At 38.9% G+C, this 60776-nt stretch overlaps 1 protein-coding gene across 1 annotated transcript; it reads left to right on the top strand.

The window, feature by feature from the left end:
• Nucleotides 1-4626: 4626 nt before the first annotated feature.
• On the top strand, nucleotides 4627-47475 carry SPATA7 (spermatogenesis associated 7; the record flags this gene model as incomplete). Its single annotated transcript, XM_080345237.1, has 12 exons — nucleotides 4627-4666; nucleotides 16207-16287; nucleotides 16943-17035; nucleotides 18596-18643; nucleotides 29490-29623; nucleotides 39510-39982; nucleotides 41071-41137; nucleotides 42715-42788; nucleotides 43694-43747; nucleotides 45181-45258; nucleotides 46594-46651; nucleotides 46993-47475. The coding sequence occupies 12 exons, from the start codon at nucleotides 4627-4629 to the stop codon at nucleotides 47473-47475; spliced, it is 1683 nt and encodes a 560-aa protein (XP_080201363.1).
• Between the last annotated feature and the right edge of the window lie 13301 nt (nucleotides 47476-60776).

The following is a 60776-nucleotide window of genomic DNA, read 5'->3' as shown; positions in this document are numbered from 1 at the left end:
AGTAGCAGATGCTTTCCTCGGAATATTACTTTTAGCTGAAGGGAAGGCCTAGGCCATATAACAGAAAATACTTACGGTAATTCTTCCTAAGATTTTTTTTACTATTAATGATTCAACAGAAAAATCATTCTTAGAGGACTTCATTGCAACAGTTTAACTTCACACCCTCCATTTTGATTCCTGTCATTTTCTTGCCCATCTCTTTCTTTCACACATAGTTATGAGTGGTCAACGTGACCAAAATTGCTATTACTTATGAAATACAGCATGCAAGAGATTTTCTCAGTCTGCATTCTTCATCTTCCAGTATGCAAAACCACACAAGCAATGTCATTACAGTGCCTTTATAAAGTGAAATAAACCCCTCAAACTCTTCTAGTTGGGAGTTTCAGCCTGTTTCTAGTAAAATTGTATTTCACTTTCATGCAGATACATCAAAGTGCTGTGGAAAATCACAATATATCTATATTGTCTTTTGTAGGCAATTCTAAAGCTGCCCACAAGAACTCCTCCTCTTGACCTTGGCAAAGTTAAAGGAAGGCTCTTCAGCACACAGGATCCCATTTGTTTTAGCACACGCATGGATTAATACACTGCTAGGCAAGCCTGAGCATGCTGCAGTAGCCGTGCAGAAGGTGAATGTGCCACAAAAAATGTCACACTGACCTTCCCTTGTCTGCCTGCCATGGGCTGGGTAGACATATAATAGATGATCCCTCTTGGCCTAAGAAGGAATAGATTCACTGGATTTAATGAGATTGTGTCATTTATATTTATCTAATCAGAGTCCTAGTTTTCTGGTATTAACTGAAATATTAAAAATTTGGTTCCATCCTTTTTCTCATTAATTACTATGAATAAGCATTTCCATGTGGCACACTAGGTAAATCTATTAGAAAATAAAGCATTTCTTCTGGTCTAGACAACTGAATTATGACATTTATGTAGTTTTTCCCCTTTAAAATTCCACTTAATCCTTTAGTTACTGCAATCTCTATTCTTTAATACCTAATAGTTCAAGTAAAGTAATGAGGAAAGAGCAGCTCTCAGCAGTCACCTAATAAAGGACAGTTTTTCACATACAAGACTCATCTACAAACTTTCATGGGAACAGCAGATAAACAGAAAATGCCACAGTATAAGAATAAATATAAGCAGATTTTGAGTCACTCCAGCTACTAGGTTTTACATTACAGCTGGGAATAACATCTTATACAGTTTATAGAGGTTTCTTCCTTGCCATATTTAAAATACTCTTGTATCACATGGATAGGCACTTTATAAGACTTTGTATAGAACTGAAGAGAAAAAATAGTTGTACCAGAGTATGTCTACACCTGAACTTGAATGGTTTTTGGTAGTAGTTATTGGTATTGCAGGGGAGACCTTTTCTTCTAAGGCGATAAATAGCATGGTGGTTTAACACTGTGCTCATAGAAACCTTATGTCATTAGATATTCCTATAGTTCCCCTCATCTTCCTTATCACATTCCCTCTTAATTTAAATTAGCTCCCATATTGCATTCTAAATTACAGAGTATTAAAGCCTGCAGTTTTAAAGACATGGACCATCTCCTCTGAATTGTTCCTGCACCATCTTTCTCACTGGAGCCCCAGCTCTACAAAAATCTCTGACTACTATTGCCATACAGACAATAACATTTCCACAGCAGTTAGGTGCCTACGTTGGATGATACCCATTGCAGAGGCAGTAGGCAAGACAGCGATAGATCTGTAGGCCTGTGTCAGGGCAGGGACAGATGCCCACGTACACTTGCCGATGTGACTCTCATATTCCCACTGCTTTCACTCCTAGCCAGTGTAGTTGCATTTAAAATTCCTGTTCTGCTGTAACGCATTCTAAGGAAAAGGGGGAAATGCCCTGCTGAAAGAGATAGAAAACAACAGTCAGTGCTGTGTTTCCTCTTTTGAAATTGGGAAAGGGAGATTGTAGAGGGCTTGTCATATTATTGCTTCTTCAACAATGGTAGGCTCTCTGCAGCAATATGCGTTATTTATTTCTGTATTTGTTTGGGTGGATCAAAGTCCAGGACTTATTCCATTTTTGTGAAGGCTTATTTTTATTTAGTACATGTTACATGACTTAATGTGTTAGCACATTGCTATACATCTGGGTTACTTTTTAATTACACTTAAAATATATACACTCTCACAGACCAAAGGGAGCCAAAGGCCAAAGGACCACAAGTCAGACCAATTAGAAATACATACAGCTTTTGTATGTGTTGCTGTTGGAGGTCAAAAATTTGAGAGCCAGGACACCTCCAGCATGCTGTGGCTGCTGATTGAGAGAGAACTAGTAGAAATCACCACATTTTCTCAGTGTTGCCTAGAAACAAGGGCAATAGTTGTGATATGTTTCTAAAAGCACTCATATTTGGGTGTTTTAATTATCTGCATGGTGGAAAAAATCATCGGAATAGAGAGGAGACTATGAGAAATACATCATGTGGGTTGGACAGAGCAGCCTACTTACTTAGTGCATGTTGGGTACAACACATTGAGAATTCAGGAACTTGAAATCCAGAATTTGGACAATGAAACAAAAGAAGTATTTTAAAAGTATAAAAATATTGCTATGAGCAGCTCATTAAAAAAAAAAGAAAGAAAGAAAAAAGAGAGAAGAGAGAAGTGTTTTCAGTAGCATAATCCCTGCAGTCAATAAAGCTTATTACAGCTAATGGTTACAATACCACATAAAGGTAAGACTCTCATGTACTTACATTCTCTCTAGTATTTTCAGGTATCTGAAATGGAAAATATTGAAATCTCTGCCTCTAAAATATACTGATTTAACTATTCGTATTATATCAAAAAAGTATAAACCAGAGACCCTGAAATACAAGAACTATGAAGTCCTGAAGTCCTTTCCCCAAATCTCTAATTTTAGGTGCAATCAAAAATCTGCTTTAGAGGAAAATAAACAAACAAACTAACAAAAACAGCAAATGAACAAAAAAGGCCAAAAAAGCCACACCAAACCCAAGCCAAACAAAACAAAACCACAAAATTGTTGATTTGGGGGCTTTCTGGATTTGTAAGTTGTTTGTAGAGGAGTGAGAACAGATACTCTCCATGACATTGCCCTCACATCCAAGAGACATAAGAGAAAATGACAAAATGCCATCAAATTATTTTATTTTGACAAAAAGTTAAGGTATTTATGGCATCATGGTTGACGGTAGTTGAAACACCATAGAAATAGGTTCTTTATTAAAAAAAAGTAGTCAGAAAGACAGACAATCACCACAGGATGGAGGATGGACAGGTTTCCAAGGCATATATTCCCTCTCCTGACCTCTCCCAGACATATTTAACACCAACTACATGTACAAATGATTTTACAGAACTGCCAAAAATGATTGCTGCAACATGAAGCAGAAGGACTAAGGCCACATCCAAAGAATACTTCATACAACTAATGGGAACAGCTGAAATTATAAGGGAAATCACAGGCTGACCACCAACAGCTAGGGGTTAGCAAGACATTTCAGCTAATGTGCAATAGTTGACTACTGAAAGTTTTGGGAAGCACTTGTTAGACCTACACAAAGTATTGGGATAGATAAACTACAGGTTTCATGCAGCATGAAATGTTTGTGTGACTTACTGTGAGCTTTGAATGAGGCAGAAATAGGAAAGAAAAATTGTTCTAAAACACCATCCCCTTGATTTTGCTGTGATGTTGAACTACACGCAAATTATTTTTCTTGGCATGTAAAGAAGGGTAGCAAATCGCTTAAGAAACTGTATTTAGCCTATAATTAACAATCATTTCTAGATGGTGAAGGGGAATGTCGCAACACAGCGTTGTTTGAGGTGTCTGGCTATGGAGGTGACTGCAGTACCCTGGCTGATCAGTGAGAAAAAGCTTCACACAAAAAGGTTTTCCTTCAAAAATCCTCTGAGATTTCACTATAAGGAAAACAGCAACCTGCCTGACAAAAAATACAAGCCTACGTCTTCCTCAAAAAAGTTAAAATCCAGCACATCAGCATGAATGCATTTATCAGTGATGGGATCAAATACTGCTTTTCAAAAGTTTACTTTTGTGTTTCATTTCTAAGCTGCTCTTTATTTTGAAAGATACCGAGAATGGATTTCCTCAGCATAACACACTGGGAATGCTCTAGGCTCTCGATTTGTCATTTGCTTCTTTGAAATATGAGCAACCCGCCTTAAGTCACTCCCTGGCATCCATTATTCTTCGACTTCCTGTCAAGTTACAGGAAAAAAAGCTTAAATATTTAGGACACCTTTCACTATCGGGGCGAAAGTGTCGCTGGGCTGTAATGCACCGCTTGAAGAGACACCTGGGGGCCGAGCCCGAGGGGCGAGAGAGCCCCCGCAGCGCCCGGCGCCGCCTCCGCACGCCAGCCCGGGGCTGGGGCTGGGGGAGCGCCCCCCCCACAGGGCGAGGCCCGGAGAACGCGGCTGCGGCCTGCCCGCCCGGCGCCGCGTTCCCGTGGCCATGGCAACGCGTGGGGCGGCCGAGAGGCCGCGGCGGCCCAGGCCCAGCGCCCCGCCCCGCCCGCCGCGGGGGACGAGCAGCCGCCGCGGAGCGCAGCGCCGGTTCGCGCCGCCCCTGCGGGCCCGGCCGGGAGCATGGGGCTGAGGATGGAGAGCGGCGGCAGGCGGAGCCGAGGTGCGGGGGGCTCGGTGGCGGCTCCGCTGCTGAGCGGGGTGGAAGGGAGCGGGAGGCGGCGGCGCGGGAGCTGCTTGGGCGGGTTGCGCTGGCGTCCGGCCTCTCCCGGCCGTGCCGGCCGTGGGGTGCCGAGCGCGGCCCCTCTCCCTGTTCCGCCTGGGGCTGGGGGCGGGCGGTGTGCCCCCCTTCCTCGCCGCCGCGGCGGAGGCTGCCCGGGCCATGCGGGCGGCGCTGGGGGTTCGGGACTGGCTCTTTCCACAGCCGGCTGCCCTTCGCTGTGCCGCCCTGTCTGTCACGCGTGGGGAGCCGGGCCCGTGCTATGGGGCACCCGTGCGGCCGTGAAAACAACCAGGTGCAGGCTCAGCGAACGGGGCTTGGCTGCTGGGGCCGTGGAGCGTTACACGTAAAAACCCTGGAAGGATTATACCCCTAGAAATGTGGCCTTACATTGTCCAGCTTACAGCCATCATCGCAAACGTGTGTGTGTTTTAACGGGTGCTGCCGTGGTGAGTGTTTCAGGCTTTCAGTATCAGCCACTTGGTTTTTGAGGCCTAAATTTCTGTGCCATTTGGAGTCAACTTTCTTCATCTCCACAACTGGTATCCATGGATTATAGTGGATTTTACCCTGTGTGTAGAACATCACTTACATGGCATTTGGATGTAGATCCAGGTTTTTTGGTTTGGTGTGATTTTAATGCAAGTTTAGTTGAAAAACTAAAAGACTTGAAAGCTTTGAAGCTCTTATAAAGTGATGCCTTCCCCAGCCGTGGGCTGTTCTTGGGCTCTATTCGTATGGATAATCTCAAGAGCATTTGTCATTCGTGATAAAAATAGGCATAAACATGTAAAAATGTTTGCACAAGCTAACTCTGGCTCTTGGAAAATACCTAAAATATTTTTAGATGTGAACTGGATGACATGCATAACATAAAACAATGGTAGGAATTATTCAGTGCTGCGCTATAATGTCAAATCACACATCGCTGCGTAAGGTCAGATCCTGTGAGGTAACGTTGTGCTTTCATGTTACATCTCAGTGTCAGTTCCAGTCTTTGGAGATGGTGACAGATGTCACTCTGGAAGATGTCTGATATCAAAGTAGAGTTTTAACATGAATTCTAATACTGCATGGGAATATGAAATTCAGAATAAAAGCTAGTATCTCATGAGTCTAATTTTTTATTCTTTCTTATATAGTGTCAAGGCCATTTAATGATAAATTTATCCTTTTTCTGGCTACTCATATTTTTGATTGTCAAAATATTTTTATGGTCAATCAGAAAATATGCTTGATTGTTGACCGCAAAATTTGAATAAATAGGATGTAAGGTCTGAATTGCATTCAGGTTGCAGCAAGCTTTATGTGAATGAGTCCTGTTTTTAAAGAATTTAAAAGTAGGAAAGAATGAGGGTTATGTCTCTTTACATGGGAAGCAATTGGTTGTCTGCATAGGATGTTATCACAGAGTCAGCAGTGTGTGAATAAACACCCCCATGTCTAGTTTCATGGACACACAGGAAGAATCCATACAGACAACAGGGATTAGCACAGATAGGGATACTAATTCCTTAAGGTGAGCTAACCTAGGAACGTGTGCCTGAGCAAACTTGGCAGAACAGCTTGCAGACAGTTTATGACAGAGGCAGAACTCATCATGTTTGTGGTTTTGGTAGAAAATTGTCTATCCAGAACATTAATACAGAAGTGGGACATCCTATTTCATGTCGTAGTGTACTCTGTGTAAAGTTTCTTGTTCAGACCTGGCCTTGTCATTTTAAAGAATGCACCAAAATTTTATACTTATTTTCTATCAGAGTTTCTGTTTTTTTCTAGTGAGAATACTGAGCAGAAATATTTTATTATATATATTTTTTTAAAATGTTGGACTATATAGGATTTGCATTTAGGACTTTTCAAAGTTCAAATAAGGCTGAGATTTTTGCCTGATAAAAATATTGAAGAATTAATCCTTTGTGTTTTTTCCTAATTCCAGGTATAAACCTTCAAGTTATTTACTGTAGTAATTTTAGGAGTCAGTTAATATAGTCTCAGATTTATAGTATGACCTCAAATAATCTGAATACTGTAACTCTAAACCAGCTTTGTTGTTTAAATCCAGTCTTCTGCATTGGGCTGTTTAATTCCCACAGCCAGTGATTGGCACATAACTGAACAGCAATGAAATCATATGCTTATTGTTAATCAATGACATGCATTTGTGTCACTTTTCTGTTACAATGATGAGGAAGTCATCATCATTGCTGTATGGAGGCTGCTCTTAAGTTTAGGCAGTTTACACAGACTTCAAAGATTCTAAACCAAAATTAAATATTTCGCATCATTACAGGCAACACCATCTTATTTAGATTTTCCTTGCATTGCAGGAAATCCTTGCACTGATCTGACAGGAGCTAGAAGGGTGTTAACACACAGCAATTACTTCCAAGCTGCTTTTTTTTCTTTGTATTCCTTCATTTGCCACTTGCACAAATAGTTTTTTGAAACTCAAGCATTAGTTTGGTAAAACTAATTTGTATTTTCAGAAGGGAGGGAAGCTGGAAAAGAACGTATTTGTATCTTCAAAGAAGGAAGAGCGTTTAGAAGTTATATTTGAAACAAAATAGTACATTTTAACTGCAATTGCGAAATATTAATCTCCGTCCTTAACTTTTTACTAAATTAAAACCTTGGCTCAGCAAATCACTTAAACCTATCCTTGATTTGACCATTAATCAAAGAGTCTGTTAAGTGAGTTTTAGTCACCCTATGTGACTAATCCCATCTCCATTCAGCAAATAATTTAAATTTGTAATAGAACTTCAGTATCTGGTTGGTCCCATGTCATCGAAGAGTTCTTGCATGCTTCAAGTGAAATATGTGCTAAAGTAAACAGCATTCACATCATTAACCCTACTAGCTGTTTTGCTCTAGATTATATCCGACAACATCTCTGGAGCACAGAGGTTCAAGGTTGCGCTTCTCTCCATTCTGGGTGAGATTGGTTGTGCATTAGAGTCTTGCTAATGTATTTTTCAGTTAGAAATATGAGAGGGTGGAAGTCCCAACTTGAATGGGGAGGGACTTCCTTGTAGGCACAAATTCTAATAACAATCTCTGAACTGTGATATGAGTATTGATAGTTATATGTGTACCACTTACCAGTAGTATGGTCACTTCTGGAACACAAACCCTTATCCCTGCAAAATCAGCAACTGCTGGTACCACTGTTAACTCTAGAGGTGCTGCCCAAGCAAATGGCAATGGGACTAACTTAGATTCATTTGCTTCTGCCTGCTATTTGTGTCACAAAAGGTGCTGCTGACAGACACAGGCATTTGTTTCTGCTTTTGGGGTATGAATAGAGCAATAACCTGCATCTAAATCTTCCCTTATTGTTCATGCGAAGTTTGTAGCTAGGACAGTTGTAACAAACATTTGTCAAGAATTATTTTGTCAAATATAACTCAATTAGCATATTTTAAGGCTACTGTATGCTACTATTTTATTAGATTTCTTAAATTTATCAGAAGCAGGTTGGACTCTGAAGCATAATTTTGGTTAAATGGTTTTAATTTATGCAGAATACTGTTAGATTATTAGTTGTAAAGGACTGAGAGACCTAGCTTTTAGGCACTGGGAGTAGGTGGAAAGGAGAGCTTTTGTGTAATCCAGTGTAGTAAGGGTATAAATAGCGCCCATCTAATTAGTGGCTTAGAAGATTATGTATGGTGCATATGTCAGGGAGTGATACATTGTATCACGTTCATCATGTTTTTCTTCTGACACAAATAATCCCGTGCAAAATACAGATGGAATGTTTGTGACTTTATTTCAAAATTGGGGTTTTCTAGCTTCCTGGGACTTTATTCATCAAGTTTCACGTCACAGAATTTATAAAATAACAACTATATTTTTTCCTCTGGTGGATTCTGCCACTTCTTAATAAACTTTAAATGTGATTCTGTTAAAGCCAGTTTCACATCTAAGACTATGTACTCTCAGAATTGATGTGAGCTTTGTTCCTATTGAAACCAGAAATGGGTCCAAGACACTTCTGTTTTGCTTGCCTGAACTGGAAAAAATACAGCTGTGACTATGAAGTGCTCAATTTTGCCCCACTGTAACTTCCAAATAAAATGGAACACGGTGCATTCAGCAACCAGCTAAATCTAAAGTCATTACTGAAGGTCTCTTGTGATTGCACAGGTGCTTCAGAAAAGCAGCGGAGACTTGCCACATTTTAACTTGGTCTGCTAAAGGAGGAGTCTGTGGGTGGGTCACTGTTCTCTGCCAGCTTTTTCCTCTTTCCAGTTCTGCATCTTTTAGTTGATTTCACCCAGCTGTGAGTAAGAAGTAGGAGTCTTAGTGGTACAAAGGTCAGTGGCTGGGCAGGAGAAAATCCAGCCAATTAACATACATTTTTTAAGTGAAGGTCATTCTGGTCTGTGTGCATTTTCAGATACTCATGTAGAGGATAAGAAATAGTCAGCCAAGAGCAAGCAATCAGAGAAGCTTAAACTAGACAACCGATTATAACACCTATACCACCTCAGCAGCCACAGCTGAGCAAGCAAGGGAGGTCAGAGTGAGGGAAAGAATGACCATGGAAAAGGCAACAAATTGGGGAAAGTGAAAGAAGTTCAGGGGGTATGGTAGGAAGATGTAAGCTGCATTAGTAGGAAAGGAGACCTCATTAGCAGTACTACTAATAGAGCATCCTATTCTTCTTTTTTTTTTTTTTTAAGTATATAATCGTGCTAATATAAAAGAAAAATAGTTAAAAATATAAAAAATAGTTTCTAATTGAAGTAAAGTTTAAATCCAGTGTGGATTTTCATAACCAGGTTAATCTCTTAATGTACTTTGAGATAGCGGTGTTTGCTCTGTACACTTCTATGTTGTATTCATATGCACAACAATTTCCGTAGCATAAAGAGTTAATGGATGCTTCGATTTAAAAATTCTCATAGTACCAAAACCAGAGAAACCTACATTTCAGGTCCTAATTTCATTCCTTTAAATATGACCCTTTCAGATGTGTTAGATTAGATGCTTGAAGGATTTTCTGTCACCACTCCTAAGTCATTTAGAATTTCACAGGGGTAATTTAAACTACTTCTGTTCCTCAGGATGTGTACAGCATTAGTGCTGTAGTGTACTGTTAGTGTGTGCAGAGTTGGAAGAGTGACTTCGTAACAGGAAGCTCACTGAAAAGATCACTTAACTAGTTGGTAGAATAAGGGTGATAGTGGTAGAGCATCCGTGACTTACATTAAAGTCACAGCACAAACTTCCTTCCACATGTAGTTGCTAGAATTATCCACTTGGACAAAGGTATCTCACTATTTTTGGTTTAGAGCATTGAGGTATTGCAGAAGACAAGAAAAAAAGGAGGTGGCAGTGGGAAGTGGAAGAAGGAACGACACCAAGACTTTATAAATCAGAGTAGTGGCTGAAGTGGCAAAGCATTTGTCAGCTTGGGTTGAGTGACCTTATCAGCCTCAGGGAGACCAAATTGCCAAATCTCACGCAAATGCTGCAGTTCTAGTCCATTAGAGACACAGGTGTTTCCTACATTTCCTGCTGTGAAGAGGCCACTGTGCAGCCAGGAATGCAAGAGTCCTGGAGCCACCAAAAATCAGTGCACAAAAGGGTCGGGGCCTTGGAGGGGTGATGAGCATATTCCTCAGGGACAGATGGGGAGACCAGAGGTCTAAATCCACCTGGGGCTGGGGGCTCTTTGAACCCAAGGTAAAGTCTATGAGCTGCTCATTGGAAAACACGGTGTTTGTATATCTCCACACAGTTAAGTGGAGGTTTTGTGGCTTCTAGTGCTGGATTTAGATGCCTGTATCCAATATCCCACCTAAGGTCTCTGTATTTTTTTGTGGATTATCCTTTAAGTAACAGGTCTTGGTGGGTAAGGGTAGCCTGATTGGATTTTTTCAGTATTTTTTATTTGCTATGCCTGAACTACAGTTTTGTTATAAATATAGTAAGTCTAATATTTGTGTTTAAAATCCTTCTTATGAGAATGGTGTAATGAAAGACCGGGCTTATTTCCAGTATTTATTCACATTCCAAATCTGAATGGCTTTGTAGAAAAATAATTTCCATAAATTCTGCGTATCCGTTAACAACTGGGAAACAAAGTAACAAATTGAAACCACCAATTTCCATCATTTTTAAGATTGTAAAATTAGAAATAAAGATAGGATAAGTTTTAAATGAAAAGATAATTTAAAAAAAAAACTTAAAAATATATTTGGAATAATGTAATTATTGCTTACCCTATATACCAGCTGGGAAGAATTCCAGAGAAAGGGGTTTTAATTTTTTTTTCTTATTTATTGTGTAGTGTCATACACAGGGAAGCTTACAACAAGCAAATAGAAGCAGTAATAAGGAACCAAAAGATCTAATTGATTTTTAGAAATATTTAATTTATTTGCTCTCTGTTCTTTAGGACAACACACAGCATGAGAATCCTGATTTTATATTCAGTATGTATAGTCCACTTACATCTATGAGGAAACGTATGTTTAGATCACATAGGTACATGTATAGTATATGAAAGATAGGAGTCCATTATATGTCTCAGTTTCCAAGTTTTAAATCTCAGGAAATAATTTCTTAAATGAAATTATCTTGAAAAGTTTGCAGTTCAGTTCTGGAAATATATTTACGTAGACCTTTAAATTGTGGCTGAAAGATTTTATTATAAGTAGTGGAAAGTGTTCATTTTAGTCAGGAAACCTAATTGCTAGAACTGCTATCGTACTGCAGGTACTGGGATCAGTTTTGCTAAGTTTGATTCAGACAAGTACCCCTATTTGCAAATAATTATTTAAGAACCATCAAAATAAGTAGAAATATTTTCTCTGAAAAAATTCTTGCTCTCATGCATGGTTTTGAGAAAATAGACAAAGTAGGCAAAATGTGTACTACTTTCATGCTGCTCCCAGTCCTACACCAATACCGTCCCAGGTTGCCCAGAGAGGTGGTAGATGCCCCATCCCTGGAGACATTCAAATCCAGGCTGGACGGGGCTCTGAGCAACCTGATCTAGTTGAAGATGTACCTGCTCATTGCAGGGGAGTTGGACTAGACGACCTTTGAAGGTCCCTTCCAACCCAAACTATTCTGTGATTCTACGAATAAAGCTTCCACCACTCCTGTAGCTATCCAGGTGCTCTAATTACTGTGCTTTGTAGTTATCGTCTTTTTGTGAGGTTTATATTTGGTTACTATGTAATTTGATGGAAATCTCGCCTTCTTTGAAATTCCCTTCACATATCTACGCCTTCAATTTAAGTTTAGTTTCTGCTATTGTGCAAATAACTTTGAAAACAGAATGAATCTAACCAAATACCTGTTTGAGTCAGAGACAACCTTAAATTACACTTGTGAAACCTTTGAACGTTAACGCTTTCAGTTGTTTTGTAGAAATACTAAAATGTACCAGATATCCTCCACACAGCAAATCCTCCAGTTTCTCCTCTGACATTAGCAAACGTACGTCTTAATTGTAAATATTTGACACTATAAAAAGCAGGTTTGAGTTTCAGACTGAATATATAGGGAGGGTATTATAAGTTGAATTTAGTGTAGAAATTATACATTTGATGGAATGTCCATGTGAAACAGCCTGGGATCCTAAGAAAATAAAGGTTTCCTTAATATTCTTTGCCTCTTCTATTTTCAATAGTGCTAAGCATTATTTCTGCCAAAAATATGTCTTTGACCATTTTTCTGTGATAAATTTTCAACATGTTTTGTGAAAAAGGCAGTTTGCAGAGAGAGAGCTCAAACAGGGTACAAAAATGTCTCAGCCCCTTTGGAATGAGAGTCACAGAGTGTAGGAGCAAGAACTGTGGGACACCATGGGACAACCATAGGAAGCCTTCAGCACAAGTTCTGCCCTTAATGGAAATATTTTTAAATTGAAGACTCTTACATTCTTTAGTTGAAGCCATAAGAAAAATGTACAGTTCACCAGGACAGAGCCCCAAGAATCCAACTAGATATTAAAAAGAAATTAAGCTGTTCAGCATAAAATTTTGCCTGACAAGGAAATATTCTAAACAGCAAGAAAATGTCATTTGTTAAAGGTATGAAAGTTTTCAACAGGTCCAGGTACTAAGGGTGCTGCAACCCTGGCATTTCAAGGGCATCCTAAAATCTGAGCAGTCAGGAACGCTTTTATTCAAGGTCCTACACTTCCTGGAAAACGGGTCAACATTGTAACAGCCTAGGAATTTCCTAAAGGAGTTCAGAGATACCTGTGGCAGCAGAGCAGGGAGGTGTTAACCTGCAATTAGTAGGAGTTGGGCTGCAAATGGATGGGAGACTGGAAACTTCCTCGGTGGCACAGAAGTTCCAGCATGTAGGAGGAGCAGAGGTTTGGGGACATAGCACTGGGGACATAAACACCTGCACAAAGGCAAATGGTGCTGCGTTTCCAGTGCCTTTGTGACTTGTGCTAACTGGGGATTTCTGCATGGATTGGGAATGATTTCTGTGCTGTCCATGTGACCATAATCAAAATAGAGGAGGCAGAAATATTTTAATTTCTCCCTTCTGACCATTTCTGACAGTTTTTCTGGACTATGAAATCATGATGCTGGATGGATGGGGAAGAAAGCTGACTTTATTTTTATTTCCACCCCACCGTCCCCCAAGCCCGGTAGGGATGAATTGTAAAGGACAAAACCAGTCGACAGTCGTTTTTCCCATGGCGTTTATCCGTGTGCCATCTGCTGGTGATGCAAAGCAAGTGAACATCTCAAAATTGTCTGGTTTTCCCGTAGTACTCAACAGACGCATCTCCAGCTGAAGACAATAAAAGCAACAGGTTTCTGAGCATCTCTGATCATCCTTAACTCAGAGCAAAGTAATTTAGTTTACCTGAGAAGAATCAACCGCAGTAGTAACAGTGTCTCTGCTTTTTTACAATGCCCAGACTTATTTTTTTGTGATTCTGCCACATAAAAATGGGTTAAATGTTGTGTTGTGTTAGTGTAACAGTATCTCATGTGTGTCCTTCTGGAATTAGAGCCTAGCTCTGAAATACAAAAATACTGGTATATTTAGGTTATTTTGAGAAACTGTGAATGAAAACTTTCTGATGTTCAGGTGTCTGCAATAATCTAGATTCCTGACATGTATGTGGGTTTTTTTTTCAATCACTAGGACAAACTTTCATCTACTGAAATACTACAATCTAACGTGCAAGTCCTCCCAAAGACTTGCATTCTCTAACCCTGTGAACATTGTACTTCAGGAAGTCATGGGTTTCAGGGTGGGTGTCCAGCTAGACAGAGAATGCCACTCGTATCTAATAGTGTACAGTGGAAGAATGTAATACTTAAACAAGAAAGAAAGCTACTATTCACACAGGTTTACAGTCTTTATGGAGACAGTCATTCTATATCTAATAAATTCCTATTGTATGTTTGGAATTTTAATATTTTAAAAATAATTTAGCGTTGTTTGCTCATATGTATGTATAAGTCACAAATCAAGGTTAGGAAGAATTGTACCCCAAGGAAAATTTAAAATGAGCCACTTGAGATTGATACAGATAAGCAGGAACCTTCAGCTTTAAAGAGAAAAGCATAAAGAAAAAACAACTGCAGGACAGGGTTGAAAAAATCTGCAGTAGTGTTCTCTTTTTTTTTTTTTCATTTTTCCCTTGTTGCGTTCCTACTGCTGATGTGGCAACTTCACAGCAAAGAATAGTGAGAGCACTATTATTGCAGACATTGCCTCTAATACTGTAAAGCTGCAGAAGCCTGTGCTATATAAAGGCTGGCTTTTCTAAGTGTGAAATCCTCACACTAATTCAAAATTGCCTGGATATTGTTGGGGCACTGGGTTTATTGATCCAGATTTAGTGTAATTTCACAACAGAGTCCCAAGAAAGTACTCAAAGAATTTCCACATATACTCATGATTTTTATTTTATTTATTTTCTAAAGACACGTTTTGTTGCTTCCCAAATGGATCCTAGTCACTTGAAATTTATAAGGTCTTTTTGTAAGACCTTTGGTGGAATGATGTTAAAACATTATTAAAGAAACTATTTGTTTTGCTGCAATCTCTATGAATTAATAGTCAGACGCTATGTTAACCATCTTGTGCAACACGCTGTTGCACTTGAAATAGAGCTACAGAATGTAGTAGTTACATACGCAATTGAAGTAATACTGCAACAGTCATCACACAGCAGTGAGAAATAGGAAAACCTGGAAAGCCGGGTGCGGGGCATGCAGGACGTAAGAAGCCATGAGGGGTAGAATTAAGTGGCTTTTAACATGTGTAGTGTAGCTTCTTGCCCCACCCCCCCAGTCAGTCTGTAATTATGCCAGCCTTTGTCGACCCAGCTGAAGGACACGGAGAAGAGATTCCCTGTCATCTTGGGCAGGCCCAGCTTGATTTTCCACCTGATGTAGGGTGGGAAGCTGGAGGGGGCCAGTGAGTGTAGGGCAGAGGAGTTACTGCCCCAGAGCTGTGGTGCCTTCAGTTGCAAGGAGATGCTTACATGGCAATTGCAGACTTTTGAACTGACAGGTGAGAAGTGGGATGGGAATGGGAAGACCATATGGACCTTAATAAAAAGAATAAATTTGCAGAAATTGGCTGCATGGTTTTATAATTGATGTTAAGTAAGCGTGGTATGTTTACTCCATTAAAGAAATCCTGTTTGTTTTGGTTTACGTTTTAAGCAGTGTTTTGGAAACCTTAGAGGAATGCTTTATCTACACTAGTATTTGTAGCAGTAGGATATCTCCTGTTAAAATTTACACTAAAAATGGTGCAGATTCTTAATTAATTCAGATGCAGATTTTTAAATCGTAGGTTGTGTAACAGACAGTGGTTGTGAGCCTGACAGTACAACATTTATTTTCAAGGAGGAGCCTTTAATTCCCATTCTTTCATGTTTTATTTAAGTTTTGTCAGCATCTGCTCCCAGTCTATTGAACTGCCAGAAGACTGAATTCCAAACCAAATTCCTCTTGGATTAACAACAGATTTTTTAAATAGTGTGTCCTCATTGATACAATGATTTTCACACAAACATTATTCCTTCAATCTATTAAGCTTGCATTTTAGTGTAATAGTGACCACAATCACTGCCTATGTACAGAATATTTTTAACATTAGTCATTTGATGTAATGATGGAATTCAATCAATAAAACTTTAAAACATAGCTTAGCATAGGTACAAAACTGTGGCCATATTTCTGTGTAGTTTAATGAGCAATGTGAAGTTCAGACTGAGGTAATCTAGTGATCTCTTCTGGTTTTTAACTCTGTGAACCACTGCCATCATATCTTGATGTTTAGATTGAGTTACTTAACTACAGTGTTGTACTTCAGTAATAGTATAATGTTTAAATACAATTTTTTTCCTCTGTGAAAAAGCTCCGCTGCAGTAATTCATGAGTTCTTTCATGAAAGATTCTCTGCTTTATCTTGTTTGCCAAAATATATATTTTTTTTTTCTAATGTTTTGTTTTGACACTTTGTTACAGTGAGTGAATACCCAGCTGTTGGTATTCCCAGATGTGGTCCAGCAAGTCCATTTAAAGGACACTTGAGTACTAAGAGTAATGGTAAGTAACACGTGCTTTTATCAGCAGGCAGACATGGTTCCTTTTACATTAATTCATTGATTTTTATGATAAAGATGTTTTTATAATTAAAATCTTTGCATTGAGCTCAATTGGTGAACTTTAATAGTACTTACATTTAATCTGTGTTACTGAAAATACTTTTGAGGAGTGAGTTTTGCATTGACTGTACTACTAGCTAGAAACAGGAAGATATCCAGATATGTATAGATGCCACCTCTTTATTAGCTGGAATATAGGTGTGGTTACTGCTTTAAAGAACCCTTGAGGTTTAGTGTATTCCTTTACAGTCAGTAGTTTACATGGGCTCATATGTTTCTGTGCTGTACTGCCACCTCAGACACTTTTTTCAAAAGAGCACGGAATGGAGAAACTGGAGGTTTCCATGGTGGCATTTTCATAGGCCAACTTCAGCCATTTCTGCAGCTATTGATTGAATTGATGGCTCAGTGGGGAAAAAATAAAGGAGACAAGATGATTTCGTGGGATAGTAGCGGCTAAAGAAAAATGACTGCCATTGGGCAAAGAAGTTAAGCACACAGTAATTTAGTTTGTGGCTTTGAATTGCAGCTAATAACTGTTAAAAATGTTAGTATTCCTGTGCCTGCCTTTATAATGTTTGTTTTAATCTTAACAGCTTTCTGCATTGACTCCTCCCGAAGTCTAACCAGCCAGTACCTGATCAGAGATCACATGGTGTTTCATTATAATAAAATCCTTTCAGCCAAAGGTAAAAATGTGCATATATGAATGAACTTCTATTCCCAGATTTAACTCATTCTTTCAGAATAGGCTCATATCAAGGGGGAATTAATTGGATTGTAGGAAGTGTAGTTTACATCCTGTTCCATACTCAGACTGATGTCACCAAGGAGATATGGCTGCTACTGTATAAGATTTTTATGTTATTGGAGTGGGAAGTTTTGTATGAAAACATTTTCCTTAAATGCCACCAAATATGCTACTTTAATTTTGGGGTACTTTATGCTGTGTTCTATTCATTCAGCTTTTATTGAAATAATGAATTATGAACTAATATGTTGAAATGAAAACTGTGGAGATAGTTACAATATCAAACGTACAGAATTTATTTTAGGAATGAATGCAGAACATTTTGAGTTCAACTCAGACCACTGTGTCTTGTCTTTTTTTATTTAAAAAAGTTCATTATTATTTGTTCATCTTTTGATCAATGGCACTAGGTAGTTTTAAGGACTTTGAAAATTAACCCGTGTGTTTGCAAATGAGAAAATCCTGTTACTAATCTGTTACTGAGCACCAAAATGTATATGATTTGATGCACACGTTTTAATGTTAGGAACTACTTATATTTATGAAAAGACAAATATTATGAAATATGGAAGTTAAAAGCCTAATGAACTTCCACATGTTTGTTTCTTTCTTAGTTATGGTGAGATCCTGGTCAAAAATATTTCTGATTTAGAAATGTGTGTTTACTCCACTATGAACTGCCAATACATCGTTGTCAGTGCTACGATTGAAAACAAACTGTATCACAGCCAGAGTTATTTTTTAAAGGTCATATAAGGAGAATGAAGTACTGTGTTTAAAAAGTTAATATGGTGCAGAGAGTTAAGAAAAATCTGTAGATAGTTGTTAATGTTGTTTACAGTTCACAGCCTATTTTCATTCTTCATGGCATAAACTTATCTCGGGGATCTCAGTCCTAGAGATATTAATGCTAGGGTTTGGCTGGAGGTCCTGAGTATTTAAATTAAATGCATAAAAGTTTGCAGGATATGAGTTACAAATGTCTTTTGAATGCCTCCCAAAACACTGTACACTCTTTTTCTAGGTATTTTCAGAAACAGGGTTTTAGAGGTGGTTCTGCTGATTCTCTTCATCATCCCTCTTTTTCTTAATATCTGCTTTAAAGGGAGGTACATGGAGGCTTCGATTTTTGCCAGTCCGTCCTCACAAATATACTGTCGTCTGTCTACTGTGTAACATAGTTATTATCTTCAGGTGCACAGTTAAATACCGTCTGCACAAAATATATAGAAACCTTTTGTAAGAAATCTTCATTTAAATGATTATTGCTTCAAGTATATATTTTACTTCTACATCTCAAAAATTCTCTGACTGTATTAATATCAATCTAATACTTTAAATACACAGTAACTAGTGTATTTTAAAATAGAGAAAAAATACTGTGTTTTAATTAAATTAATCTTTTTTTCTGTGTTCTTTTATTGCAACGTTTTTTCTATCCACCACCAATACTAAGTAAATACTGAATCACTCACTCTTTTTTTTTTCTTATTTTCAGCAGCCGTAGACTGTTCAGTGCCCAAAAGTAGGTTGACCAGCATCAAACGTAAGTATTTGTGATGTATTAACTTTGCAAAAGCTGCTGTAAAGTAACATAACAAAAGAACTAGAGGAATAGAAGAGTAACAACAGAATATAACCCTTAATAAAGCATGCATGCATCTGCTTGTTTCTTCAGCCTTTTGTATACTGCTCCAGCTATTTGTAAGAATCTGCAGTGAATGTACTGCTAGGGAGATGGATCTAGTCTGTCAGTGATTAGCTGTGCTTAGGATCCCAACTAATTTTGCTTAGGATCCTTTTTATCCACACAGTTAATGGAGCACACAAGGAGAATTTCAGCATTTTCTCTTTCCTGTCTTGTGATATGATGTGAGCTTGAACTTTCAAGAGAGCTTACCAGTGCAAGGTCAAGAGGAACTTTGAGAGTGTGGGCACCGGGACTGATCTTCTTGTTCCATTTCACAGAAAACAGAGCCAGCCACAAGCACACAGCCCCATAGCCTGGATTAAACTGCAGTTACTTTTTCTGGGAGTTGTCTCATTTCTTAACACTCTTTAAAGATACCAGTACTGTAGCCTTTCTTCATAGTGTTAGCTGAAGCGCAATGCTTTCAAACCACTGATTTATGGAATACCAAGTGAAGTGTATTAGTCAAAGGGGATAAATAGCAGCTGTTTGTTAAAATAACAAAGGTATAGTTATGTCTTTAATGCAATCAGAGAAAGTTTTGGTTTTTTCTCTAATTCAATATTTAGTTAAAACCGCTGAGGTACTGCAAAAAAATAAAGTATTCTTTTCCGATGGAAAGACAAATCTTCTGAGGATGGAATGCTTTGTGGTTATTCTCAAATCCAGTCAAGCCAGAGTGATACTGCCTTGTAAAATGATCAGAGTAACTAGAGGTTATGCAGGAAATCAGTCATCCTTTTGGTAGAAAGACACAATTTTATTAGAATTTTTTCAGTACTTCTGCGTAATGGGTTGAGACTGAATTAAGCAACAAGCTGCACCCAGATCAAAGGTGCTGTATGTGGGCTTTCCTTCTGCTTTTAAAAGGTGCAGCACAAATAACAACATTATTGCTGGAATATCTGGAGTCTGCAGATTGCAGTAGGAATTTCAGATCACCTGTTCTGCATAGTCATCTGAAAAAAAATCATCCTTCTCATGCTTCAGCTCTACCAAGGTTTGCTTTGAAACAAGCATGAAAATACAGGGTTGGTGTAAGAAGAAAAGTTTCACCTCTGTGTTTGTGTAATAAAACTCTCATGCAGGTTTCCTTTCTGCATCTGCTAGAATCTTTCTTAAGCTCCCTAATTAACCATACCTTTTCAGGTATCGAGTCTTTCTCAACACCAACAAATGCCCATTTATTTTAGAGTCTGCTGTTTTTACAGATAAAATGCTTCTGAGCTGATAGCTTGTGTATTTCACACCAGAATGACTTTCCCTGAATAATGTGTTCATTTTGGGAGACAGCAGCAGTGCCATAACCTGAACAGATAATTGTTATGACACTAGCAGGTGTGCTTGGTAGTGAGGTAGTTTCCATTTCAGATAGCAAAGCTTTGTGCAATATGTTTCTCTTTGAGTTCATCTTAACTTAGAGTGGTGTCTGACTATGTAACTCTGTCCTGGTCACAGACAGAACACTAATCTCCTGTACAGGCTGTGACGGAAACATTTCACCTTTGTTGTCGCTTCTGTTTTTACCCATCTGTTTGATAAAATTAGTACACTAAATCCTCGCTAAATTGCTCTTTCACCTATTTTCAGACTGGACTGGAAAAGGCTGCTGGTGTGTTTTATCTTGTTAGAACGTGCATACAACCAGCACAGCCCTAGATGATGTTTCCTCTTCACAAAGGAAAAAACCTTAAAGCTAAGGGGAAAAAAAATAAAGCTTTTGATTTAAAAAAACAAAACAAAACAAAACAAAACTCAATTTACCTACTGTTATTGTAGCCTAAGACTTGAGAATCCAAATTGTTACTTAGTTGAAATTTATTATATTCCTAAAATAGAGCTAGCTCATAAAGTGAAGCTGAGCATCATAGCTCAAGGATTGGGATCCTATTCAGTAGCACAGGATTTCTTTAGAAGAAATGTTGGACTGACTTCTCCATCTCCTAGAGCTGAGTATCCAGTGTAGTTAGAGTGCTTGATCCTTTGTTTTAGCTCAGCTCTAACATACAGTTTGTTTGCTTGACGTTCTGCACTGAGAGGAACTGAGCAATTATAAAGTGACAATGAAGTTCCCATTTTTAAAAATCTATTTAACAAAGCAGTAAATATTTTGTTTGTTGTTCTGTCATTATTGTTGTTTTTCCCTGAAAGTGACTGTTCAAGACAGTCTTACGTCTCTGCCTGTGTTCAGGTTCTATTTTGTGAGGTGTTTGATGTTCTCTAATAAAAATGAGAGAGTGCCGAGTGAAAGATAGAAAGCAAGTTAATAAAGCAAACATGTAAACACATTTTTTTCATTAGAACATTCCTCAACCTAGTGTTTTTAATTTGCGATGCTGAAAAATGTTCCCAAATACATTTTAATCTTAAATTTTCTATATAAAATGCTACAAAACCTTTTTTTGCAGTAGGAGATTCCCTTTTTTTTTTTTTCTTTCTGCGAGACTGAGAGAAATGTCTCAACATCTGATTTTACTGAAGTTCAGCACTTGCCCCAGGCATAAGGCTGGAAGTTACAGAGCTTGGTTGCTGGTTCTGGTTAGCATTTCAGAAGGGGGTCATTCTACTCAATAGAGGTGAGAGACACAGGTTCATAGATTTCCTGTCTAGTGATTTATCTTCTACAGCTCAGTCTGTATGTATTATCGTTTCTCCTAATGTTTCAGAAACTCAACTTCTGTCACGTACCTGCTTTCATGTAATCACAAAAATGTTGATTGTAAGGGACCTTCAAAGGTCATTTAGTCCTCCTTGAGCTTGCTACTCAAGATAGGACTTGTGCCAACACCAGATCAGTCAGCCAAGCCTTGGAAGCCTCTGGGAATGGAGATTCTGCAGCCTGAGTATCCTGTTCTGATGTTGCGGTATCTGTGTAGCTAAAAGATTTTGTCCAGATGTCCAATTCAAGCATTGTCAGGATTACAACTGAATTTACTTGAAAGCATTTATCCTGGTAATTCCAGTTTTAAAAGACAAGTTTTGAATGGTGGAGTAATAGGGGGTTTAGATGCCATAGCTGAAATTGTTTCATGATGATCACCCTCAAAAGTATCTGAACTTCCGTAGATCCAGGATTTTCGTGTATGTGTTTGTACCAGATACTTAAGATTATCCTAAGAAAAATCTTTGAGTATTGGTACTTAATATGTGCATGTAATTGATTTTTTTTTTTTCCAACCTGTTTTCTTCATATGTTTTGTCACCTGACTGAGATCACTTTATAAACAGGTGAGAAACTCTGCCACACAGGCTGAAATTTGAGTAGAGTTAGCAAAGGGATAATTCCTTGGGGCACATCTACTTTCAAATTCTCCATTATTGGTCTCACTGCCTTCAAGGCATTTAAGGTGAAGACTACTCAGGCATCCCTTGCCCAGTATCTGCACTATTTTTATGAACTCTAGATGTTTAGGATTAAATTGAAAATTGTTTTACTTTATTTCATACCTAAAATTAGAGCGGTTGGGTTTTTTTTCCTAGTATTCTATACATTATTCATCAAGAACTACAGATTTCTGTTCTGTAATAATAGCGCAACCAAGTGTTACATGTTCAGGTGTTAAGCTCAGTGCAAGGTATCATTTGCGGTGTCTCTGGCAATCCACCAGATAATAGTTTTTCCTCCTCTGTCTTTATGAAGCATGTGGAGATGACAGCCAGTAGTTCAGGCTTTGAGAGTATTGAAAAAGTACTGAAGAAGCAAGAGAAAAAGATTTTTAGAATATTTTCAAACCTTTTTTTTTTTTTCCTGGAGATAGTAATACATAAATTATCCAGGCACAGTTGCAACATGAATATGACTGAATATCTTTGGAACCTCTATAGTGTCACTAAGATTGAGGGGTTTACAGTTTTATTCTCCCAGTAGTTCTGTGCATGTCACTGCCCCAACTGAAGCATATTCATACTTTTTTATTTTTGTTTTCCTTGTCTTATTGCTTATTGCATACCAAATAAGGTTTCCGTTCCCTCCCTATTTCCAAAGAGTTTATCTTCAAAAAGAGGATTTTCAGTTTGAAATGCTAGGATTTATTAACAGCATAGAGTTACCAAATAGAGTTCCTGCAGACAGTGTTAAAAACATCCCCTGAAAATGTGCTTCATGTACTGCTAAAATAGCAGGTGAGTGTTTCCCTTTGGGGTTGTTGCCATGAATCAGTCATTAGTGTTCAAGAATTAAACATGATACTGTAGTTGGCATTCTCCCCGCCCAACTGAATGTGTTCTGTCCTTAAAGTGGATTTAGTTTCCACTGTTCTTTTCCTGGTATCTCAGCTGGCAGCACAGCGGGCGAGCTGCCACAGCACTGGGCTCGCAGTGAGCATGCTCTTGGGTATTAGATCAACCTTATTGACTTAAAATAGTTGTTAAAATGTGAAACTTCTTGAAATGTGAAACTTGTATGTTCAGAATTAGTCCAAGCATGTTGATTGATACCAGTGGCCATCAGAAGTCTGTGGTTGTGAAATTTGTGCCAGAAAACTTGATAAAAGCTATGCCAAGTAAGACAGCTGCTGCTACACATGCCTGGTTTCTAACAGTACTAACTTTTCAACCCATGTGTTTAGAGGTTTTTCCACAGGGCATATTGATAGTACAGCCTGATCTCAGTGATTAATGTGCTTGGGAATGCAGATCTCTTTAATACCGGGGGAAGAGGGGGAAAGAAGAAGCAGGGAGGAAAGTATTCTGAGATGTTACCCACCAGAAATCTGTTCTAGCACTTGTGGAACCTAAATACTTGGGGGGAGTGAGGGATTTGGGCAGATAATAATTCAGACTTGTAGGGCTCTTGGGGGTTATGTCAAAGTAAAAATATAAATAAATGTATATTCTTATGTAATTCTGTGTTGAAATTTAATTTTTATATGTGATCACATACATATTTTACATCATATCTGTCTACTCTTTATGCCATGAAAATCAGAGATTTACGAAAAACTCTCTGACCTATCTTGTTGCTGCTGTTTTACAGGAAGCTTTCAAAAGATCTCCCCGCCTTTGAATCTTTTCTGTTGAGTCTTGTCCCTACATATGCATTTCTGAAAATGAAAGTCATAAGCAACTAAAATAATGTATGTTTTCAGAGTTCACTTATGACTTTGGAAAGATACTCTAGTATATTTATCAAGTCTGAATTTTTGAAGAGCAGGAAAACCCACTGTCTAAAAAAAATCTTTAGAAGCTTGTACTTTTAACTGTAGTAATTTTTCTTTCTTTTTACAGAAGTTATTTACTTTAAAGTTTTTTCTACAGAAAGGTTTTATTTCTTTTTTTTACAAGAAGTAATTAATTTTAGATATGTATTCAGTACATCATAAATAAATTTTTCACAGTTTGTGGTAGCAAAGGGCATTAGATCATCTAGTCTGACATCATGGGTTAAGCAGACCAAAAATTTCATCCAGTTGTGCTAATATGGAACTCAGCAGTACTGAGTATGGTAAGTAGAGCACATAAGCAAGAAAGACCTGCAGTCTTGACCTTTACAGGTCAAACACGGAAAATGTAATTTCCTTTTATAGTTGTTTCACTAGTTAGTCATCATCATTCTTGAAAATGTCTCTGATTTTTAACTGAATTTACCCAGTTTTACCATCTGTCCATTGCGGGGATTATTGTTTTTATACCATTTTCTACTATTACTTAGGATAACAAAATAGCTGTAGGATACCTGAGAACAGGGATAAAATTATGCTTTCCACTTATTCTCAGCATTAGCTCAGTCCAATATGTCTAAATTGTCCTTGGGGGCTGCCACAGTGGTACCCTGAGAAAAAATCCACTGTTCAAGCCCACCTAGAAGTCAGCTGGACCTCTCTCTAGGGTGCACAAATGGGGGTTTACCTGAGTAGATTCGGAAGTTTTCCTCAGCCTTGGTGCAGCGTTTCACCATTTCTGTATAGTAGGTTGTGCACGGGCTGCCGTGTTCTTCATATGGCTGACAGAAGTATCTGCGAGATGTCTGTGGGATGAGGATCAGAGGTGGGTGGATTTGGGATAATCCTGTGCTTCTAGCCTCTCCTGGAATTCCTCTGAAGGGTTCATGTCTCACCATTAGACTTTCTTTCCAAGCTTTAGCAATGGAAATTACTACCCACATTCTGCCATTAGTAGATTTGCCAAGCGGTTTCACATTTCTGAAGTACATACCCTGATACAAACACTACTTTCTGTTTGATACAAGCAAGGCTATAGTATCAAGCCCTTAATAAATCTTTGGCACCTTTTCTCATCGTGATTCCTCCCTTATTTGATGAAACAGTGCTACTGATAATAGATGTGAAGAAGGACTACAGAATTGTCTCTTACGATTATGAAAATTAGAATTTCTGTGTCAAGAAATACAGATTTAGATTTATGAGAAACCCCAACTTCTCATCCAATGGCAAAATTGAGTTTGCATTTGATGAGGTCTCACCCCAGGTCCTTAAATCATGGTGTACTGGGGATTTGTGCAAAGCCGATAGGAAAAGTTCTTACAGAAGGAAGAGCTTGCATACAGAATTAACATCACCAACTGATGTGCTAAACATTTTAATTATGGTCACTGCAGGCACTTCAAGCTGAGCAGAAATAAGGTTGATGTTTGCATTGTTTCTCTAAGAGAATTCGTAAGGGAAATAATAATCAGAAGTGTGTTACTGCAAAAATAGCTGATACAAAAACACAATGGAGAAAAGCTCAGTGTTGAACAATTCTTTTGAGATACATTGTTCTGCAAGCTGATCTCAATTTAAATCTAACTTAGTATTTCATTGTCTGCCATGGATTATTTACAACAAAAATGAAGTAACTTGAAAGTTAACTGCCAATTGCATTGTGATGTGACATGATAAATTTAGAGATGGAAAATTCAGAGCAAAGGACAACCACTGCCATTCCAAATTGTACTGTCCTTGTGAGCACAGAGCTTTCAGGCCGCTTAGGAGTGCAGTATGTATGATTGTTTTGTTTCTTCCAGGTTTATGACATTGGTTTTATAACTCCAAGCATGTGTCTAGAAATATTAATACTACTGCAGCTCAGGCTTAAGGGAAAAAGGAGCAAGCCTATAGAGGGAGTATTCTAACAGGGAAGTACATCAATGTGATCTCTAGTTTGGAAGTGTTGTGTACTCATTGCAAAAATGGTATTTGTCTAGGCATAAGGGTTACTTCTGTGACAGACTTATCAGCATTTTATAGGTAGTTCTTAATGGGTCTTCTGCTTCCTCTCATTGCTGGCAGAATGAAGAAAACAGATTCAGTTTCACAGACTGAATTTGTCTGATACACAAAAATTACTAGTTTGTTTGTATTCTAATACATTTTCTCTTTACTATAAATCTTTGTGGTTTTGAGCACAGCAGTTAATGAGATTGTCTCTAATAAGGCTTTAAAAGGGACTCATTATTTGGATTTATTTTTTTTATTTTTTTTATTCCTAAACATTTCGTTTTTCCCTTTTTAAAGAGATAAAATAACCTAGTAGTTTTCTTTTTTATTTGTCACAATGTACAGACTGTCTTGAATTTTTCCCATATTTGACTCTACAAATGTGATATGTTTCTGGAGCCAGTGTACAGTAAAAGCTACTTGCAGTGAAATCATTTAAGTCTCTGTTAACAAATGCAGTTGATATTAGCTTCCTGTTAGTTTATGACAATGTGCCAAGGGCACTCCTGTCACATTTAGTTTAACCTCACTGAAAATGAAAGAAGCTGTATCTGTGATTGATTTGAAGCAGAAGATATCTCAAACAGTGAACAACCTTTCCAGTTAACAGTTAAATCTCCGTTTTAAAACTGCACATTTCTTCCTGAATGCTCATCTCATTCTTCCTGCGTTTGAGATATTTACAGCTGCAGGGCAAGTGGTTATGTACTGCCGCCTTAAGTATCTTTAACACCCATCAATTGTAATATTACTTGTTTGGGCCATTTGTAAGATGCCATTTTCTGTCTGGCTAAAGCCAAATAGAAAGACTGGATTCTCCAGTCCCTACTTGGGGAAAGAACATGTGCAGCGAGGGGAGGTAGGTCGGTGGCATGCCTGTTTTTGTGGCTGTGCCCTTGTCTGTGTTGCTTGGTGGCTCCTCAGGGCTGTGCTAACTTACCCCTGTTTACATCTACATTAACTCTGTTCCAGAAGGATTTCTCTGTCTCTGGATTTGCTGGTTTCACAGTTCCTGGCTTTTACAGCAGACCTGGCCTGAAAATTCCTGGTTTGCAACACGATGTGTTGCTGCTGCGATTTTTCTGCCATTCTGTTTTGCATATGTCTGCTCTGCCTTTTAGTGCATGAGGGACTTCGTAGTTTCTGGAACACACATGGTGGATCAGGTGAGCAAAGCTCACTATGTAACTGGTGTGAGGCAAAGACTTTACATTGCCCACGCAGGTGACAGTAGGCCAAATGGTTTGTTCTGACAACCAAAGACAGTCTCAGCGTCCTGGCTCACTTACTGCCCTGGCTTTACGCATGGGCACAAGCCTTGCTTTGGCTGAGAAGTCGTAGTGCGTGGTCCTGGAGGAAATTTGTAGTAGTTGGCTTTTATAGCTTTGAATTTCACTAGTAAAGGCAGAGTCTGTCCATGTATATTAAATCTCAGACTTTATCCTGTAAAAAGCAGTATAAGGACAACGCAAGAACTCAATTTTGTGTTAATATTCACATTGCTTTGCACTTTGGCTAGAAACTCACGTTAAGCCATGGTATGCAGGTAGAACATGCGGAGAAGTGTTTAAGCCTGTCTTGTCTTAGACAAACCCAGTTTTCACCTAAATACTTGAGTGTAAGGAAATAAGGCATCTACTTGCAGTTACAAAATAAGAAACCCATATTTCTGTATGATTTGCATTTTTGCTTGTAGTGCTCTCATTCATTCATTGTTTCCCTAGATATTTATTCAACACTAATTTCAGCCATCACTGTTTTACCTGATCAGTAGGCAAGACTTTAGTTTCCTCAGCTTCCGTGCATGTGCACACACAGACACACACTGCTGGCCCAGCGTAATTATTTATCTCAAACATATAAAACTTCTCATCTGTAGCTAATTTTTGCATGCTCGTCTTTAGCTTTTAAGACAAACACAATTAGAAATAATAGTGATTTAGAATAGCCATATAATAATAAATCAGTGTAGGAAGAACAATATTGAATTTTAATTATTTAATAGTACAGCATATTTTTTCCGTTACAAGGCCTATTTTTAATTCAGAGTTGTAGAAATTTAGCGTATCTTAACTTCAGCTAATGTTTTTCCGGTAATAAAAGCAACTTCATATTCTAAGTTCTCTAATGGAATATGCTGAATAAATCATCAGCCATAAAATAAATTACTTTGTATTTTACATATCAATTGTAAGAATTGAAAGAAAGAGAAAGAGGAATTTCCCTGAGGAATGAGAGCAAGGATTTTGCATTGGAAAGAATAATTTCTAGTTTAAAAGGGGACTAAAGCACTTAACAAAATGAATACACGTACTTAAATAATTCCTAGAGAAATATGTGGCTGTAAGGTTAATGTACACAGATGAAGATATTTTAAAGTTTGATTAGATGTCCTCAGATTGCTGCAGTTCCCAGCTGTCTAGAAGAATGTACTACACTAATCCACAAAGTTATTTACATTTTCATGAGTTAGGTGTAGTAATATGTGTGAAGATTGGGGTCTACCAGAGTATGATATAAATACATTATGAAACTGAAGAAGAAATCCACAAAGGCCTTTGTGTCTGTATCAAACCATTTGTACACTTTGGTCTGTGTTAAGTGAATGAGGAATGGAGTCAAGAATTAAAACAGGTTTTGTTGCGTATATAGACTTCAAAATTGTGCTTGCTTATAAATCCTGTTCTCTCCCATTTGGGAAGGAAGTTACTTGTGTTTTTCATCAGTCTCATTTGAATTTTTCAACTTGTGGACTTCATCTGTGGCACCTCGGTGCTCACCATGTACAAAAACTTTGGGCTGTATTATGCAAGATACCAAATGTAGGTGACTGATAGAAAAATCACACACAGAAAATTTACCCATCTTTTGGGCTTCTCTCTTTATCTGATGGTGCAGATATGTAACTCATCTTCTGTGCTGCATGGACACTTGAACAAGGTCTGGGACTGCAGACCAATATAAACTGACAGCAATTTACCCCCTTGATCTGACAGTGGCCCTTACACAGTGTTTGCCTTCGTTTTTAATATTCTTGACATGAACATGCTTATTTTGCTATGGATTTCTGTACTTGGGAGACTACTCACTATTTTTCCATGGTGTGATCACGTATTTCTTACCTGTCAAATTTATTAACAGGAAACACTTTTTTTTTTCCTGAAATACTGGATAAGAATATGGTCAAAGAAAGTAAAAAAAAAAAAAACAAAAGCAAACTTGTGAGCTTTTGGAGCAGAGTGCTCTGTTAGTAATGCTGATCTTGGAATTCCAGCACAGTGGTGTATTTGTTTGCGAGGTGAAAATACTTCAGGGAAGCTGAGGTACAGCTTCAGCTATGATACAGCTTCAGCAACCAGCATACTCTTTAATATTTTTCTTATAAGAAGAGAGGTAAATTTTTATAATTGCTGTGTGGTAGACATGGAACATATCTCAGTGGTCTGCTGAGCAACTGGAAACCCCTATTATGTTTTCAAATCACTTAAGACAAAAAAAGAATAATATTACAGTTTGGATCTGACAAACTTTGTCTCTTTCCTAAGTTGCCGACCAGCAAAGAAGAGAGAAACTGAAAAAGAAGATAGCCAGGTGTGAAGAGGAAATGAGCGTGGGTAAAACTGTCCCGCGATCCAGCTCAAGAGAGAGTGGAAGGCTGCTGCCATCCCCTTTTGGAAAGGTAGATATTTAGATTTGGTTTAGTAGATATGATAGTCTACTTGCCTCCCATAATAACAGCTGATCAGTGCCGTGCAGCAGCTCTAGAGGGAGAGCAGGTGTGTTTCAAGCAGCAAAAAATAGCCAAGGGTCTTCCTGGCACATGCCCAACCCCAAATACACATTTCAACCCTCTGACAAAGCTGCTGCAATCCAGATGGAGAGTGATTGTGGTAAATCCAAGCTCTAGTTACCCATGAATTCTCTCGCTTTCATCTCAGCTGAAATTCCCATGTCCTCTCTGTCATTCTAGAGCTTTCTACCATTTCCTAAGGCAGAGCTCTAGTTACCACTAACTTTCTTAGCAGAAGTACCAGGAATCTTGTATTTTTTTTCTGTATCATGGACATCCTACTTTGGAAATACATTTCATATCCAACAGTGTACTACATGCTCAAGTTGCCGTTATTGAAAGTGTAAAAAATACTTAAACTATCAAAATAAGTGCTTTTCTGTCTGTATACACAGGTTCACCTATTTTGGCTGGCATTTCATCCAGATATGTGGTGTGTCTTTCCAAGTAGTAAATAAATAAATAGCCTAATAAATTATATTCTCTTGTTCATCACTGTAGGGGAGCAATTGCAATTTAAAACAATGATGTTTTAACTCTGATTTTAACAGCAAATGCTTTGTATGTTGTTTAAATATCTCTAGAGCTGGAGAACATTTCCAAGTAGTACAGAAAACTCGCCACTAGTTTATGTGACTGGTTTTTGCAGCAGGCAGTCTGTGTGTGACCTTATTGCAATGCAGGGAACTAATGCTTTAAAACTCAGTACATGGCTCTTAGTTACGGTGCAGGCATGCATAGGAAAATGAAGGAAATGTCATATTTAAAATCCAAATTTTATTTTTTATTAATACCATGTTTGATCCTCCATGATATTTTCTGCAAACTGGAGACAGGAGAAATTCCTTAAATTATTTTTTCACGAAACCAAGTAAAGTGTGCTCTAAAATCTATCTCTAATTACTGCATAAATTCTCAGTTTTAAAATGAAAGGATACACTTGAGGTCTTTAGTGTAGCATTATAAGACACTGACAATTTTTTCCTTTGTTTTAATCTTTTGCAAAACAAGGTCTTTCTAAAATATCTGTCCCAATTCCTCTAATTACTTACAGGTGCTTTCCCACCAACACTTGTCTTGAAAGCTTGGTCTGTATCACGCTAACAGAAACTGCAGCTTTCTTTGTGTGTGCCAGCCTCAGGGTATAATTCAACAAACTGAATCTGAATTTCTAGTTATCAGCTGAAATGTGTTATTTTAGAAAGTGATGTTGGGAGACTTGTAAATCAATGTTTAGTCGCTCATAGAAAGTAATCTTTGGATATATACTTCTTTGCCTCTAGTTTGATTTTTGGGAGTTGCTTGGTGGTTTTTTTGTTTGGTTTAGGTTGTTTCTGGTTTTTTGACTTTACAAATGCAAAGTGTCATCTTCACTGAAATACTGTTTGACACTTTGTAATCAAATTATTGACTGCTGGCCTTAGAAAATATGTTTCACTGTAGAATAAACAAGAGCACCAGTGAGTTAAAAAGAAGTGAAAATCTGTGAGTGAGCCTTCTGGTGTAAGGGTAGGCAGTAGAATTGGGCTGTCATATTTTCATGCTAAAAATGAAACCCTATTTAAATTTTACTTCATTTGCCAAAATATACATTGATTTCCTATGCTTGTTTATATACTAAAGGAGTATTCTTCTACTTCAGTGATTAGATGTTGTCTAATGCATTGTGAGGATGAGCGTTTCATTCTAATTGTATTTCTCTAGCCATCAGGATATATCAACAGGAGACAGCTGGAAAACAAATTCTAAGGATGCCTATTAAAGCATATGATAACATAGAGGATTTTTGCCACACATATTGTTTCTGTCACTGTTGCCACTGGGAAAAAGCTGATTATACATCATGTATTTGTGGAACAGCTCCAAAAACTGTTTTGTTGAATTAGGATATTCCTGGGTTGGGATAAGATTCAGCACAAATTTGAGGCAGTCAGCCCTGGAACACTCCAGGTCTCCAAGGGGGGAATGGCAAGAGTAGCGTGTGGTCCTGTGCTTAATAAGCATCTTACAACGTTACAGGAGGAATGTAAGAATAAAAGACAAGTACAATTCTGCTGTCTTTGACACTGTTACATTTAAATGTAAGAATACAAAAGCTAAAGGAATTACTTTGAAAAGGCATAATTTCTTGTCTAATAAAATGTGGCTCTTGCAAAATGTGTATCAGTTTAAGAGTAACATACACACATATATATGAATATAAAAATACAATAACACTTGTAACTCTGACAGGATCAATGTCAGACTAGATTATAGGCTAAATACATGCTAACTGGCTTTGATGTATGCACCTGACTTTCTCTTTTCAAAAGGTTTCATTCATTAGCTTTCACTTTTTATGCATTCTGGTAAGTCTACTGCCTTTATTTCATCCTTTTTGATTTTTCACATACCTGCATTTATTATTATTTAATGCTGCAGTAGAGCACAGGAACTGTTTTCAATTGAGGTTGTGAAAAAAAAGTATAAATAATTCTTCTAAATTATATAATACAAGTTACACATTCTTAAAGATTCTGTGATTTAATCAGTGTGTTTTAGTATACACTGAGCCAACTATAAAACTGAATACCTATAATGTGTCTTGAACATTATAGGGCTGCTTTTTGACTACTATGTACAACAGTTTAAATGCACAAGAACAGTGAATTCTTTCCCTGTTATATCTAGTTACAAATGTAAAGTTACTGTAATGTAAGAATTTTCTTTGATATATAATGAACTGAGAACGTTGTTTGTGTTGTGGCTACCTAGATGTCATTACTGTCTTTTTGAAATAATGATTTTAATAAAAGCGAGTATTTTGATCACAGAGCTAAAAGGATTCCATCTGTGGGTTAAGATGTGGTAGATGTTTATGATGCGTCACACGTTTCTCTGCTTTTAGCAGAAGACCTAGTGAGAAGCTAAGGAGCAGGCTCATTTGCAAATGGCACAACAGAGCAGTCTTTGGATGGGATCTCTAGCAAATGAATTACTTCAAGGATGGTAGTTTATCTCTCACAGTCAAGTAAAGGGGCAGGGAAGGCATGAGATGTCCTGGGGCAGCTGTACTTCTCTTCTGCTCCTCTCTTTCCATGTAGAGTGATAATGATGGTTGACACCGTGTGTGAAAGTTAATCAAAATAGGATGATAAACTATAGACATGGACACTGAAAGGACTGCTAACTTGTGCGTCTCTGTGAATATGTCAATTTTGAGTGAGTATTTAGAGACTTACTTAGATTGAAAAGCTTGAGGATGGTTAAGCAGTATCCACTGGTTTATCTGTCAGGAAATGACTCATATATACTCCTTCTTTATTGAATTATTTTAAGTTTTCTCACAATAGAAAAGGCTGTTTGACACAGCATGGAAAATACCATGATGTCTGTGCACAGAATGCCACTACCATGTAGTCTTTCCAACTGCTGCCAGTGATGGAAAGCTATATCCTAGTAAAATCCCCAGATTTTTCATTTTTATTTTTTTTACAAAGCTGATTTGGGTTTGTAAAACTTCATCTGAGTCATTCAGTGGGTCAAACTGCATGAAGATCAATATGATTTATCACTGAAGCTAAAAAGTCTGAATTGAGCTGGCACTGAGTAAAATCTCTGATTTGAGCAAGGCTTGGTATGTCTTATCCCATGTTCAGATAATCCTGTTAATAGGCATTTCTGGCTGCTAAAGAAATTTTTTAAAGAAATTCATGCCACAAGTCAGTTGGGGGAAAGCTGCTCCACAGAAGTGTACATTTTCTCTTTTAACCATTTTAAGTATAGTTGTCATTATCTTGACATTTCAAGATCCATTTCAGCCTGATTCTTGAGACCTTTTTGATTTCTTAGGGATGACAGTTATGACGATCTGCTTGTGCATGTGAAACAGAGATTAGGAAACACCATTAACTGTTTCTAGTCTCTCTTGTTAATTTTGTATGCAGCATACATGCGTAGCTATGGGAGTTGCCTACTCAAGTGCTTTATATTTAAAGATTTATTATACTGTTATATTAACAGTCTGAAGATGTATTGTGCTTGAATTAGTTCTGTCAGAATGAGAGATGTGACTGAGGAAAGCAGAACAACTGTCTGAGCATCAAAGAAAGATGTTTTCATCAGGAATGTTCAGTACAGATTTCCTTTCAGGGTTCATAGAGACAATCACCTCTCATGCTGGTTGTTTGAATTAGTACATTTCCAAATGCACATTCAGGAATACCCTGTATGAATAACATCACATTATTTGATGAAAGTAGGAATGAACCACATTATACAACTGACTATGACACACACAAAAGCAAAGAATGTAACAGGAACAGAGTTTTGAATGAGAAAAATGGCTATAATTGATGCCAGTTGCAAACATTATATTTGTACAGGTCTTATTTGTTCACGTATTTGTGTGAATTTTCTCTTGCCTTTCTCAATTTTTAACTAATTATCAAAATATGTATTGAAATGAAGAGATGAGATACAAGGGGGTTATGAGGGCAGCTTGTCGCTTACTACAGGAGACCTTTGCGTAAGCAGCACAGAGCAGATGTTCAGCCCCGTTACAACAAGGTTAAAGTGGCTGTCTCAAGTTAAAAGAATCAGACACTCCTTTAATACGAAATTGGAGCTTCTGTATCTTGCCAGTGCAGTTCATAAAATGTCTCTGTGATTTCATTTTATGACGGTAGATGGCTATTCTATTGGAAGACCTTTTAATACAAGAAGAAGTTAATTTCAGGACTTAAGTTCATCTTGGTGTAACTTCAGTGACCCCAGTGAGAAGTGCCTTTGGACCTTTTATGTAAAAATAGATTTAACAAGTTTTCTTTTGGAAGCTTGTATTTTATAAGGCAGCTGGTACCTCAGTGGCTTTTGAGTTGAGAAACTAAACTTCTTTTAGAAAGTAAGAGTAGCATAGAATTTGAGATTCTTTATGTTGCTTCTCTTGCGCATCAGATGACAGCCTTATGCTTTGATCTGTTTTTACTGCATTTTCTCTTACACAGAGAACATGAACATTCAGGAGTCCTCTCCATACAAGCTTACTGCAAGTATTATAATATTCCATTTACCACAGTTTTTTACTAACAAAATTGAAGCATAAATATGTAATTTATGAAACTTTTTCAAGGGGGTTATTATTGCTGAAATATATCACTGAGTAAATTTATATGTTTCAAAACAAATTACAGTTGGTTGAATGAATAGACTAGGAACATATATTGGTAAAAAAGGTAGGTGTCAAGATTCTTGACAACTCATGATGGTGCTAATGTCCAAAGCCATAGTACCTCTGTGGAATAGGGTTTTTTTAACTGAATGAAGGATAGAGCTAAAAGTCTTCCAGTCAGTGTGTTACTGCGTATTTGTAGGCATGTTTCCCCCAGCTGAGCATCTGATGTTTTTATACATGCAGGTCAGAGAAGAACATGAACATACCTGCTTGCAGTTTATTGCCTATACCAACACAGGTGTACAAATAATTTTCTGAAAGCTTAGTGACAAATGGAAGACAAACAGCATTCTCTGACACTCCTTCAAATATTTTTTGAAGTCATCAACATAGTTCCATGTTCCTAATATTGTTTTTTTGTGTATCCGAAGGCTGAACTGCCCACCTGTTTGGGCAGTAAAGATTTATCTTAGGATAAGGGCTTCCAAAGACGTTCTTCTTCCTCAGTACTTGAATGGATATGTCTGAAGGCTGATACAAATACGGCTTTGTTTTGCAGTTCTTCTATCTAGACACTATGTTAACTACGTGGTCAGTTCTACTTATGATATTCATTTTAGGAGAAAAAAAGAACTGCCCTAAGCTTACTCATAAATAAGGAATTCTTAAATTTAGGATATTATGGTGTTTACACTGTACGCTTGTCTTGTTCTAGGATCAATTCAACAGATTCCAAAGAACAGAACATGCGTTTTTCATTAAGTGTACTTGTGTAATTGGCTAATATCACTGAGTATTTTTTTACTTATTATTTTGTATATTGCAGAGAAGCAGTCATAGTATGTTCACAAATGCTTCTACAATCTGATTTATATTGCAGCTCCATGAAGAGCTGCAATGAGAGTAAAACATGTACAAGAAGAATTAAGCTGTTTATAATACATACTGAAAGGTATGGAATTAACTTTTCAAAACAGCTATGTAGGTGGATTCTGAAACTTTCCAGTCTTATCTGTTTTCTCTAGTGCTGAGCTACCACTGCAACTACTTTATATGCAAACAATCGCACTGGTAAGCCTTGTTACATGGCTTGCTAACACAAGCATTGTTACTACATGTTACCAGTTCAGCATTTAATTATGCTGTAGTAGTAAAATAAAGTGGACTCACATGAGACACCATCAAGAAGGGCTTATTTTGGCTTAGCTAACTGAAAAAAAAACCCTCTTTGCATTAGGAATCAGCAACTATAAATGTTGTGAGGTACTGGCATAGTATAGGTAGGTCTTAACTGATTTGAGAGAAAGATTTTGTATGGAACCGTTGTGAAGGAAATATATGGTATAATAGCAGTGTGTTCTGTGACTTAATACTGATGGTAAACTATCTGCAAATGTACAAGGATCTCCGAGTCTGTTGGTTTGGGTTTTTTGGTTTGGTTTGGGTTTTTTTGGCTTGGTTTGGGTTTTTTTTTTCTTGTTTGGTTGGTTGTTTTTTGTTTGTTTTTTAAATTTCCTACCCCACCTTCCCCAGTTGGAGAATTCTAAAGTCTCACAAGTATTAATTATCTTGCGGATTCCCCACAGGTACTTTCTTTCACAGTTGATTTTGCTGCTTTTGTTGGCATTCAGTCCACTGTGAGTGGTAGGGAAAATCCAACATCCAGCCTTCGATCTACATCTTCATCATCTGATTATTTTAAAAAAGCTAGAGTGTTCTTGAGGATTTTCTCCAGATTTGTGTTGTGCTTAGGCAATGAAGTGCCACTGGAAATCCACTGAATCCATGCTTCAGCTTCTCAAAATAATTTCCACGGGGATAAATTAAAAGATCAGGATGGGCAGCTTGGTGAATCTGGATGTTTTCAGCTGGCAGTTCAGGCAGCATGTCATAAACAAATGCCTATCGCAGCACTTGTTTGAGTCACATCATACTGGATCTGCTCTTTCTCAGGCTTTCCGTAAGGCAGCTGTTCCTTCAGTGACTTCAGTAATGTGTCTACTTAATAGTTTTTTCTGTTGTTTGATAAAAGCATAATAAAGAGATGAAAGGAACGTATATGCAAATCCCTTTCTCTCTTTTTTTCACTGCAGAGCTTTGTGACCTGCACGGGTCTCTCTTTATCTTCCTGTTATTTGTTCAGATGGTGGAGGTACATCAACAAGTTAATCCGTGTTAGCGTATCTGAACCTAAACTTCAGGTTTGTTAAAAGTCTGGTCCCTACTTGGCCTCAGAAATCGAATTTTCTTCTTAGGTGTTTCCTACAGTAAACAGGAACAGTAAAATCATTATTTTAAAAACTCTGAGTAGTTAGTTAAAAATGAAATGAATTAATTTGGTTTTGTTAGCCCTTGATTTTTAACTGGGTTTTCTCAGATGCCGTTTTATTTAGTTATTTTTGCCTTGTATTGTACTGATTCCACAGTGTGGCAGTGAGATTTTCCAGAATGACACTGTCCTCAGCCTGTGTCCCTCGGTGCTGCAGGACCTCGGTGCAGGCAGCGTCTCTGGGAGGTGTACACACCGTGTGAGTCACCTCTTCTCCATCATACAGTTCTGTGGAACAGAAGTGAATTGCATAAATAGCTATACATGTGGGTGAAATAAATTTGTTTTTACAAAACTTTTACAAAGCTTTTACAAAGCTTTCAGGCTTCTGGTTTAATCTAAATCTGCAATATTGCTGCCTTAGAGATCGTAGAATGTTGTGCAAACCTTTCGCTGACTGACAGAATATTCAGTGGGTGGCTGTATCCCAGATAGGAAAAGAATATACAACAGCTGTCTTGCTAAGATGCTTCCTATCTTTTCAGACACATTGTAAAGCATGTTCACTGGTGCACGTACCCTTTCCATATATTTGTGCTTTGAACTTGCAAACTTTTCAAAATTCTCTCTAGGACAGAAATAAAATTTCTTTCTATTGAATTGTTCTTTCTCAAAAAAAACTTAAAATGTCACTTAGATTTAGTTGTGTTTCTACCTTGTCTTTGTCACAGTGTCATAATATGATTTAGGAGTAATGTTTAATTTTTAAGTGGTTGGTTGTTTTTTGGTGTTTTTTGGTTGGTTTTGGTTTTGTTTTTTTTCAGAAAGCAGAAAAAATAGCATGGTCTTTCCAAAGAATTCATTCTAGTTGGCTTCCTCTGTATTAACCTCTCTTAATATTTGTTGCATTGCTTCATTTACCTGACTTTTGACTCAAGACTTAAAAATAATGTTACAGATCTCTAATGAAAAGGAAGAGATGCATAGATGAGCTTTTGCTCTAAGGTTTCCCATTTGTTTTGGTTGTCCTTCACATCAGCGAGGTTTATTGGTTAGATCCTATACCAAATAGTTGGTTACTGAAAACTGTAGCTAGATGTTCTTACTAAGTAAATTTGACACACTTGGACTTCAACCTGCATATAAAATAGACTTTGTGACGAATGAATTAGCTGACCATAATTTTAGTCTGAACCACACACTGCCTACATCTTACCTTAGCCACACAACCATGTACCACTGATTTGTCTCTTAGTTTTTTGTCTAACTAGTAGCCTTTTAACTGCATCCTCTTAAAGTAACATTAAATATAAGTTTGCTTCTGAGAACTGAAGTACATTTTTAAACTCTAATGTCTTGAACAGTTAAGAAGCAGGAGCAGTAATACCATTTCTCTACCATCACCTGTAATCTAGTATATCCATTCATAAACTCAGCACGTTGTTATCTGTCCTGTTTAACTGCAGTAAGCTAACTACTTGCACTATTGGCTTTCTGTGGTGTTAGAGGCAAAGTTCCACAGCTGCCTATGTACCTGCTGGGTTGAGAAACCCAAAGGAGAAGAGGATAGAAACCCGACTGTGTCTGCTGAAGAACATTAGGATTGTTTGTATTATCAAAGCAATTAGGACATTTCCCATGGAGCAAGATGCCATTACACAAGGTATCATCCTGTGTTTGTACAGCCCTACCAGACATGTGCATCTTCAACCTGCAGGAAGAAAAAGATCATACAGGGAATAAACTGTTAGTTACAGTTTTCTTATTCTGTGTCCCAAACCACATTACAGTATTTTCCATGTTGATCTAAGTTGAATCAGTGGGCAATGCCCCTTAGAGAATATAAAGATAGCCGGTGTGTGATACACTTCAATGCTAATAGGGTTTGGAGAGAGAGGAAACAACTCCACGCCTGAAGAGAACATACTATGAACTAGCCAGTAGGAGAATTACAGATGATTTCTCCTTTACCTTGCCCAGGTGGTAGGAACAGAGCATACCCAGCTAAAGTAATTGGCTTCAATGCAATGATTCTGTGACTTTTAAAAATGTGTTGAGCCTCTGGACTCAAATGATTGAAACTCCTGGTTTGATACAGCCATCAATATTCTGTGACAAAGCACCAATGTTTTGCCACTGAAGTAAACCATTTTCTTATTACTCTTTTATTTCCAATTACTAGGTTTTAAAATGTGTTAGCACTAGGGCTGCTCTGAAATAAGTTTGATTTTACAAAATGGAAAGTTTTTACATAGAAAATATCTCCAGGTTGGTAACAGCAACAGCTGGAAGTGCCACCTTGAGCAAAACTGGTGACTTGCAAAGCAATCGAATCTTGTTTTATTTTTTTCTAGAGTTTCATGGAAGCAGAAGACAAAGACGATCTCTTCCACCGTGCTCAGCAGGCACAGTACCTATCAAGAGCACTGTCTCCTTATGGGGAGCACGGCTTGGTTCACTCCAGTCCAATAAAATACACCAGAAAAGGTTCTCGGAATGCATCTAACGCATCTAACTCAAGTGTCAGTACATCAAGTACACCAAGAAAACGTTCTGGATTTTCATCCAGTGGTTCCACTAATAGTTTTATGAGCATTAGTCAATCCCAGAGATGTCACGGAAGCAACTCCAAAGTACGAAGTGGGGATCTTCTAGACAGGCACGCTGAATTTTTTACTCATAGCCGAAAACCTTTTACTCCACGCACCTTAATATCAGATGCTAAGTCCTCCCTGTCAGAATACAGATATTACACTCCTGCTCGAAAGAAAAAGAAAAATCACTACAAGCAGCGTGTGGAAGCTCAAACACAGACTGATATGATCAGGTACGGAGATTAAAGCTTTATTTTCAAACTGTGGAATTTAGATGTCATCATAACAGCATCTTCATAAAAGCAACATGTTTCGCTCTCATTTACATTTGTATAAAACCAGAGTAATTATTCTGAAATTATTCTAGATATGCCCAGGTACAAGCTAGAATAGAATGTGATTTTTCAGTGGCACATTTTGTCATCATCTCTCTTGAGAGACTGGTTTCATCTAAACAGATTGGATACAAAGTGCCACTAAATCCGAACTGTGGGATCTCGCATGTGCTGGGGACAGTCGCTCCCTCTCTCATTTCTTTGCTCTCTCTAGTGTACAGTTGTGCTTTCTGTCTTCTAAATAATTACTCCCTATAAGCATGTAGGTAGTTCCCTATTGTTCCCTCGGTAGTATCATACTTTCACATTCATTAATTAATAAATCATGCAAAGGTTTGTTTTCCTTTTCAATTCTCAAATGCAGCTCTTCATTGTCTTTTTATAATTTTAATTTAAATGTCTTCAGATGTACCCTACATGAAATATACAGAATTACTGTCTTTCTCTTGCATTGAACTCCCTAAGCAAATAAAACAGTTTTGATTCAGTTTTGTTTTTACTGATATTAGCTCATCATGATAAATCTTTTCTCATTTCTGTCCTGAGTACCTGCATGTCTAACTCTGGTTTTGTCCTAGAACAAAGTGGGTATTTCATAAGACAGGAATTATGATAGGATAGCTTTGGTTCTGTATTGCAACCATGGATTTTCTGGCGGTGGATCATATATTTTCCTGGTGTACTTTTAATGTAGAGGATCATCTCCATTCTATATTTTGAATAGATCCATATTCCCCTTTGAATATGCAGCCAAATAATGGATTTGGATCACCTCTGTATGACTATTTCAGCCTTCAAATTGAACTATAACTTAGTTTTATTATGCGAATGGAAGTCTGGCAGAAATTTTCTAAACTGTCCAAGACATTTTAGTACTAGGTCTTGTTCAGATGGATTGGAAGTTTCCACAGTGGTACTGATATTTTCATCCTGCATATTTCCAAAGTAGCCTTCTTGGAAATCTAATACCTGTCTAAATTTTTTAGCTTTCCATCTGCAGACAAAGCACCTGAGATAGAAGTTGTGACTGAACAACAGAAGATCACCTTGAAGGTAATACAGTCATCATCTATCAATCATCTACTACTCTTACCACACCCTTCACTGTCATTTTGGAGTATATACTTCATCTCTGCCACAGCAGCCTACAGCTGATTTAAGGTTCATTTTCTTTATTGTCATGAAATGAATTAGTTTTGTAGAGGAGAGAGAGTTTCTGAAGAATGAGTGGAAAAAATAAGAAAAATTACTTTGGCATGTGAAGAGATCTTAGGATATTACAATTTTTTTTTCCCAACTTTTTTTATAAGTGCACTATCACTTAAATATCTGTTAAAGACATAGATAATTGGTACATTACTTTTCAGCAGCAGAAGCTCTCTCTTTTTCAAGGATTTTATTTTCTTCATTTTTATATTGGATAACATATTCCAAAAAGCCCTCAACAGAAAAATTGAAACTGAGGTGTCTCCTCCTCTGAGGAAGCACCCAAACCAGCAAGTGGTGAAGTTTTCCTTGATACTGCTTACTCTCTGTCTTGCTGAATGTATCAGGAATGGTTTAATGAAAAATCACACGAATTCAAACTCTACTGTGTCTCAGTATTTTTGTCATAATCTCAGAAATGTGTAAATCCATCATTTTGATTTGAATTGCAAAGTATTTCTGACAGTTGAACTTATTTTTTTGGTTCCTTGGTCTTTCAGAAATTGCCTTAGGGTGTGGTGGTTTAAGATTATTGAATTTTAAAGATGAAGTAAAATACAAGCATCCTTGGGAGGTGGAGGGAAGCAGGCATAAGAGCTGAAATCTTTGTACTAATAATTGCATGGAAGAGTTTGAACAGAAGTTAGGATCTTACTTTGTGCTTTATCTTGTAGCTGCTATACAGACAAGTCCTTAAACAACTCACCCTGTGAAACATAAGTGAAGTATTGAATACCTGTGGACTTTGTTCCTGAAAAAAGGCTACAGGGTCAGATTCTTCATCTCTCTTGCTTAATAAGGCAAATAATTATGCTTTAGTCATTAGAGAGTGGTGAGAGACAATGGGTATTTCTAGCTTTACTGAAAATAGGAGAGAGGTCTCCCGATTTAATATGGATCTGCAGCTGACCTCATTAAGAAAAGGTTAAATGATTTATTCAGAAGGCTTCATTCCAGTTCCATTGAAGAAACTTTCATCTCTGACTTTTTGTTTGGCTGTTGTGAAAGTGCCAGCAGTGAGTCAGGTAGCTTTACAGTGTCTCTTTCAGAGCATTGTCATTTAAAATGCAGGTAGTCAGCAACTTCACCTTCCATCAGTTTTGTGCAAGCAGCTCAAGACATGTGACTTAAGAGTGCTGGTTCCTGGGTTTGCATACCAAATTTTACTCTTGTTGGTGACATCAATTCCCTCTGGCTTTTAGAGATTCCATCTTTGACACTTGTCAGAGGAGGAATGTTCCACAACTTCTGTTGCCCCTGACTAAAATTTTAGATGTCAAAACTGATGACCCTTTCCTGCTATGTGTCTCGAAGACATAAAATTTTTAGGTCTACTACATCACAGGTAGTTATTAGGTTCATTTTAAGGGCAAAATATGCTGTGTATTTGCACTGATAATAAATGTCTTATCTCTGTGTTGTAGGCTGAAGATAGAAGAAGATACACTGTGGATGAGCCTGTGAGAGGCACAGCTGCTTTTCCATACTCCTTCCTAAGGTGCCTGATTTACAGCAGGAATGAATATATGAAACATTCCTTCTTGCTTTCTATACATCTGCTGCTTAGGCCATAAGTCTTCACTACTTATAAGTCTCTTCTCACAAGACTCTTGTTTGTTTGGGCTTTTCAGATCAATGTCATTTCCCAACTTCAAAATTCATTAATTACTTATGATAAAGTTCCACTGGGAAGCCACTTAAGAAAGAGAGTTCTGAAATATATGAATATTTTTGTCAGGGGTGAGAGCGATGACAAGTTAATACAGCTGTTAGTTCTGTACATCCAAGCATACATCTGAGCTTACAGACTATACATTTCTCATACCGTACTAGAACTAAATACTGGATTGGTATTCCAATTGTTATTTCCTTTCAGGGAAAGAGGTCTCTAGACATCCAGCCTTTTGAATCCATGATCTGCAAGAATTGCAGACCAGAGGCATTCCCCACATCTTTTTCTGAAAATGTAACACTGGGATTCAGAATATTGTCTACAACACAAGAACAGGGTTGGAAATCAGGCCAGAACCCAAGGGCTCCCAGCTGATTCTCTTCATTGGTGACCTGATTTGCTCTCTGGCCTTTTCATACAAAGGCATTTTTAACTGAGGAGAAAATTTTACTCTGAGTAAAAAAAAAAAAGCACTTATGGCTAGTGGAGAGGTCTGTACGGCATCTGAAGAACACCGAGGCCTTCTTAGGTGTGAGAGCACTGCATCTACTCAGGTGTTGCAATACTCTTGAACCACAGTCTTTGGGGCTTCAATGTAAGCAGTGGATTTTGCTACTGGAGCAGAGTTTAGGGATGTTCTGGTGGGGTTTTTTCCAAGTGAGATGCAAGGTAGTGGAAAGGGTTTTTGGAATGTTGCTCTCTTCCCTACCCTCTGGTTTTCTTCTCATTAGAGAGACATCGCTGTATTCTCAGGCGCCTTCAGCAAGGAGGACTATAGATTATGAGTAAGTATGCTTAGACCACTTTTCTGATAGTTTGCAACATTACACTAGAAACTCTTCCTCAAAACTGAATTTGAAACAGTAAATATGGACTGAGAATAAACTGGTGTTCACAATTTCCAGTAGAATTGACATGGCTGTGAATTGTTCAATAATACTTAAAAATTTTGATGTGACTCTAAAACTGAAGAAAATTCAGTATAACTTTGGAAGAAAGATAGACTTTTCTTCTTGTCCAGTGGCTATACTTGAAACATTTCCAGTTCTTTTTTGGTCTGTAATCTCTGAAGCAATTGTTGGCAAGACAATGTATCAAGTTGAAGACCATTCTTACCATGCTTCTGCTCTGAAATTTGAGGAGAATTAGAAGAGGTTTGTGTTATATTCAGAAACACTGCCAATGCTTTATTGGGGGACCTTGGGAAAGTCATTTAATTCTTTGGGCTTTAGGACAGGCTTGTTCTTGCCTAACTTTAAGGATGTAATGTATAGGTATCAGCTATAGATACCTTTCTTGACTATAGAGGGAACCAAAATTACAATCTTCAGGCTGGATGACAAATTTTACATAATGAAAGCCATGCAAGATGTATCCCATTTTTAATTTTCTGTTTATTAGGACTGGAGGATAATGTGATTGGATTGGATCTTTTGGGATACTTTGGATGACTGGATACTTTGGGATACTTAAAAAGATGCTATGAAAGAGAAACAGCACTGGAATCTTTTATCAGAGGGGTTTTTTGCTTGCTTTTTTCCAAGCAGAACTCCAAACTCCCCAAACTCTTGGAGAGTCTCACATTTAGAGAAATTGGCATCAAAAAGGCTTTAAGAGGTATTAAAATAGAGAGAAATTTGATCAAAGAGCTGAAAGCCACATCTCACACTAACAAGGGATTTTGTACATCAAAGAGTTGATGTTTGAAAGGAAAAAAGGCTGTCCAATAACCACATTTATTTTTCTGAACTTCCATTGAGGACTAGCAGTTCTCAGCTGCCGTCAGATTCTCTAGAAGCTCCTTTGGAAGCCTTTACTCAGAGCATCAAACTGCAATTTTACACTTTCTTCCCAGTCAGCACTCAGTCTTCTGGAGTGCCAGGCAGGTTCTGAATGCTTTCCAGGATGTGCTGATTTTCTCACTCAGGATGTCTGTGCTAGTTTATACCACAACAAAAAGTTCACATAAACACAAAGCACCATGGCCACCTTTCTAACAGTCTGACATGTTACACGGGGGTTTTTATTATTATTCAAATTGAAGGAAAGGCTTAGTTGGTCATGACAGAATTACCTTTTGGAAAAATAGCAGCTGCAGCCAAGAACTATACAATCTTTTTAATGACATTTCCCATAAAGGTAATTGGACCTACTGTATTGCATAATATGTGTCTCTATTTTATAACATGTATCACTGTGTTTTCTTTTCTCCCCGCAGAGAAGAAGAGCTTTTATATTTAGCTTTCATCGAAGATGTAACAAATAAAATTCTGAGCCTTGGGCTATTTTCAAACAGGTAGGTTACAGTTGGTTTCAAATTGGTAATCCTGTGTCAGAAGCACATGGACTCTGTAAGAAAGGGAAATAGTGTTTGGTAATAATTTCTTTGCCTTTAAGAATATATAGATACACAGATAGCTCTTGCTTTTGTTTTACTTCCTTTTCTCTTTTCGCTTTATGTAAGAAAGGAGAACTAGGAAACACCTGTTGGTCTTCTGCTTTGATCTGTTCCTATGTACAGTGAGATAAAGCCTCTCTTAGAAACTGACCTGGAAGCCTGGGTGGAGTGATGCTAAGACATAATCATTTTACACTGCAATATCTGTTTTGCTAAATAAACCAAGTTACTGACCTTTTATACAACAGATCCTCCGTCTCCCTTCTGCCCTTGTTCCTGTTCCAACATTAACTCAATCTTCAACATGGGTTGTCTGGATTACATACTGTTTCAGATAAAGCTTCACCAGTTGTTAAATCAGATTTTTTTCAATAATTAAACAATAACTTCTGATTCAATTCAAGTATTTCAGTAACAGCCCCAAATTGTTTTCCATACAAGTTCATTCTGATAAAGAAATCTTCATTTATAGCAAAACAAAACAAAAACTGCAGTATTTCTGATACAGAATTTTAATCCATTTCTGTAACTCGATCTTCAAGACAGTCTAATTCCAGCATAATGCACTGATCTTCCTATGTGCTGATAATGTTTCCAGCTCCTTTTTCTATTCTGTACAGTCACTTTTTTTTCATGTCAAGGCTAGAAATGAGAAATTTCACGAGCAGTCTCCCTCTGGTTATTTTTTGCAAGCATGGTGTCTTCCAGTAAAACCCTGCTTGTACTTTTTTTTTTTAATAATTTCTCATATAAGCTAGATTAAGTTCACTTGACCTTCTGCAAGTCTGGGCTAGCGACTGTGTACTGTAGTTGTCACCAGAACACTTCCTCTGTGCAGCAAGTTTTTTCCTCATCTAGCTTAAGGAATGGAAAAGAGCTCTTGGGACTGAGGCCTTGTCTCTGAATTATTTTCTGGAGCTGGATTTAATTCTTTCCCTTTATTTCCACTTGTGTGTATCAGCCACTATGGTGCACCTGAGAGACTGTTGGGTTCTCTACAGATGGTCCCATGGTCACCATCTGCTGCCCAGTGCCGGCTCTGCCCACTGAGCACATGGCCGGCAGGACACTGGCCTCACACCGGCCTCTTTGTGACACAGCGTAACTGAAACAATCTGAGAGGTCCCACTCAGCTAAGAAAGAAAAATGAAAAACTAAAGTTGTTAATTTATGTAGATCAGTTAAAAGATTTTTTTTTTTTCCCTGTTAAATCTTTTAATTGTTCCTTTGTAGACTTCTGGAACAACTGTTTGAGTGTCATATACAAGAAAATAAGAACCGTTTGGATGAGGTAGGTGCTGCCCCTATAATATTTTCCCTCTCAGCGATGTTTCCAAAGTAGGGTGGAAATGCACTGGTATATTTGCGAGTGCAGCCAACCAGAGTGCTCAGTGGGGAGCATTTCTCACCGTAAATGAGACTTGCAGACTGCTGATCTACTGCAATCCATGAGTCATGGGCACAGTCAACAAGAAAAAATTACAATAGCAAGTGAGTTTGGTGAAACTTGCTGTATCATTTACTCAGGTGATCGTAAGCAGCCTCTCTTATGCCAGAACTAAGCCGTGAGTTCTGGGCAGGCAGGGCTGTGGGGCTGGAGAAGCGTCACCTCTTCCTCCCTTCACCCCCCAGAGCAAAATGCGGCACTTGCTGGATGTGCTGAAAGCAGATCTTGGCTACAGTGGCCCAGAGCAAAGCCGTGTGGACTGGGAAGCCTGCGACTCGCTGGATATGCAGGAGCTTGATGCGATGAAAGAGCTTGAGTTTACCAGTGACAGTCAGAGGCAAAGAAAAGCTACAAGAAGCGAAGAATTCTTTGAGACCATGGACTTACTGTTAAAGGAACCACACGGATGTGAATCACCAGTATGTGGGGAAAGTTCAAAGGAGACACAAAGCAAGGGTGACTTTTCGGAAGATGCTGCTGAAATGATGGATGCTGGGACAGAATTGCACGCTGGTGTGAAATCTGAAGAAGACCCAGATGCTTCACCCTCATGTGAGGCAACTTTAAACATGATTACTTGTGACGGTGATTTGGAAGCCAACAGGGAACTTGATGATCTGGAGGAAAACTTTGCAGAGGCCCTTCAGATCTCACATGATGACTCATAATAGCCAAAATTTAGCTGATAAATAGGGATGGAGCTATTTGTGTGGAGAACTGCCATTTGTTAAATAGTAGTAAATTATTTGTTTCAGTTTATTTCTGTTTAAACACTGCTAAAAAAGTCTCTCTAGTAGGGTATTATTAATTGAGCATTAATTAATCTCCACAGTAATGTCAACTGTAAAGGCTAAAGTTTCAATTATCAAAAAATTTTGTATATTTTTGGCTATAATTGTATAACTCAGAACTCACTTTTGAGAATATTAAAATAGATGTATATTTTCAGAAAGTTGTAATAGTAAGTTATAAAATATTTATTGTTTTTTATTTATAATAAATAAATTCATTGGCGACACATTGCTAGTGCAGTTGTGGTACTGCTAGAAAGATCCAGGATTTTTGTAGTCTGCAAGAATTTGGTTTATCCACATCAGAGATGAAACTCTTTTTCCATCCTGGAAGAGGGCAGTATTTGTTTTCCTCTCTTAGTGTTCAGTCTCTTGTTTGATGTTAAAAGCCATGGAAACCTGAAGTTTTTATAATCCACATTTTTCCTTTTACAAAACCTGTCCTGAAAAGGACATTTATCTCCAGCTACTACCTATGGCAGCTCTCTTGTTTATTTGTTTCTATACACAGCTCTTGAGGACTGTTTGATCCTGGTTGTCTGTGATTCAGCTGATTCTTCGGCAACATGAAGACTATAATGATGTTCAAACTGCACAACACTAGAATACGTGGTTCAGTTTCCTGCACTTATGACAACCTTGGCATAGCTTTGAGCTTTGGCTTTGGAAAAAGATTGGGTTGGTTACTGATTGGCAACTAGGACTATCTAGCAGAAGAGACACATCGGGTGTCTCGTACAGCACATGGAGAAAAGGTAGTCTATCTCATGACTGAATTTTAAATTGAGGTTGGTGCCCGCATTGCACAAAATCACCCTGAAGTCCTCTGTCTAACTGGAGAACAGTTGTTACCTGGCATTCACAGAATCACAGAATGTCAGGGATGGGAAGGGACCTCAAGAGATCATCCAGTCCAATCCCCCTGCCAGAGCAGGAACACCTAGATGAGGTTACACAGGAACGTGTCCAGGCGGGTTTTGAATGTCTCCAGAGAAGGAGACTCCACAGCCCCCCTGGGCAGCCTGTTCCAGTGCTCTGTCACCCTCACTGAGAAGAAGTTTCTCTCAAATTTAAGTGTGTTCCAGTTTGAACCCTTTACCCCTTGTCCTACCATTGGTTGTTACCGAGAAGAGCCTGGCTCCATCCTCGTGACACTACCCCTTTATATGTTTGTAAACATTAATAAGGTCACCCCTCAGTCTCCTCCAAGCTAAAGAGCCCCAGCTCCCTCAGCCTTTCCTCATAAGGGAGATGCTCCACTCCATCATCTTTGTTGCCCTATGCTGGACTCCCTCCAGCAGTTCTCTGTCCTTCTTGATTCACGTTACTGCGGAATGCGGGGAAGATATCTTGTCTTGCTGTAGGTGAGGAACTATAAGAAGCCTTAGGAACTGGCTAAAGCCTGTCTCCAAACACCTCTTGGGGTCGGTCTTAATTTGCTTCCCCCAAGGACAAACCCAAGTGGTGGCAGCTCATACGCTGAGCTGCCACCACCTGCTCCCCTGTGGCTCATGTCTACCAAAGACTATTGATTCTAGAAGCTGGATGACTGATCGCAGCTGTTAAGTAGCTCCAGTAGACATAGACTTCTGCTTCACTTGTCCATAAACTTCTTTTGCGGGGAGGGGGTGTGGGGATGGGAAATCTCCCAAAATCTCTAGAGAAACCAGTCAAACAAAACCAACATTTCTGGCACAGTCATCATCATTGCAGTGTAGAACAGAACATAATTTCCCCCCACAAAAAAAGCAAAAGGCACTTTCCTGGCTGCCTTGGCCACAATAACAAATTACATCTCTTGACAACAACAGCAGACTGGGGTTTGTTTTAACCGTGTACACGCAGCTTTGCAGATGGGCTCGAGCCTGTCATCTGCCACACACAGCTGGTGATCTTGTAAATCTGGACTGCAGCTTGAGTGCTCTGGCTGGCTGAAAAGTAGGGCAGAGAACAGGATGATTTTCACTCACTCCATCAGAGCTTGTCTTGTCAAAAACACACACAGACACAGGACTGATGCAGCACGGCGTAGGGATGGATTGTCCCCGATCACAAGTGAGCAAAGCCCTCCTCCCATCCCCAAAGAAATGCCCTCCCTGCTCCTCACGCGACAGGATGCACTGAGGGAACTATTACTTGTATCGTATAAACAATTTTAACATGGAAGGACTGGTTAGAAAACTAGAGTGTGGTTAGGCATGTCCAAGCTTCTCCACTCAGCAAGGACTTCACCTGCTTTGGGGGCCCTGCATTCTGCGTTCTCCAGCCTCAGTCAACAGTGGAATTTAGGAGGCTTTTTCCTCCCTGCTGCCCCATCACTACACTCTGTAACTTACACATCATAAAAAAAAAGATCACTCAGCACCCTTCGTCTTGTGGTCAACATGAGTCTGATTAAAGATTAATAAGAATTTCATATTTTAACTCCACAAATTAAAAAAAAAAATAGAACAGCACAGCAGTGAAAGTGGCCATGACATGACCTCACGGGTGCAAATAATGACACTCATTTCCTCTAGTATGAGTAACATGAAAATAAACAAAACCAGTTCCTTGACCATATTTCCTGTTGATGAGCTGTCTGACCATCAATGACATTTTTTTTCTGGGTAGATAGAACTTAAAAGAGTAAATACATTCCTTAAAACAGACCTTTCACAAAGAAACCACCTGTCTGCCTAAACCATAATTGTGCACATTTCTTGAATCCAGAGTGAAATTTCTGGTAAAGAACCAGATAATTGCACACTCCAGCATCTTAGCAGCTGGAGCAGTCAGCAGCTGTGATCTGCCATGTAAAGACTTATTTCTGCCTAGATTTATGTGGGCAATGAACAGGTGAAAAATAATATCAATTATCAATTTTTACTTCTAATAGACAAAAGCCCACTATATTTTCCTTCGCTCTATAGCAAACTGGTCTCTTTAAACCGTACAGTTCTATCATCACTGCGCTTGTTTTCGCAGGTAGGATTCTGCTTATTTACAAAGAAAAGTGGAGCTTTTGGACATTTGAAGTAAAGATTCATGTGATGAAAGAAAAGGTGCTTAAATGTCTTCAGGTTGATCAGAAAACAGAAGCCTGCGAGTAAAACCCAAGCAACCATTTTATTCCTGATCAGCTCCCATGTCTAAGACACCTATACATTTTTCATTTAGGTTTAGCCCCAGAATGACTCCGGGGTCCTGTTCCTTTGCATTTCTGTACCTTTTTACATCATTATAGTTGTAGAATGATCCAACTCACCTGATAACATTTCATAATGCAAGTAGAAATGGCTTCATCGGACAGTGGGGAAGAAAAGGACGCGTCTTCCTTAGCAATGATCTGTGCAAGGTATATGAACATGAGTGCTGGAGCTTTAACATAAATAAAAATTAGGTCCAGAAACTTCATTTGTAGCAGCTAATGGGGGTTTTTTCACTGCAGTGAAGGTACATCTTCCAAGCAGCAAGACATCCCAGTATCACCACTGCACTGCTGCTCTTCCTCTGTGCCTGAGCACCAGTGAAAAGTAGCGGTACTGGGACACAGACCGGGGGGAGGAGAAATAACAATAGAAAATTAATTTTAAAGGGAACGTAGGAAGAAAGGAAAGGGAAAGTGTTATTTATTCCATCTTTAAAAAAATTGTGAGACCTATTATCAAGTAGAACACAGGTGCAGAATAGAACTTTAGATGGCACTTGTTAACATTGATCTTCAAACATATTTTAGAGCTCCTTCAATTTTTCCACCTTTGTATTGTAGCATTTGTATTTGAGTATTTGGGGCATAAAAATTAATGGAAAAGGGAAAACCCACAAAATCGTAGCTGAGGGTGTGCTTCAGGGAGCTATGCGAAGCTCCAGCATCCCACTTCAGTTTTTGACCACCCAAGGCAGGAGCACAGGCTGATAGGCAAGCGCAGGACCCTGCAGACACAGGATGTCTCCAGAGCCACCAAACCTTTCCCTCAGGCACTTCTCGGGCAGTTCACTGCTGTTCCCGTGGCTCAGGAGCCAACATCCAGTACGTACGCAGACTACAGAGCACAGACCAGCAACCAGTGACTTAAATAAAAACAATTTCTCACCTTCCAAGACAACCAAACCAGATACTCACCAGCAGTCCAATCTTCCTGTTTCCTTTATCAATAGTGAAATCTGCTTCATTCAGAAACCACCATCTTCAGTTTCTATTCCAAGTAGCAAAGCAAGTGATACGCAAACAGGTGAGTGGTAAATTAATCCACCACACCAGCCATTGCACCCGCATGGGTCACACCAGTCAAGGGATCCAGTTTCAAAGCCTGTAAGCGGGTCGTGGGCCAGCGGAAGATGAGCATGTCACAGGGATAAAGCATGGCTGGGAAGCTAAAGAAGAACCAGCAGTTATCACTGGCATGATGATTCATCTGTTGAGCCGTAGAGCACTCATAGCTCATCTTCTCCTCAGCCATCTGAGTGAAAACCTAGGAGGATGTCAGGCAATCCATGAGTAGCAACAAAAAGAGTTAAATCATGTGAAGGGAACCAGAATTAACAAAGTTGTGTCTACCATGCATGGGACTTTCTGTTCTCTGTAGAAAGCCTCCAGAGCAGCCGGGCTCTGTCTTCAGGCCTCTCAAAGGAACAGTTTCCTCTAGCTGCCCCACTGAGGTAACTCCAGCAGAGAGCAAAGGGCTGGCGGTGCGCCCCACACCCAGCAGACAGCACACTGAAGTTACAATTGCACTCCAATTTTGAGCTGTGAGGCTGGTCTGCAAAGGGTGTGGGCTCTCAAACCAGCCCTGTGTTTCGGGCTGGATGAACGCCCAAGGTGCTGAACACCCATCCCCGGCAGGCACGGGCTGCTGCTCTGTCCTGGTTGCTCCCGTAGATCCCAGGCTTCAGCACACAGCCGCCCACACGGTCCTTCCAGCTCTGCCACGTTGGGGGAATGAAATTAGACCTTGAGAAGGGCAAGTGAAGGCAACATAAATGGAGCAGGGAGACATCTGAAACTTGAGAAACTCAGACACAGCCTCAGCCTGGCAGGCCACAGAGCTCTGCTGTCCCACTCTCACAGAGGACGGGCAGCGTGATCTGTAGCACGAGGTGCAGAGCTCTCCGCAGTTATCCCGAGAATCCAGCACACCCGTAGGACTCCCATTACAGTATCTGTGCAAGGGCTGCGGCATGCCTCACACCTACCAGCAGCCAGAGCCCCAACCCAGGAGATGAGTAACACAACTAGGAGGTGACCCCAGCTCTTCCCAGCTGTTTCTCTCACCCAGAAGCAGTCTCACATGCCAAATAAGAAGCGAAGAAATGTGTCAAAGGCCATCAGCTCTGCTGTCAGCCTAAGAATTCCTCACAGGACCTGCAAGGAGTTCTCCAACCAGAAATTCAGTTCAGAGGCATTTGGCACCCTGATTTTTCCTGGCATTTGACACAGGCAAGACCAGAGATGATACAGATAGCTTAGGCTTGGGAGGTGGCTTCCCAAACACTGCACACAACCATCTCGGATAACAGTGGACTGTGAAAGGAAGACAGATGAGCTCCTTGAGCTCTCATCTTGGTTTTCCTTTTCCCGGGAACAAAAGCTCGCATCATGGGTCTTCCCCTGCCACCTTGAAAGTCTTAAGCCTTATGCAAGGTCTTTCAGCTCAAACGTAGGTCTGTCAAAGGCCCTTGCAAAGCTTTCAATAGCATCTGCTTTCCCTATGGCTGTTCCTCAGTGTTGGAACTTCTTGGAGCCTTTGCTCAGTTCACTTCAGGGTGCAATCAGATCTCCCCAAAGGGTTCTTGGGCACATCTCCATGACCAGTTCCCTATTGTCCCTCCCTTCACCTGAAGAAGCAACTGAGGGGTGCGAGCCCACCCCTGCCGCAAAGCACCCATGCTGCAGCCTCAGGCGCGCTCCAGCAGTAACGCAATGGGGCAGGAGAGTGACGGGACAGGCCAGCTCACGGCCCAAGTTGGCTTCACAGGTAACAAGACAATTCAGTCTGTAGTATTAGTGCAGTATTTCCAGTTTCTTTCAACAGAGAATGTAAATTAGCCTGAGTTCTGCTTATTGGTCATCATTTAACCACCAGCATTGTGCAGAGGGATAAAGCTGACCTTCTGTCCTCAAAACAGACTGAAATAGAACATTTTATTTCCAGCTGGATGGCACAAATGCACTGAAAGTGCTAAAATCACCTTGCCGGCATTCCTATCTAACACATGGCACTGAGGATAAATTTTGCTCTGTCTGCAGAAAGCAAACACTCAGCAATGCTCCTTATCTTAGGTAGATCGCTTTTTTTCACAGTGCACCAAAGCTACTGCATCTAATACCTGTCATTCGGGTTCCTATTGCTCTTCTGATTGAGGAGGCTGAGGAACAGCTCCTTCTGCCCTGTAAAGCCTAAGAAGAACATGGAAAGAAGTAAAAGCCTTCCTCAATAATCTACTTTTTTTATTATTATATTTTTCTTTTTTTTTTTCTGAACAACTGCACTTTCCTGCTCTTTCCTAATTGCTGATCCTGACTGCTAACATAGTGCAGTTTCTGCTCTCCTTACAAAGGATAAACCAGATGCCCTCATTTGGACAGGGTGTTGCTGCAGGAGCCCAGGTGCTCTGGCAGGGGACACAGCACATCTGCAGAGGGTGGCAGGATCATTTTCAGGCAATGCTGCAAGAGCCACCCAGCAGGACAGAGGCAGACAGAATCACCTGCCAGCACCCTGGAAGGAGCAAGTCCCTGGGCCCAGCATCCCAGGGGATAATTGGGCACAGCCAGTGGGACCAGCAGGCCTGTCGCATGTGAGCTCACTGCTGCTGGAGCTGCTGTCAGGAGCTTGTCAGGAGCTGCATCATAACCCTCCGTTTTGACAGACTTGATTCTTGTCTATATACTTCACTGTTTCAAACCAGAAGCCACCACCAAAGAAAACCTTATCAGAGTTACCGATTATCATAGCTGGTGTACCTCTGCAAGAGAGCTTTTGGGAGTACAAGAATCAAGAAATAAAAATAATGTCATATTTTTAGTGTGCCAGTGAAAGGATGGCTTAAAAAGGAAATCTGACGCAGTACAATTCCATAAGATTAGTAGTTTCAAATTAAATTGCTCCCCCAAATTCACAGAGAGAAGAAAACTTTTGGAACTTTTGGTGCCTGATAGCATTTAAAGTGACAGAGACCTACAGCTCCTGGTCTTCAGGAGACAGTCCAAATTTTTTAAATACAGAGTAAGCATTTGCTATTTCTAGAGGCTCAGAGACAGTCACTTCAGAACAAATTCATTTATTTTGCTACTGTTACGGTGCAGGAAACTCAATAAATTCTCATAAATCTGCTAAAATAATATCTTCCATATTATTAACTTAAAACCAAACTGTCTTCTAATTTCCTGAGGTCTTTTGCTAAAGACTTTGTCAATGCAAAGATATTTTCAGCTTCAGCCTGTCATGAACAGCAGAGCATGCAGACAGAAGAAATCAGATACACACATGCACACACCAAGTATGCAGTTCCTTCAAATCACTGATTATCAGTATTAGCTGGGCTTGACAGGGGCTTTCTCCATTGGTACTTAACACCAGTGAAAATTCCTAGTTCGTATCTGGGTATGATAATTCGGGGTCTGTTCGTGGAAGGATTTGATGTCCTTCTGAATTTATGTAAGGCACACAATTGCCATTTTAGAAATGGCTAATGATAATAATAATAATAATCTGAAATAAGTACCTTAGATTAAGAAACCTCATCTGGAAGCCCTCCAAGTCTTTTCTGTTTGTTTTGTTTATTACAGCACATACCTTACATCCATAGAATAAGCACAACAGCAAATAATACTGGTTTGGTATGTTGAGGATGGCAGATGTTTCATTTAAACATAGAAGTCTGTCGGAAAGATTGTCATGGAGATCACTTTGGGAGATGCAGTGATTGATCAGAAAGGGGACAGAATTTTTCTAAGCTCTACCCCTTCTAGTTACCACATCTATGTTGTGCTCTTTTGCTAGCAGAGACCGCAAGAATGTGGATGTGCCCTGAAGTCCTTTCTTCAGAAAAGCTCCCAAAAATGCCACGAACTCAAACATTACAACAGTCTTCAACCTTGTGCACCTCTGAAAGTTAAAGAAGCTTTGTGGTAAAATAGTTCCAGGCTCATCCTTTTCCTACTTACGCTTGGGGATTTTTTCAAATAATAAGGCTAGTTTAAACCAATTGTAATAACAACAGAACCAGCCTTTGAGTACCAAAACCACTATTTCGCTGAACATGATGCTCTGTGGAGCGACAGAAATGCCATCGCTCAAACACAAGTGCTGACAACAGAAGGTTCAACTTGCCCGAGAGTCAGACTGTGCCAATGCTCGGTCAATACGATGACACAAAATAATCTGCTTAGTCCAGAGCTGAGGAGCATTCTCTTTTCAGTCCTCACTCAACTCCAGCTCTCCCACACCCCCATTCTCCTGTCAGTACCTGTGTAAGTGACGTTTCCATCATAGTCACAGATCATGATCACCCACAAGTAGTTCCTGGGCTGCGGGAGACAAACTGGCAACATTTCTGTGGTACTTGGCAGCTTTTGTCTTCATGCAGAGTCCAGCCTTCCAGGGGATGCTCATAAAAATAGTGGAGAGAAAGAACACATGTTGATATGCTGTCATTGACCCCTCAGGGAAAACGAATGGGTGTCAAAAACCTCCATCAAACAGAGCAAGTGTCACATGTAAAGCTTTCAGCTGGGTACCTAGCATTGCTGAGTTTCATGTTACCTTCACCTATCCCAGCCATTCCAGATTTAAACCAGCCCAACGGCTGAGTGAGAGCTACTTCAGCTTCCCTCGTCCAGGCACTGGGTGAGGAACCTCTCTCCTCAGTTCCCCGCAGGGTCTCTTGTGCCAGGTCCTGGAGCTCCTGCCCAGGAAAGCTGCTGTGGGACACCCAGGAGCTGAGACGCGTCCCTGCCAGCCAGCAGAAGGCTCTGCTGGGGGTTTACAGTGGCTGGAAAATAACAGCTACAGTTTAGAGCAACTGGGATTTAGGGGAAATTTAGGTTGCTGCAGAGACCTTGGCCTCTGGTCTAAACCCAGTATAGATATCAAGTCTGAGCAGAACTGCTGGGTGTTTTTACCACATGCCTAGCACCCCAACTAGTCACACTTTCCTCCTCTGATTTTGAATCCATGGCAAATAAGAGAGTTTTGCCTACACTGACCATTCCACAGAACATTCCCCAGGATCTGAGAACTGCTCACACAGCTACATAGCTAGCTGGCATGTTACTACCTTACCTTAATTAATGCCATCAAATTGAGCATACCTGGAAGACAAATTTTAAATAAAAATCTGGTTGTTTCTGATATAGTTAAGTGGCCAGCACATTAGGCATTTATCAAAGACAGGGGAAATGTAATTGCCCAGTGTGAAATTGCAATGTCCAACATGAAATTCATTTATCATGACATTATGCGGTCTTGTGCTACACCTGGTGTTAATACAGCAAGGATTTTGCACCACCTCTCTTTCTTGACTAAATGTCAATTATAAAATGAAGAAAATCTTCACTGTTAGTTATCGGTAGCAGCTGCAATGACACTAAATACACAATCAACTGTATCCTTTCTCACATACTTTTGGACAGGGCTTTTCAACTTTAATTTTATTTTTTTTTTTAATCCCTCCTCCACATAAAGGTTGCAGGGAAATGGAATGTTCAATACTAAAAATAGCTCTAGAAAATGCAAAACATTATAACCAATAATTGTAGGGTAGTGATAGCAGGCGCAAGACTTTCCTGCCACAAAGATGACAGCTATTGGTATTTGACAGCACAACTTTTATCTTTGTACTGAGATGCAGGACAGTACTTGAAGCACTTGAGAAGAGGTATCACACCTTTGTGTACAGAAGGCCAAGTCCCAAGCTAGAACTATACATTAAAATGAAGTTCACCGATTTTTCTTTTAACAATGGAACAATACAAACTCACTTGCTTCAAATATTTATTTCCATGGCAAAAATAGACTATAATATATTCATTTAACATATATTACATTCAGTAAAACAAGCTTTTCTGTCTATGAAACACAATTTGTACATTGTTTTACAAACCAATTTCAGTTTTACAAGAATTAAAGCTGGTTTGATTATACATTTTTACAGTATTGGTGGCAAGACAGCAAAAATAGACATGTTTACCAATAGCTTAGTACTAGAAAATAATACTTTATTTTTGCTACTGTTTAAACAAAGTCCCCTTTAAATCCTTGCATACTGGCTTAAATAAAAACGGAAGAAAATGGAGCCAGACCCTGCATTCCTCTGACATTAAGTCCTACAAAACTGCTGAAAGGACTTCACACCCCCATTTGCTTTAACTGAATGAAGAGATTTCAGCAACGTGCAGGAACATCCATACTTAGCAATTTGACAGGTCAAGCTTTTCAAATTTCCATCCAGGTCCCCCCAGATTAGCCATAAAGAGGACAGATATATTGGATATTTCAAAGCAATTTAAGAAATTATCTTTGTAAAGAGCATATATACCTTGTCTGTCAGAATCCAGGATTAGCAAGGTGACAGACTGGGGGATTTTACATGTTTTTTCCCCGTCAAGTTTCCTACCATTCTAAAAATTAACGGCATTTGCAAAGTCTTTAAAGTATTTTACAAGTCTCCTAATTTTACCCAAATATTTCCAAATGGAAAAACAGCATTTAAATTCCCTTTATAAAGGTTAGGCACCTTCTGAAACTCATAAATATAGTAATTTGGTAGTTTTGATTGCCACATTTCTGAATCAAAATAATGTTACAGTATCCACAGACTTGCTCTCTAACTCACCACAACCTGGATCTGTCCTAAGCTCTATTCATTAGCTTCCTTGCATTTGATTCCCATCTTTGTTCCCTAATTAGAGCTGAAGAATGGACTTTTAAGGAACAAATACACCGGAGGTTATTCTTCACCACCAAATGCAGCATCAGCTGGAAAACAGCAAAGAATACAACTAAAGTCCATTTAGCAACTGATTTTTTAAATGCTCATTGATGTTAACAAATCCTCCTTTTACCAGGCCCTGTAGACCTTAAAGTAACACATGTGATGCCAAAAGAATGCACCAAGTTAGCTGGTCCCCAACAGGCTCTTATTAAGATTTCTTTTTTTTTTTATTAGAGACATCTTTGCAACAGCTGTTAAAAGCTTAAGATTTTTCTCTCTTATCTTAGCCCAGTATTAGAGATCCTCTGAGCTGTAATATCACTGTATTGCAAATGCTGCATTACGACGATTTCCAAGCACATGTTAAATTCCACATTTCAAGGGCCTGATATTCCGCCCAGCCTTATTCTGGTGCAGTTTGTACCTACAGTAAACACCTGGCTGCATTCATGTTCATAAAGTATTTAGACTTTCAAATCATCTAACCTGCGTCCATTAGCAGTTATCGCTGCAAAACTGCACGGATGACTATTCCCTCTGCAGTTTGCAAGTGTAAAACCAGAGGCCATGGTTTGAAAAATGTGACCTTTAATAAGTAAACAGAAACTGAGTTGACAGATTGCATTAAATACACTTGGAAAGGAAGATGTGTAAAAATAACAGAGGCTCTGAAAAATATATTTGGAGTTTCAAAACTCACATTTAAAAAAGCCAGTAAAAATAACACCTATGACTATGTCTGCGCTTACCCTGCCATGCCATGGAAAACATACCACATGAATCAAGTCCTTCTAGCAGCTCTACTGTGGACACAAAATGTTCCAAATCCTCCTCCAAATGCCTTCAGCCATTCCTCAAGTCCTCGCTATTTCCTCCATTTTGTACTTTCACAAGAGAATTTCTTCCATACTATCTTAGCCACTTTTCCTTTGAATGCTGTAGTTCCATGTATGCACATTCCTGCTGCATTCTTTTGGTTAATTATTGTAATCTGTATTTAAATTTAAAGCAGACATGAGTATTCACGCTTTAAGGGCTCAAACTTTCACTGGCAATAAGCCCATTTTAATTCCTACAGTAGCAGGAAGAACTGCAGGAATTTTGCATCTTGCAGGACTGGACTCAGGCTTTGCAAGACTGAGTATTCAAAAAAAAGAACAACCCAAAGCCTAAACTCTAAAGCACAGAGTTCTTGGCAATTGCAGTGTTGCTTCTTTTAAATTAATAATTTGAATTAACAATTGAAACACAGTAATGAGTTCACTACTTTTTAAGTCCAGAGTTTTAGCAACGCTACTGATATTAAAACTGAGGTCTCATTACACAGCTAGCTTGTATGATAAACTACCCTGCAGTCACCAGTTTTGGTCCAGAGGCATTGAAATCTATGAGCCACTCAACTTCAACAGCTGCTCCAACAAGAAAGATGCAGCGGCAGCATCAGGTGGTCTTACTTATTGAATTTAAGAAGCTGCTTTTGGAGATAATTGCTCCAAATGTCATCCACTTCAAAAAAGATACACAGGATTACAAGAGAAGCCAAAAATACGTTTCTCAATATGCCAAAAGATTTTTCCATTTTAGTACACATTTGTCATACTTTTTGTCCTAAATTTTGCTGATAACTTCAAGCAGCTTTTCATCCACAGAAATAACAGGAACTCTGCCTTGCTCACCAGCTTTGAATTAAGTATATTTCTAGATACAACCCGCATCACCCTGCACTTGCATTTTTTACCATTCAAAAGGTGTCACAGTGAGAGCAACACTACAGCATCAAACTTCTGCTCTTCACGGGGGACAGCAAAGAAAGGCGAGTCCTGCAGGGCCGGCTGTGGGAAAGTCACGCAGAACTCCTGGTGCACCATGGAGCTTCTCCCTCGTGGAACGGGGTGAGAGCGACTTGCTGAGCCAGTGACACCTTTGCAATGACGACAGCTCTGACTGATGTTCTTAAAGAGCCGCCAGCCCAAGACTACAAAGATTCACTGGCCAAAAAAATCTCTCATCATAGTAACCATGGAAGAAATCAAATGCGCAGAAGCTCTTACTACAGTTTGTGAGTACTCCTCCCAACTCTTCATAGCATTTAATCCTAAAAAGCATTTTCCACCTAACCCACAAAGGACAGTCAAATCTGCCTCTCAACAGTACATAGCACCTTTATTTATCCCTGAGAGCTCTGACATCCCTAGAGATCAGCACCATCTTTGCCATTCACTGCAAGAACATCTTCATACAACTTTTCTTACTAAACAAAG

The sequence above is a fragment of the Nesoenas mayeri genome, assembly GCF_963082525.1.
Source record: "Nesoenas mayeri genome assembly, chromosome: 5".
In the NCBI taxonomy this organism is placed as follows: domain Eukaryota; kingdom Metazoa; phylum Chordata; class Aves; order Columbiformes; family Columbidae; genus Nesoenas; species Nesoenas mayeri.
Note: the sequence above shows the minus strand (reverse complement) of the source record. Positions and strands in the feature narration are given on the sequence as shown.